This window comes from Staurois parvus, unplaced genomic scaffold (assembly GCF_062004578.1).
Source record: "Staurois parvus isolate SC_StPar_1 unplaced genomic scaffold, SC_StPar_1.0 ptg000235l, whole genome shotgun sequence".
Classification (NCBI taxonomy): domain Eukaryota; kingdom Metazoa; phylum Chordata; class Amphibia; order Anura; family Ranidae; genus Staurois; species Staurois parvus.
Genome location: NW_028318031.1, coordinates 7,603,479 through 7,675,567, shown reverse-complemented (window position 1 = coordinate 7,675,567; position 72,089 = coordinate 7,603,479).

Sequence of the window (72,089 nt, the reverse complement as noted above, 5' to 3'; positions counted from 1 at the left end):
ATGCAATTTTAAAAGTAACTTTCAATCTGTTTAAATCTGCAGTTTTCATTAAACACATACGCAGTTGTGCTCAAAAGTTTGCATACCCTGGCAGAAATTGTGAAATGTTGGCGTTGATTTTGAAAATATGACCAATCATGCCAAAAAATGCTCTTTTATTGAAGGATGATGATCATATGAAGCCATTTATTATCAAATAGTTGTTTAGCTCCTTTTTAAATCATAATGATAACAGAAATCACCCAAATGGCCATGATCAAAAGTTTACATCCCCTGGAATGTTTGTCCTTGGTACAGACACCAAGGTGACACACACGGGTTAAAATGCCAGTTAGAGGTTAAGGTCCCACATCTGTGTCTTTTTAAATTGCAATTAGTGTCAGTGTATAAATAGTCAATGAGTTTGTTAGCTCTTACGTGGAAGCACTGACTAAGCTAGATACTTAGCCATGGGGATCAGAAAAACTGTCAAAAGTCCTGCGTAACAAGGTAATGGAACTTTATAAAGATGGGAAAGGACATAAATAGCCATGAACATGCCAATCCGTACTGTTAAATCACCTACCATTTGGGTGATTTCTGTTATCATAAAATAAATGGCTTCATATGATCATCATCCTTCAATAAAGAGCATTTTTTGGCATGATCATTCATATTTTTAATATCAATGCCAACATTTCACAATTTCTGCCAGGGTATGCAAATTTTGAGCACAACTGTAATTCCTGATGATTCAGACGTGAGGGTCCTTGCTCAGACACTTCCTGTTTTGGGGTGACAACATTTGGTCACCATCTGGAAGCATGTCCTTGACATGTAGCTGCTGCTGGAGTGCATGAAAGTAAACAGAAAGTGGCTGCAAAGAGGCTTGCGAAGGTCAATGGGACTGATATATAAGGCTAAAAAAAAATAGAAAAACAAAATGTCATCCTGTTAGGATTTATATCTACTTTACAAGAGAATACATAAGCATACTTGCCAGCTATCCCGGTTTTGCCGGGAAACACCCTCTTTATATTCTGTGTCCCGCAATGTGTTCCGAGATTACAGCGTGAAGCCCTGAGTCTGTTACTACTGTTGCCCAGCCCTATATGCAGTGTGCTCAGACAATGCATGTGTAAAGCAGACACTGATTTGCAAATCATAACAACTTTAATATGTAAATTGATACCCCAGTCACATCAAACCTGACTTTGAAATCGTGCAACTTACAGTAAAGTTGCACGATTTCAAAGTTGGATGACCCACCGATTTCACGTGCGATTTGCAAGACATCTGACACAGATGTCTATGCAAATCGCACCAAAAGTAGTGCATGGACTACTTTAGAAATAGGTGCAGCTCTTACCAAGTCGGAAGTGCACCGATATGACTGCTGCAATTGTGGACAATAGGGTGCGACTTGGTATGCAGTTTTCAAGTCGCATGACATGCAAATCGCATGCCAATTCGCATCCAGTGGGACCGGGTGTGAATGCTGGTCATACGTAAATCAATCTGTCATTCACATGTAAATTGACACCCACACATGCTAATTAAGCCCCCCTAAGGTCCCATCCATAGTAAAAGCTGCTCACCTGAGGATGTAACTAATCAGGAGCTTTGGAAGTCTTGCTGCCATTGAGCCGGCGATCCTGTATGGAATATGAAGAGGGCTGCAGCAGAGGTGAGTAGAGGGAAGGGGATTATTGTTTGGGATGCAGAGGTGAACAGGGGATGTTGTGGTACAAAGTAAACAAAGAAGGGGTATTGAAGTAAGCAGGGGAGTACTCTGAGTGCAAAGGTGAACAAGGATAGGGTGAGGAGGTGCAAAGGGTAACAGAGTAGGGATTTCCAGGGGGATTTAGGATGCAAAGCTGATGCATAGATTAACAAAGATGGGAGGGTGTCACTGTAAATACCTTTGTTACATCACTGGCAGTGTAACTGTCTCAGTTACAATGGCGGTTAATGCCTGTTATGTAAGATTTGGTGTACATTTTCCGATTACAGTGTTGGTCAGTGTACATCTTCTCATTCGTGTTCAGTTGAGTGTAGAATCCCTTCATTACACTAGTAGCCAATGTAAATACCCCCTTTACATTAGTTTCCAGTTTGGAAATCCCCCTTACATTGCCAGTTGGGATAAAATCTCCCCATAGATTGGTGATCAGTGTCAAACCCACCCTTACATTGGTGGTCAGTATAAAATCCCCCTTACAGTAGTGGTCAGGGTAAATCCCCCCTTACATAGGCGGTCAGTTTAGGGCCTCCCCCTTACATAGGTGGTCAGTGTAAATTCCTCATCATGTTGGTGGTCAGTATAAAATTGGTGGTTGGTGTAAAATCCTCTGTTACATGGTAGTCAGTGTATACAGTATTCCCCATTACATTGGTTGTCAGTTTTGGGTCTCTTAAACTGGAGATAGGACATTCTCCACTTACAATGGCTTGCTGGACACACAGCAAAAATGGTGTTCTTGCAAATTTTTGGAAATGTTGGCAATTAACTATGCAATAGATTATCTCCTGGCTAGGAATATTTTGTAAGATTAATGGTCGAGGAATTATTGCTAAACTGACATCATTATTATGGAATTCATGGCCATGCATAATCAGAGGGACACCATATTGTACATCTTTTGTATCATTTAAACTAATAAAAAAGTTTTATTATAAATTATGTCCTCTGCAGCTTTTTGCAATTAATGTATTTTATTTTATTGACTTTTGTGTGCTGATATAACGTCTGATATCCTTTCTGTATGAGTCTGTCTAATTTGTCTATAATTCTTCCATTTAGAACATCACTGTATCTTAATTGTCAGTTAATCGGCCATCACTGGGGTTAATTTGCCTTTCCATTAACCCACTTTGAGATGCTATTAGCAATGGATATCTGTTAAGTAGGCCATGATATTTCTTACCTGAATAAAATGTGACCTGTCATTACCAGCATAAGAAAGGTGAGGAGAAGCTACTGAACTGTTATTTACATACCAGTGATTGACTAGCTAATAGGGTAAGAAACTGTTAAATGATGCAGAAACGAAATATTGTCCTTTCACTAATAGTTTCTTGGATTTTCAACACAAGAAAACAGCTGCCTTTCAATTGGCTGTTTTGTACTACAATTGAGGGGATGATCCCAAGCCAGTAAAAACATCAGTGACATTTATTTTGACATAGCTAAGAAAGATATTACCATACTCATGACAATATGGCCCACAATAAATCAAAAAAAAGAACAGTTGTGATTTCGGGATCAAGATTCTGTATCTCTCATTTTGTGAATTCAAATAAGCCAAAGAGAATGTAAACCTTCCAAAGCTAAAAAAAAAATTGAATGCATATTTATTTTGCAAATGGCATCTATTTTATTATACTTTTTTTTTATTGTCAGGAGTATCAAATCAATTGTTTACATTTATTTTGCTACATAAAATTCAACATTTCACATGAAGATTTTGTACTATCATTTCAATCCAGAAGGTAGAATTTTTTTTTTTCATTTTAATCCAGCTGTTTTCCACGCTAGACTTGCCTGAAATAGTCATGGTTAACTGTCATGAAAAAGTACTAATTTTGACTATTTGCTATTTATTTTTATATGGTCCTTTTTATTATTGATATTACTTTTGTGTTTTGCCAATTTTTACTGATTTTCCATGTATGTTTGTAGGTAGGTGCCTAATATTGTTTTTGTCTGTGCTGCACTGTAATACCTCATGTTTACTGCACTGTTAAATTGTACAATGTATGTGTATCTGGTGGTGCCTTAAGGGATAGAGAAGGGTTTACTGTGGTGCCCAGTTTTTCATGTGTTCATGGTGCTGCCCCCTATTGGTAGCCTATAAATAAAAGGGAAAAGCAACTTCCAGGGTTTGGTTTTGGGTCGAGAGTCACTCCAGGTCTGGGAATCAGACACTCACTATGTGATTAAACTTTGCCTAAGTGTTCTCCCCTTGGTGGGAACCCAGTTGGGGTTCCCAGGACATGGACTCTAAGGACTTTGTGTACTTTACATTATTGAGGTATGATGATTTATGCGCAAGGGCTACCAGGAAGCATCACTCATTAGAGGGAACTGCTGAGTGTGTGAAACGTGTGCAGAAAAGAAGTAATGTACTATGTGCTGTAAAGAAAGAAGTTTTACAAGTAAGGAGAAGTACCTGCCTGGTCTGAAGTTATTTATGGACATATGTAAGGGTTGCATGCATGGCATATCACATAGCATGGGGGCATCAGGGGCCAAGCCAGTGTAAGGTGAAGATGCACTTCCAGTGTTCAAACAAGAGGTTACATTAACCTGCAAGGGGTTCGGTGCCAGTGACTGCACTACAAATGTCTGTGTGCTTTCTAAAAGCTAGCCAGTCAGGATCCTGAAGTGACTTGGAATAGATGACAGTGGTCCCTGGTAGCGAAGGAGCCTGTGTGCTTAGTTCTTTCCCTAGGGATTGGTACCCCAGCTTAGGTCTGATTGTTGCAAAGGGCATCCTAAGGACCCAACCTGGAAGTCATGGAAGATAGAGTGAGGCCTTGGAACACTAAAGCACAAGTCATCAATGGTGTAGAGCTTCCTGGAATACAAATATAAGAGTGGAGGAAAAGGGTTAAAATTGCGTATCATTGTCACTGGGATTTAGGTGACAGGTTGTAGAGCTGGTGGAGTCGGATGCACGCTACATGACACCGGCTCAGAAATGATGCACAAAGGAAGAAGTGTATAATTATCTGTTATCCTCGAGGTTAACTGAGGAAAGGAGTGAGCTATACTACAGTATTCAAGTGTTAATAAATGTCTGTTCAGGAAAAATGCCACCTTAACACTATATCTGTGTTTAGGCATATAGAGTACATCTAGCAACCCCAAGGGCATGAGCACTCTGCCTCTGCAGGTCCCCACAGTGAAGCCCATCCACATTTTTGCCATCCTTGTATCCTTTTTTTTATTAAACAATTCATTATAATTAAATAATTCTGCAACATTATACATAGTAAGTGAGAAATAAACATAAATATTAAATGATAGTAAAAAATTGGCATTCTATCCCCTCTATAGATTTCTCATCCAGACCCAGATTATGTGGCCTTTCTAAAAACTCAGAGACTCTGCAGTCAGCAGCTTTGATTAACAACCAGAGTGGGAAGCATGAGTTTTTCATATGCTTACTGACAATACACAGTTCAAGCCATAACTAAAAAATATTTTGCAAGTCAGTGGATATGAATTCAGAGTTCTAAAAGGCATGGCATTTAATTGAATCCATTTGGGTAGAAACTTAGTTATTGCCAAATTGTTTTTAAAGTGATTTGGCAGATGTTATAGGCAAATGCAGGCAGCTTTATCGCTTATAATGGGCTACCTCTCTTGCCAATTAAACTGTATGGGAGGCAGGAGTTGAGACGTCAATAAAAACTGCCTCAGGTACAGTATCTCACAGAAATGAGTACACCCCTCACATTTTTGTAAATATTTTATTATATCTTTTCATGTGATAACACTGGAAAAATGGCACTTTGCTACAAGTAGTGAGTGTACAGCTTGTATAACAGTGTAAAGTTGCTGTCCCCTCAAAATAACTCAACACACAACCATTAATGTCTAAACCGCTGGCAACAAAAGTGAGTACACTGCTAAGGGAAAATGTCCAAATTGGGCCCAATTAGCCATTTCCCTCCCCGGTGTCATGTGACTTGTTAGTGTTACAAGGTCTCAGGTGTGAATGGGGAGCAGGTGTGTTAAATTTGGTGTTATCGCTCTCACTCTCTCATACTGGTCACTGGAAATTCAACATGGCACCTCAAGACAATGAACTCTCTGAGCATCTGAAAAAAAAGAATTGTCGCTCTACATAAAGATGGCCTAAGCTATAAGAAGATTGCCAAGACCCTGAAACTGAGCTTCAGTATGGTGGCCAAGAACATACAGCGGTTTAACAGGACAGGTTCCACTCAGAACAGGCCTCGCCATGGTCAACCAAAGATGTTGAGTGTACATGCTCAGCGTCATATCCAGAGGTTGTCTTTGGGAAATAGACGTATGAGAGCTTCCAGCATTGCTGCAGAAATTGAAGGGGTGGGGGGTCAGCCTGTCAGTGCACAACGCTGCACACTGCATCAAATTGGTCTGCATGGCTTTTGTCCCAGAAGGAAGACTCTTCTAAAGATGATGCACAAGAAAGCCCGCAAACAATTTGCTGAAGACAAGCAGACTAAGGACATGGTTTACTGGAACCAAGTCCAGTGGTCTGATGAGACCAATATCAACTTATTTGGTTCAGATGGTGTCAAGCGTGTGTGGTGGCAAACAGGTGAGGAGTACAAAGACAAGTGTGTCTTGCCTACAGTCAAGCATGCTGGTGGGAGTGTCATGGTCTGAAGCTGCATAAGTGCTGCCAGCACTGGGGAGTTACAGTTCATTGAGGGAACCATAAATACCAACATGTACTGTGATATACTGAAGACCCTGAATCCCCCCCTTCAGAGACTGGGCCGCAGGGCAATATTACAACATGATAACAACCCCAAACACACCTACAAGACGACCACTGCCTTGCTAAAGAAGCTGAAGGTAAAGGTGATGGACTGACCAAGCATGTCTCCAGACCTAAACGCTATTGAGCATCTGTGGGGCATCCTCAAATGGAAGGTGAAGAAGTGCAAGGTCTATAACATCCATCAGCTCTGTGATGTCGTCATGGAGGAGTGGAAGAGGACTCCAGTGACAACCTGTGAAGCTCTGGTGAACTCCATGCCCAATACGGTTAAGGCAGTGCTGGAAAATAATGGTGGCCACACAAAATATTGACACTTTGGTCCTAATTTGGACATTTTCACTTAGGGGTATACTCACTTTTGTTTAGACCTTAATGGCTGTGTGTTGAGTTATTCTGAGGAGACAGCAAATTTACACTGTTATACAAGCTGTACACTCACTACTTTACATTGTAGCAAAGTGTCATTTTTTCGGTGTTGTCACATGAAAAGATAAAATATTTACAAAAATGTGATGGGTGTACTCACTTCTGTGAGATACTGTATAGGCACTTTATACCTAAGTTTATTTTTATTTTGTAGGTGATAGTCCCTTTAAATGTGCTAGTTCTGGAGCTGTCACCCTCATGAATGCTTCCCCATTTGCAAGTATGTAGACTGAAATTTCCAGCTTCAGTGACAACACACTGGTTCCAGATTACTCATTTAATAGTTAGTGTAGAAACATAAAGTTTGGCCCTTGATCTTGCATCATTAAAAAACAGGTTGACAATAGCAGCATCCACATTTCTTTCTAGAGAATTTCCCTTTAAGAAAGTACATGTCCACTTGATGCCTGAGAAGATACTTTGACATGTGAGCAGACTGGTTCTAGCAATAGCTGTCACAATGAAAAACAGCCTTGCCCCCTTCTTCAGAATATCATTTGTTGTGTCTAAATAGCTATCTATATTAGGTTGTGTCAGTCACATGAGATGTTTGATGAAGTGAGGACAACACACATAAATACATAGCTCAGATGTTAATGACTATGCAATGTGTGTGGCAGGGAACATACTCAGAATCTATACAGATCACCAATATATGCACTGAATACTTATGCAATGATGACAGGCCTTTATCTAATGTCATCTAAGCTATATTTGTTTCTCCCAATTTGGATAGGCCTTGCCTTGGAAATAGAAATATATATATTTACTACAACAACAATAACACATCAACTTAAATCAATGCCCATCGGAAGGCTGCCCAATGTAGATTTAAAGCTGGCCTTTAAAATTCCATACTCTTTAACAAATTCATTTTTTCCTAAAGTTCTTTTTAATCTTTGCAGATCAGCAGCTTTCACTAAACGAATACCTGGTGAAACGGCCATTAGGTTCTTCAGGAGTTCAGGTTTCACATGCACTCCTGGTAGAAACCACATGCAGCTATGCCGACGCACATTGTGCAAGCTTTGTTCACTGTTGTCACTATAAGGAAGCCAGTCTAGAGTAGCAACCAACACTGGAGAGAGCGCATGTAGACACGAAGTGGCTAAAAGAGCTTGGAGAAGCAGTACTTAAAAACAAAAAAGGATTAATTGGTTATGATAAATGGTGCTTTAACAAGCTAACTATCATCCAGTTGTGGTTTAGATCTACTTTAAATACATTAGGATAGGCTTTCTTTCACCATGATTACAAGGTGTTAGGACTGTTGATGTCAGGAAGATCAAGCCAGCATGCATAGCCAGGTTACAGATAAAGCACATGTGAATATGTATAGATCTGCTCATAGAATCGTGGAAGCATGCACACACATTGCTATTTATAGTACTAAAAGGGCTATTTAAGCCCAAGACCTTCAACTGTACTCTCAAGAACAGCTATTCTGCATCCGATCCCGACTGCCGTTACCAAACAGGCTTGTTTTCTGTCTCATCTGTGGTTCCTCTCTGTCTACCCATCTGTTGTAATGCTCCCAGCACGTTCTTCAACTATGATTCTGCTGTTCTCTCTGGTATCACGCTCTCTGCAAGTTGCTGACCCAACCTGTCCCTGACTCTCTCAAGGTTGGATTAGTAACATCTTGCTTCACGGTTTCTGACTTCTCATAAGTGACCTTCATCTCCCGTCACCTTTAGCCACTTGTCGACATCACTCTCAAGTTCCAGTAACACTAGTAACATTACAATCCACCGGCACTTGCACCAACCTTTTGTCTCTTCACTCCCTGTCCTCCTACCCATGGGTGCTTGGACTTGAGCAGTAAGGGTCCACCTTTGTCTTCAAAGGCTTTTCATCAAGGTATGTGGACAACTGTGTCCAAGCACAGGAATCAGTGATGTCTGGGCTACTCTCTGCCTATTCCCATCCCAGGAAGGACACAGATGTTAACGTCAATAAACACATATGCTTTTGACATGGTGCTCTGTGATTGAAATTACAGCTAAACCAGATAAAATAATTGTACCAGCAACATACTTTGACACTCAACCTTGCTTGATATATAAAGTGATTAATTGTGTTACTCCTAAATATAATGCAGGTCATAGGCCACCTCCTGTGTCTTTTTTAATTTACAATATTTAAAAGAAATATGAAAAGTGATTTATGCAAAGCAGAGTTTGTGCCAAACCAGAATGCAATATTTTTGTGATTCATGCCACAGCAATCCTTTCCATATTACTGTCAAATCTGTTTGTTTTCACGTTGATGGGCCTCCACATCATCCCTAACATTCTCTCTGACACAGGAAATAGCCAGCTTCTATCTGCAGCATCCAATCAACAGGGGTAAAATGAAAGAACAATTCAAAGTATTGTTATACAGTAGTGGGATGCCATTTTATTTATTTTGGGGGGAGAGATAACATCCCTGCTTTCAGTGCTCTTACAGTCACCTTTAATAGCAACATGACATATTTTAAAGTGTATTCCTATGAAAAATTAGAGAAAATACATTTTGATTCCAAATATGCCACCATTTACCTGGAATGCAATCAGCTGCTGAAGTTGGTACTGCTTAGAAAACCCCATTTGTAACTAAATGTATCTCCACTAGCATGCAGTGCCCATAGTAAACATTGTGAAAATAGGATTGGGTCATTTGGCTTAGATGCAGGCTCTTTGATTGTTCTGTTCATGGATTTGGCTGAAGATCTGTAAAATAGTAGGGAGATAAAAAGCCAATCTTAAAGTATAACTAAAGGCAAAACTGTTTCTTTTTCAGTTTTGGACAGAGTGGAGAGGGATTAGAACCACTGTAAGTTTTTATTGCTTTCTGTGCCCCCAGTAGGCTAGGTTCACACCTATGCAGTTTGCGTTTGATCTGTTTCTGCAGTGCTTTTTGCAGTCCCTTTTTTTGCACATGAGTTTGACGTGTTTTTGGTGCTTTTTAATTTATTTGTTCTTGTTGCTAGGTAGATTAAAACACAAAATGCATCAAAAATGCTTCAAAAACGCCCTACATGCTTTTCTGCAGTGCCTCCATTGAAGTCCATAGAATCAAAAACGCAACGTTTTGCGTTTAAAAAAGTCACTGACCCTTTCCAAAAAATGCACTGGGTGATGTGAACATGTCCCATAGGAAATCATGTTAAATGGACTGCTGTGCGTTTCCGCAAAACGCATAGGTGTGAAACTAAACTTAAGGAGATTCATCCTCTCTCTTTGCCCTGTTTACCATTATCATTGAAAGTGTAAATGAAAATCTAAAATTTTGGGTTGTCCCTAGAAAAGTAATAGAGGGGAAATCTTCCCATAAGGACACTAGTTCTGATGGCTTGGAGGAATTTGCAGGGATTTCCTCCCACATCCTATTTGGCTATGGGACAGGAAGTCAAGGGAAATCTCCGCAATGGGACACGAATGGTGAAAAAACTGACAGGGGTTATAACCCTCCCTTGCTCTATCCAAAATGAAAAAAAAAAAGTTTTGCTTATAGTTCTACTTTATGTATATTGTAAAGTCACCGGCCCATCTCTTCTATGGATCCATGTGCACTCTTATAAACCATGCTTGTATAGTGGTCCTTACAATTATATTACATGTAAGAAATATAAAACATACCTGTAAAACAATCTACAGAAATACTGCCAATCTCAGGTACACTGTAGGTAGAATACATGCTGTAAACCTCTTTGATTAACAGTTTACAGTATAATGATCTGGTTAGACTTGATACATAACAAAAACTCTTCTAAACCAGAATTCATTGGAACCAACAAATTCCTCTGTAGGTTGCTATAAGGGCTCCTTGACCAATAAGCATTTTTGCATCTCCCAACAAACACTGACCATTTGTCTAAGAGGGCCCTTCCACACTGATCGCCATGTAATGGGACACTTTTCCACTGGCCATCAGTGCAAGTAGGCCTTTCTTCCCTGACCACACTACAGTGTTCACTGTCTTTTGTTTCTGACATATTACTTGTTTCATTCAAAAAATTAATATACTGAAATACAAAAGTATGGCAGTACCTAGCAAGATCTTGGACCATGTTCAGCCCTTCACCAAGCTCTATCAAGCTGTGCTCTCAGCTTGAACAATGGCTGGACATGATCCTAAGCATTGCTTTGTGAAATGGGAGCTTCACTGTTTTGTACTGCCATATACAAAAAAAGCAATTGAAAAAGCTTTTAATATAGACAATGACCTGGGAGTGGATGTGCTACATTTTTTCATGCTTGACTTTTCTCCGAGTTTTCAAAGGAAGTTTCATCCTGGCACCATTCTCTAAATAAGGTGTGCGCTCCTGAAGTTCAAGTACTCTTACATGTTTCATTTCATTTTTATTACTGAAATGTATTTATACTATAGAGCAGCTCTGGATTTAAAAAATGCTAAGTATGCTACATTTCATTTACATTTATTTATTCTGATATTGCAATTTACTGTTCATGCTAATGCAGATATCAGTAATTTCAAGGGTTCCTCTGTGCATACATGTATGCATTTTCTATATACAGCAGCCATATTGTGAATAGAACCCCATGTGCTGCATGCCTCTGGTACAAACTTTAAACATATGTAAAGTATTAAGAAAGGCAATTTTTTTACTTTTGAGAATTGAAAGAGATTAGAACACCTGTTTTTTTTTTTTTTACTGTCTATGCCTTCGTTACGGAGATTGACCCCCTATTTGTCTTGTTTATCATTATCATTGAAAGTGAAAGTTAGTCTCAAGTTTGGGTTTTTGCTAGAACAGGAATAGAGGGAAATCTTACACTTTTTAGTGACCCTGGTAATAACTAGGGATTCCCTCACTTTGGATGTTTTTTTTCTCACTTCCTGTTCTGACTATGGGACAGGAAGTGAAGGAAAATCTCCACAGTGGGGCAAAAATGGAAAAAAATGACCAGGGTTAAAACCCTCCCTTATTTTATGCAAAATGAAAAAAAATCCCCCTTAATTCAGCTTTAATGTGAACTCTGTGCATGCTACATATATGCAACTATACAACTCACTAAAGGCTCATTTACACTTGTGGTTAGGGAGTAGTAAAAACATATAGTTAAGTGGCATTTTCACCACACCCCCCCCCCCAAGCTACAAAGGCAGCAGACAGTGGTGTACACATGCCCCTTCAAAAATTATCTACCCTGTCAAGTTTGGCAAATGGGTCAAAACTGACCCAAAACCATGCACTTGCAGTGTGGTTGTGCGACATTTAAAGGGTTAAAACGGGTGGTGAGGAGACAACATATTGCCTCCTCACCACCTGTCAAATGCTTTTGAAAAGTTATCCAACTGCAAAATAGCTTTTCAGAGGCATGGCATTGACAGCCACATATAAAAAGCTAAATGTGCAGGAGGGCTTATTTTAGAACTATAGTATATAAAACACTTTACCTATATTTCATTTATGTTATTAATACACAGGTATATTTTGTCTGTCCAAGAATGTTTATAACCTGATTTGACTCTAACTAGTGTGCACGCTGTGCTGTGGTGAGCACGTTGGTGTAATCCAAATAATCCCTAAATATTTAACTTTTTGCAAACTAGAGAAATATTTGCTGAATGTTCACATATACATAAATACAGTGGGGTTGATTTACTAAAGGCAAACATACTGTGCACTGCAAGTAAATGAGGTAAAGCCTCACTTTGCAAGGAATACTCAATCACATGCAAGAAGAAAAAAACCCATCATTTTTGCTTACACGTGATTGAATGATAGGAATCAGCTGAACTTCCCTTCATTTCAGAGCTTCCCCTCATGTCTAGAGCAACTTGCATAGCACAGCCTATTTGATTTTAGGCTAGGTTCACACCCAGGGGCGGACTGACCATTTGGAAACTAGGGCACTGCCCGAGGGCCCGGGGTCAGTAGGGGGCCCCATGAGATGCCCCTGGTACCTTTTTCATTGGCTTTTTTGAGTTTAGGCAAGGACACAGGGGCCCCATGATCCCCTATTGCCCGGGGGCCCCATGAGTTGTCAGTCTGCCCCTGTTCACACCTCTGCAGTTTGCATTTGATCTGTTTCTACAGTGCATTTTGCGGTTTTGCACATGCATTTTTGCCACATTGTTGTGTTTTGTCTTGTTGCTAGGCTGATTTAAAATGCAGCAAAAATGCACTACATGCTTTTCTGCAGCATTTCCATTGAAGTCTATAGAACCAAAAACGCAACTTTTTGCATTTAAAAAAGTCCCTGACCCTTTCCAAAAACCACACTGGGTGAAAACGTGGAAATGTGAACCTGTCCCATAGGAAATTATGTTAAATGGACTGCAGTGCATTTCTGCAAAACGCTGCGGAAAACACATAGGTATGAACCTAGGGATAGGCTTGGTTCACATATACAGTATGCATTTTGCGTTTGATGCTTTTTCCAGTTCTTTTTGCAGTTTGTTTTGCGTTTTTGATGCATTTTTTTAATGTGTTTTTACCACATTTTGTTCAGTTCTTTTTTTTTTTTTTTTTCTGCTTTATGTTAAAGTGGAATTATTTTTGTTACTTGGCAGAATAAAAATGCAAAACATGGCAAAAATGCACTACCATGCATTACAGCAGCTTTTCCATTGAACTCTATTGAATCAAAAATGCTGCTTTTTACATTTAAAAAAAGTCCCTGACCCTTTCCAAAAACACAGCAGCTCAAAAAAGCATAGATCTGAACATGTTCCATAGGAAACCATGTTAAATGGACTGTAGTGCATTTCTGTAAAAAGCAAAAAGCATAAAAAATGCATTGCTGTGAACGGAGCCTTGGTGAATCAACCCCACTGTGTTAAACTATGCAGGAAAATGTGACACTAATGCTAAAGTAGGATACTCCATTGATTTTACTCTTTTCTAAATGTTATATATTCACTATCACTGTTTACTATTATGATCACTACCACTTGCCAACAGTGGCCAGGATAAGGAATATTTGTCTTGCATATTCACATGGCTGAGCAACCTGTGTTCCTAAAACATTACATATTAGTCCTCATACACACTTAACTTTTTTACAGCTGCTGTTTTTGGCTTTTGAGGTTTTTTTTCTACAGCTAGTAAACCCCCCAGCATGTTATCCTATGTGTCCATGCACACATAGATTGTAATCAACGTTTTTTGGCTGGATAAAAACCCAGGACTAGTGGGTTTCTAGAGGAGTTTTTTAGCTGTAAAAACGCTCTGATGCTGCAAAATGTGTTAAAACGTTGCAAACCAGAGTTTTTTTACTTTTTTTGACCCACGCAAATATTTTTTCTTTGGGTAAAAAAAAACGTTAGAAAACACAACTAAATGCTAATGCAAAAATGCTAAAAAAAAGCTGAAAAACTCACATTTTTAATGTGACTTTACACAACTAACGTTACCAGCGTTATCAAAATGCCCCGTGTGCATGGAGCCTTAAGCAGCTAGGAGGTCTTCTGCATAACGCTACACTTGAAAAGTCAACATATACAGGGCCCTCAAATCCCTCTTGTATTGAACTGTATTGTTGCTGTATTGTCTCCCGTTATATTGTAAAGCGCTGAGCAAACTGTTGGCGCTATATAAATCCTGTATAATAATAATAATATACAGGCTTATTGCTCAGTGTTGACTATAATCTACTATTAAGACAATAGCCAGGTCTCTTTCTATAGTTTACAAAGCAACTTTTGCTATTTATTAAGTGCAGGGCCACAAATCATTGAAGCTCTCATTAAACAGTGGCATTAGAAGCATAGGTACATTAACTGTATATCTTTTTCTTTTATTTAGTAACAGGTGGAGTGTTATTAAATGATAATACATTCTGGTATAGCAAGGGTGGAACATTAATCTTATTATGATTTATGTATAGTAAATTAACATGAGAACATAAAGGTAAAGGTCATGAATCATTCCGAACCTCTTCCATTATGTACCAGTGAAACAAGTTCTTCCTCTCAAAGGTCATTGGAAATATACCTTCTAGTAAATGGGGGTTGGAGTCATACCAGCACAGTGTCATTTGCTATTCCTTTGGTTCCTTCTACATGGCAAGAAACTGCTTTCCTCAAACTGTCTTAGGCAAGACAGTGAAAGATTAAATGAAATGTCCAAACACTTAGAAAAGAATAAAAATGGAATGTTCTTGACAATTTGTGAGGATGCTGAATAATTGGTGATTTTCTGTCAGTTTTCTCAAATCAATGTGTCCTTTAGTTCTCTGCAGAATACGTAAGAATAAAAACAGTAATTGTTTTGAGTTTTAGATATCTATAGTATTTGTTTTCTTAGTTTACAGAAAACAGAGCAAAGCATATTTTTCAGAATCAACAATTCACATCCCATAGTGTTGGGGATTTGCTTATAGGTTTTTAACAGAACGGGTAATCATCTGAATGATCAATCAGGGAGTGACTGTAACATGCAGTTTACTAAATAGGTGCAAAGTTAAACACAATAATGCAAAACATGTTCTGGATTGCAAAGAACATTTATGCGCCTCAGAGTCTAATTCTGAAAGTTGCAAAAACATGGACCCTCCACAGGGTCCCTCTGTTGAAGTCTGGATTGTATGTAATGCGTAAGGCAGAGTACAACCCTTTGTGACTTCATCACGTTAGTATGTGGAGGCAGGGCCGTGGATAAGGGGGTACCACCAGTCCTCCTGTATGGGGCCCAGGCCAACAGGGGGGCCCAGGCAGCTGGGTGAATCAGATGTGGGCGATCAGCATGGTGGGGGTGCAATTACTGGAACTGATGCCCTGTATGGCTCTTTCTGCAGCATCTGAAAGCTGGATTCTTCTCTCCCTCTCGAGGGCCATATAGGGGATCGGTTTCTGATCACCCTCCCTGTACACATCTGATTCACCCAGCTGCCTGGGCCCCCACAGTGCCGGCTTCCCTCCTCTCCTTTCCATCGGCAACTGCAAGCACACATTAGAATCATTCAGGATGGAGAGTGGGGGAAGAGCCTGATAAATATGTCACATTAACCAGACCCTTCCTTTCCTGAATGAACATATCAGTACTGATCACCAACTGTGTTCATTCATAACTGAAGCATAGTAAACTGCAGGTTTTTTTTTCCTTTTTTTTGAAGTGGGCCCTGTCAGGCTGGCTGTATGGGGCCCTGTAGTTTCTAACAGCAGCCCTTTGTGGAGGGACTGGTTCACAAGATAGTCCTGCTGCAGAGATTGATGAACAATAGGCATATTGAGATAAAGTGCTGACACACTTTTTTTTTTTTGGAGAACTTTAAGTGGTATTAGACCTCAGGTGTTGAGATGACCTTGATGCAGGGGAGCAAACTACATAAGGGTTTGGGATTTCCCATTGATGGGATAAGCTGTGTAGATTCAAAATGATAGCAGACCTCATAATTTGTCTAGAGGTCCACAATCTGGTGAGCAGATTACATACATGTGGAAGACACAGTGTGCAAATATGTTATATTAGTATTTAAAGTGGTATTAGGCCTCAGAATCATTTAGAGGTCTAATATATTGGGTGAGCATACTATATTCACCAGTAGACATGTGTGGGCACTGAGGGTTTGCTTTATTAAAACTGGAGAGAGCAAAACTGGTGCAGCTGTGCATGATAGCCATTCAGCTTCTAACTTCAGCTTGTTCAATTAAGCTTTGACAAAAAAAACCATACTGGAAGCAGATTGGTTTCTATGCAGAGCTGCACCAGATTTTGCACTCTCCAGTTTTAGTAAACCAACCCCTGTGTGTAATATTTTGAGCACAAATTACACAGGTGTTTTCTTCGATATATTTTTATGAGTATTTGGATTTTTTGTCTGATTTATATGCTGTATTGGAAACAGTAAACACTATGTGTTTTTTTTTCTCGCTTAACTTCTGAGGCTCTGTGGATGATTGGTGAACAGTGAAGATGAATACATGTCAAAGATGAATGCATGACAAATAAGAAGAGTATCAGTTTGGATATATTTATATGAATAAAGCGGTATCTGACCTCCTATAATCTAGAGATCAATTGTAAAGAGTGAGTACATTTCCAACAGTTCGAGTAAAGGCCTTCATGTAAGAAATATAATTTTGGAAGGTGGCACATTATTAGAGACTTTGAAAGTGTGTGGGTGCATAAAAAAAAGATTTATGGATTGGATATATATTCTTTCTTTTGAATAGAACTACTATTATTAAGTCTATGGTAGCTCTGCTAATACAGGCAAACAGCAAGAGGTATCCAAGGCCCAAGGACAAACACAGCAATGCGGAAGCTCTGAACTTTTGGCTCCATTTTCAAATCCTGAGTCGGAGAGTAGCGCAGGAAGGACGGGGTGAGGCCAGCCCTGTGCTGACAACCAGGCATGGAGCTGTCACCGGACTGAGCAGGGAGGAGGAGGAGAGCACCATCCAGAAGCTGGTACTGCTATCATTGGGGAGGTAAAAGTATACCGGCCGGATCTATGCAGAAAACAGACACAGACCGACCCACACCTCCTGCTGACACTCACACAATAATTCTCACAAAATCCCATAACACATTCTGAGGGGCCCCCAGGGGACTACAGGCTCCAGAGGCTGCAGATTTTACTGTGACAGTTTGAGCGGAGGGGGAGCTGGGGATGGGGAATCTGTGATTGTCAGCATGGGGGGGGAATAATGTGACATTACCAGGATGGTGGGGGCAATCAGTAATTCCCTGGTGGCCATGTATCCTTGCTAGGAGGGCACCTGAAGGTGGGGGTAATCTGTCATTACCTGGTGGGGAAGGGGGTCATCTGTCATTATAAACAACACAAAAGAAAAATTCCCAGCTCTAACTTGCCAGCCAGCCTGCAAACAAACCGAATTAACCTGTCTAACAGTATGCATTAAAAACAGGGGTATAGTTAGCACACATTTGCAAATACATGCGTAAGCTACAAAGCCTCGTCACGTCATCTCTCATCACTTGGTAGGGGAGGGGGTATCTGTCATTACTTGGTGGTGGGAGGGGCGGGGTCATCTGTCATTACCTGGTGGGGGGAAGGGATCATCTGTCATTACCTGGTGGGGGGAGGGGTCATCTGTCATTACCTAGTGGGGGGGATCACTTGTCATTACCAGGAGGGGAAGTCACCTGTTTTTACAGGAGGAGGCATGTGCCATTACCAGGAACGGGGGTTGTTACTTTTCCCTAATATTCTGCACCTCCATATCACTGCAGCACAGCTAAGAGAGAGGTAACTGGTTTAATAATGTATAAAAGAAAGATGTTTAAAAAAAAATATTGTGTGAGTGTCATCAGGAGTTGTGGGGAGGGGTGGGTCGGTCTGTGTCTGTTTTCTGCAGAGATCTTTTTACCTCCCCAATGTCAGCAGTAAAAGCTTTTGGATGGTGCTCTCCTCCTCCTCCCTGCTCAGTCCGGTGACAGCACTGGTTGTCAGCACTGACACTTTCCCATCCAGCAGGGCTGGCCTCACCCCGTCCTTCCTGTGCTACTCTCTGACTCAGAACTTGAAAATTGAGCCAAAAGCTCAGATCTTCCACATTGCTCTGGATTCCGCTTTGCCAGTCATGGTGACAGGGAGACAGCACGGACTCCCCTGGAGCATGAGCGGGGTCACAATTGTGACCCCCTAAGACCCTTGATGCTACACCCATGGCTGCAGGTACACTGTACGTACAGTGTGGGCACATCCGTGTGAAAGCAGCCCTATACTATTAAGCCCAGTGTATTGCTTCGCACCTACCTGAAGATTTCTTCTTTCCAGCTGTTGGAACCATTCTGAAGACCACTAGCCTGGATAAGAGATGGAGTGCAGTTGGTATCACTCCACAAAGGACAGGAGCCAGCACTACAGAAAAGGCATTGGCTTATGCAGCTCTTGCTCCCTTACAGCTCCAACTTTGCAAGTATTCCCTCTGTATTGCACTTTTTGATGCTCTGGGATGGTGAATCAGCAAGCCCATACCACAATCTACTAGTCACCTAGCCAAGATCTACTGGAAGATCATGATCTATGGGTTGCTGACCCCCGCTTTACAACATAATTGGGAGCCAGAGAAGCCTCTAAGGCAGGGGTATTGAATTAAAATTCAAGGAGGTCCAGTAACTTAAATCTTTTTCTGGCCGAGGTCTGAAAATAAATGTCCCAATTAGTGTCCCCACCTACATCAGGTTCCCCCTCCAGAGTAATTTATTACATTGGGTGTCACCATCAGACTTCCCCCATAAATCAGTTGCCACCGTCGGAGTACCCCCTATATCAGCCGTTCCCATCAGAGTTCCCCCTTAAGTAATGTGTTCCCATCACAGTGCCCCATACATCAGGCGTTCCCATCAGAGTGCCCCCATACATCAGGCATTCCCATCAGAGTGCCCCCTTACATCAGGCATTCCCGTCAGAGTGTCCCCATACATCAGGCATTCCCATCAGAGTGCCCCCATACATCAGGCATTCCCATCAGAGTGCCCCCTTACATCAGGCATTCCCATCAGTGTGCTCCCTAACATCAGGTTTCTGCATCAGAAGGCCCCCTTGCATCAGTTTTCCCCATTAGAGTGCCCCATTATATAAGGTTCCCCCATCACGGTAACACCTTACATAGGGTGTGCCCATCAGCGTGCCCTCTTACATTAGGTGTTGCCATCAGAGTGCAACTTTACATCATGTATCCTCAACACATCAGGTGTGCCCATCAGAGAGCTGCTTTACATCAATTGTCCCCATCAGAGTGCCCCTTTACAACAGGTTTCCCCATCACATTGCCACCTTACATCAGGTATTTCTGTCACAGTGCCCTCTTACAGTCAAAGTACCCCTTTCCATCATATTTCCCCATCAGAGTGCCCCCTTGCATCATATTCCCCATCAGTGTGCACCTTTCCAACACATGTGCCCATAAGAGTGCCCCCTTGACATAAAAGATGCCCATCAGAGTCCTCCTTAACATAAAATGTGCCCATCAGAATGGCACTTAACATAAACTAAGCATGGGCACATTTTATTCTAAGGGGCACTCTGATGAGCACATTTAATTAAGGGGCACTCTGATGGGCACATTTTATGCTAAGGGACACTCAGACGGGCACATTCTGTGTTGTGCACATCAAAGAGCCCCTTAACATTAAATGTACACATCAGCATTACCCTTTAACATTAAATGTGCCCATCAGAGTGCCCCTTAATGTGCCCATCAAGGTCCCCCAGAAAGAACACACCCTACCTTGAGGGCAGACAGGAGCAGGAGGCAGGAGCTTGCTGGGATCTTTTCTGAAGGGGACGGGGTGTATGCTTGTGGACAGGCAGAGAGCGGGAGCCGGGAGATACAGCAAGCTGCAAGTGGCGGGACACATGCATGACATCATCGGTTACCGAGATGACCACCCTGCTGAGCAGCGGACCTGTCATTCCAGTCTGGAGGACTGGTGGTCCGAGCGGGAGCCGTTCTTAGACTGCAGTCCACCATTTAGTGACCAATGCTCTCAGGCCTGGTTCACACCTATGCGATTTTTAGTGCTTTTTGTGTTTTGCAGAAACTCACTACAATCAATTTAACATGTTTTCCTAAGGGACACATTCATATGTATGTGTTTTGAGCTGCTGCATTTTTAGATAGGGTGAGGGACTTTTTTCCCACTTGCAGATTGCGCATTTTTTACCATATTCCCTGCACAATTCTGAACGGATTACTATCACATGAAATTAATTTGAAATCACTTGGGCAACGGGATCTTCACGTAGCACCATTTTCTGACTGATGTCAGATTTTCACCAATATATGAACTTTAATTTTCTGTGTATTGACTTGTGTAGTTGCACTTAACATATAGTGCCTAGTGTCTTTACGGAGGACTTTATATATTTACTATTTTTTGTATTTAATTTATTTTAATTTTTGCAATTTTTTGAACTTTATAGCGCTGTACCTATTGATTTTAGGTCTTTTGGGTTCCTTTATAGTGCATATGCTGCTGACTCCATTTGAATCCTAAGTGTTTGCTATTTTCCTCCTCATATAGATTGCAACACGCATAGGTGTGAACCAGGCCCTACTGCTGCTCCCTACAATGTCAGTTGACAGCATTAGGTGACTTTCATAAGATTACACTTTTAAGTAGAATATAACACCAGTGCATATGTCTTTTTTTCCCACAACAACAAAATGTAAACTCCCACACTTCAAAGACATGCTGGTAGGTTAATTGGCTCCTGTCTAAATTGGCCCTAGTATGTGTACTATGTGTAAGAATGTGAGTTTGTTAGGGACTTTAGATTGTAAGCTCCTTGAGGGCAGAGACTGGTGCAAATATACAATATGCTGTATATGTAAAGCACTGCATAAATTCCCAGCATTATATAAATACCACAAATAAATCAATGAAAACAACCTCATAGCAGGATAAATGATTGGGCACCTTTTGCATTTCTGTTGTACTGTGAGGCTCAGATGATGTCTTGGAATATTTGCCAGCACGTTGTTGGACTTATGTACAAGTAATAACATTGAAGTTGCTAGGAAACAATACTCTAATTTTGACAATATCTATCCTTGAGATGGCAAAATACTGCACAATACTATATTGTTGTACAATCCTATTACCCTTTTTTACAAGTGACAATAGGATGCAATCATCAGATAATGAAGAAAGTTGATGCCAGAGATGTATTCTGCGCTGATGCAGTCCTAATCTCTGAATGACCTATAGAAACAATTGATTACCCATAATCTTCTTTTTGTCTTATTTAAAATCTAAATAAGCCACAGACTTCTTGGGTTAATATGATCCACTGGACCTGCCAAGTGCACTCATCAATAATTACGACTATGCCCACCTTTTCCACCCTCCTTCCCCTCTTACAGCGTCATTGAATGAAAAACAATCTATAAATGGAGGAGGTGGACCTTTCATTCATCCTCCCGTCCTCCATTCAGAGTGCTTTTTAATCCTGGAAGCTTTAGAACAGTTTTAAATGTGGCGTGCGTAGACCACTGTGGTGAAACGTGGGTGTGACCAGTCAACAGTGGACATGACTATATGGTTATGGTTTAAAGATACACCATCAGCAACTTTGATAAGAATCCTACCTGGTAATGAAAGATTTATTATAATAAGCTCATCCAGTAATGTTCATTAATAAAATGATTTATGTATTTGTTTCGACAGCTACAACTTTTACTACAGTGATTAACACTAATTACAGTGCAAACACATTTGGCATAAATACTTTGATGCTTTCTGAGTACTGCGACACCTGGTGAGCCTACTTACTGTATACCCAGCATATATACTGTATACCACAGTTCATTTACCCACAAAATGTGCTTCAATTGCAGTGCCACATAAGAAAGTCTAACAGACATATATGAACCTCCGCACACAGTCAACCTTAAACAAGAACTTTAAGAGTACATAATGTACTTAGAGAAGTGGTCAGGAGTATGTCATATAAAGTGTATATAGTGCATATAGTGTGATAGAGTGAAGTGAGCAGGAATGTACAACATATTGTCTACAGTGCAGGGTTCAGGAGTTCATAATGCACAGGGTCCAGGGGTTAGAAGTGCATAACAAAGTAAAGGGCTCAGCAATGCAGATAATGCACAGAGTACATTGGCCAGGAGTGCGTCATAATAGGGGTCAGGAGTGGGCATCAAAAAGACTGCAAGTGTCAGGAATGCATAATGCACAGGGTGCAAGGGTCAGGATTGCATAACACACAGAGTGCCAGGATCAGGATAATTCATCTGTGTGTCACATCGCCTTTAATATATAAAAGGTGTTGTGGCACTCAGATCATTTATGGTCTGAAGAAGGGGATATATCCCTTGAAATTTGCCAGCATGCATATCTGAGCCCTTGGTCTTGTGATACTACATCTTGACCTTTTGTTTCTTGGGTTTTGTATATATCATATTTTGCCTGTGGCATTCTGTGAGTAGTTTTATGTCCCTGTCATCTATTTAATTAACTTGATGTGGGTAATGCGCTAGGCTTTTGTGCTATCTTGTTTTTATTTGTCGTTTCATATCAAGATTCCCCCACCTGAAGAGGATAGTATTGGTGAAGCTTACCAGTCTATGCCAAGATTGGTCCCTAGAATGTTCCTGTACTGATAAAACTCTTGATATCAGCATATGCCTTAGTGCTCTGGGTGTCATTACTTTAGTGTAAACTCCCTTCAGCACAGGCCCCCCCAGCTGCCCCCTCTCAGTACAGACCCCCAGTACAGACCACCCCACAGGACAAACCACCCTTGCAGCCCCTTTGCAGTACAGTCCCTCTACTCCACAGTGCAGACTCCTTGCTTCCCTACTATTAGAGACCCGCCTCCAGTTCAGACCTGCTCTCTCTCTTCACCAGTACTGCCCCCCGTACTGCTCTCGTACCTTGAATAGCTGTGTGATGGTTCCGGACCTGCATCCCCCAAATCCTGCCAAGAGCCTCTTCGCCAAAGTCGCCAAGAGCCTTTTCAGCAAAGGCATAGCAAAAGCAAAGAAAGCTCTCACTGAAGACAAGGATGATATCTCTGGTGACGGATCTAGTTCTTCCTCCCCACCAAAAAAGACCTCTGCTCCAATACAGACTTCCTCCCTTCCCACCAGTGCAACACCCCCCCCCCCTCCCTTCCTCCAATGAAAACCTCATTCCTCTGTACCAGTACAGACTCCCCTCCAGTATAGATCCTCTTCCTCCTCATCAGTACAGACCCCTCTCCCTTCCTCTAGTACAAACTCCCTCCTTTCCCACAGTACAGACCCCCCTCCAGTCTAGACCCCCTCCTTCTCTACCAGACCCCATCCTTCTACACCAGTACAGACTCTTTCCCCCTTAAGTGCACTCATCAGATGTAATAGTGAGATGTGGCAGCTGCAAGTCCTCTTCTGGGCTGTGCAATGTGACTGGGAGGGGTAATTTGTGAGGGAACATAGATTTGTGCTGGGAGGGGGGATTTCAGCAGTGAGAAGTTTTGTACTGTGAAGACAGGGGAATTTTTGTTTGTGGAGCATTTTGGCCATATACACTTCACATGCAAGTGTTCATTGTCTCAACAATTGCTGGCTGCCGAACGGTCCCTGACTATTGTAATGAAGTTATTCTTTAAGATAAGCTCAGACAAAGTGTCTGTCTATTTTCAGTGTACACGAAAGCATATGTAATGAAGGTGTATAGTTTTTTTTTTTAAATTAGACCACTGCTACATGCTACACACAGACTCTCAAACTTCTAATACAAAGTTGCCTTATGCCTCTTTACTACATGCAATGGCTCATGCTTACACACGGTATCAAGCTCCTCTACTGAACACAATGATTCCTGTTTCTCTATTACACAGCATGCTTTACACTTCTCTACTATGTTTAATATCTAAGACTACTACATGTAAGTAGTGCCTCAGAACCTTTACATTCAATGTCTTATCTCTCTAATTCTAACAAGGTTTCGTACATCTACTATTCAAAGTGCCTCATACCTCTCTACTATATGAATTGCCTCATGCTTCTGTCTTGAATTCTCTGCTTTACATCTCTCTCCTAAATGGAGTACTTCACATCTCTCTGTTACATGTAGTTTCTCCTGCCCAATGATATGCAGCACCTTATGCCTCTTTTTTGCATGCAACCCTTATGTCTCTCTAGTACATGCAGTACATAAACCACTCTGTTACTCACGTTTTACTCACATGTTTTATATATAAATTGCTCACCTATATATTCACTACAGCCAAGCAGGATGCCACAGGACATAGATGGGTGGCTGCCCTATCTGCTTTCTGGTTCAGCCTGAAGTATCACCAAGGAGTTTCTGATGCCCTATCGAAAAGACCCTATGATCCTGAGACTCCTTCAGAAGAGCAGAATCAGTTGACATCAAAAGGGGTCAGGCCTCATGTTAAGAGTTTGAGCATTGTGTCAAGGGATCTATCAGAGCTGGAAACATTGGAGTCACTGCTGTAGGTGTTTCCAAGCTCTACTGTGACCCTACTCAAGTGAGAGGTGGAGACCTGCCTACTCTATTGAAAAAAGACCCAAGAAAGGATCAAGTGGAAAAGACCCTTTATGCAGTTTGATCCTGAGAGGCCAGGAGAATGGACTTTTTGAGCTTTTATGAGGGAACTCTCCAAAAAAGAATGCCTGGTCAACAAAGAGTGGGATAAACTACAGCTGTGGAATGGGATGGTCTACCTAAGGGCCCCTCAAATGATCCCAGAGTCAGATGGAAATTGTTTCTGCAAGAGAAGCATTGAGAAACTGTGCTGGCTGCCTTGTATGATGACCATGGTCACTTAAGGCTAAAGAGGACTTTCAAGTTAGTGAGAAACAGATTTTACTGGTCTTGTATGCAGGCCAAAGTTGAGAGTTACTGTCACTCTTGCATACACTGCATTCAGAGGAAGACTTAGCCCTCCATTGCCACCCCAATGGGGGCCACCTCCAAAGTCAGGGACCCAATGAGTTAGTGTGTATTGATTTATTGTACCTAGAGTCCAATCTTGGTGGCAACAGGACATTTTACCCATTGTACCCAGATGTCCCTGATAAAACACAGCAAGCATCCACATAAAAAAAACCTAAGCTTTAGTGTCACATTAAATATGACTTATGAGAAGACCCAAGCTGCATCAGACATCCAAGGTCAATGGAATAAGAAGAATTTTTACTTGATGGTGAGAGTCCAAGATTTACAGCTAGGAGATCAGGTACTTCTTGGGAATTTGGGTGTCCCCAGAAAGAACAAGCTAGCTGACTGGTAAAAATCCCAACACTACATTGTCGGCAAGCAACTGTTGGGTTTGCCAGTGTACCATATCTGCCCAGAGGGGAAAACAGGCTCATTAAAAGTTTAGCATCATAACTATCTTCTATCTCTTGAAGAGGTTATTTTGAAAGCCTCAACAAACTGATCCATCCTCTACTCAAACATCTTTTTCAAGAGGAAGACCAGTATTTTCCACCAGCTGTATGGAAGGAGGAAGACAGTGAAGAAGAAGACATCTGCATGGGCTGGTTGTGGCCATCTGAATTCATATACTGTATACCACTCCATCTAGCTCCTCCATTAAGAGGAAGATAGACAGGAGGAGCCATCTGTTCTTCTGGATGAAGAGAAAATAGATCCCCCTCAGCTACCAAATGAACCTGCTGAAGAGCTCACAGGTGAAGGACCATCTGAGCAGAAGGAGCAAACAACCAAAAGTTCAATATGCCCCTAAAAACACTGACATATGGCTCCCTAAGCCAAAGTTCAAAAGATACTTTGTCCACAGCCCAAAGGTCTCCAGAGATGCCAGTACTTTCTGCTACAGTTTTGGTGGAAAGAGACTTCAGCCTACTTCCACAAGCCCACAAAATTAGCTTGACCTCTAGGGTCAAAACTCCCCTATTGCAAATGTGTTAATTTACTGTTTAGTTTGTTATTCTTCTGTTGTATTATTCTATGACATATTAAAATTGTATTCCTTTTACCTGGTTCAGTTCCCTCTTTGGAGACCAAGGACTTTTGGTGGAGGATTTGTGTAGCATTGGTCCACAACAATAACATAAGAGGAGCAGCTACAAGGACCTGGCTGTCAGATTGCAATGTGTCTGCTGCCATTCCTGCTCAAGTAACAAAGGGACAGGTACAGCTGTGAAAAGAAGACTGTTATTACAGAGCTGTGAGTAGTCTGTTTAAGCCTGCCTACCACACAGATGAAGAGGATGTGGACTGTTGTGAATGCTGGGAAGATCTGAGAATTGTGGGAGAGGTAGTTCCATAAGACTAAGTGTCACGTACCTGGATAGTGAGCCTGACGTGAAGAGGCAGACCTCTCGTACAACTCCGGCTCAAGGACTGCTGATGGTGAGACAGCGGTCGCAGGGGCATGGTGGGGTATGAGTGCCTGTGATCAGTCCAGTAGTAGCGGTAAGCTGATGCGTTGTAGGCAGGAAGCAGGGTTCTGATGTAGCCGTGCTGGATGGATGGATACCTGAGAGCAGTGTGCTGAGGATGCAGGGTCAGATGAGCCGGGTTCAGTATTGGTCAGGCAGATCAGGTTTAACGTGGCAGGAGGAAGAGTAGTCAGGTCACAGGCCAGGTCAGTAATGGAGGATCAATCAGACAGGAGCAGAGACAGAAGAATAATCCAAGGCAAGCCAGAGGTCAGGGCAGGTAGCAATCAAGCGGAGATCAGGAACATGCTGGATCAGTATCAGGAGACAATCACAGGATTCAGGGAACATGAGCAGGGAAAAGACCATACGGCAATGGGACAACTACTGCAACCAATTTATATAGCCCTTTTGCTGTCAGCATTAGTGACAGGCGCGCACCTGTATGCACGTGCGCGCGCTTATGTCCAAGTGTCTGCACATCTGTTTGGTTCGTACGGACTCTGCGCATGTGCATATTCATGCGCCGTGCAGCTTCACCTGCATTATGGGCAGGCCTTTCCTGACACTAGGTCTGTTTTGTAGAGTGGGGGAGGAACTACATTTCCCAGGTTAAGTGGAGCTCTGTGGGGAGGCAGAAGTAATGTTTTGTTCCTGGGTTCAGGGAGATGTGAGGAGTACATTGAAAGAGGCAGTGTGTGCATCTGGTTGCTGGCAAAACACTTACCATGGCATCTGGGATGGAGAGAGTCACAGCAGAGAACAATCCATGGTACCTGAGACTATCACTGTCATACTGTTGTTAGAAAGCATGCTGTAATAACTTACTTTGAGCCACTCACAGGGAACAGAGAGAGATCAGCAATCAGCCGATGAGTGAGTGATAGGCCACTGGCCAACTATACTACTCTCTCTTAAAGAGGAATGGCATTGCATTGCCTATGTGGGTCATAGTGCACGTGCTTCACCTGGCTTCAGTGAATTTGGCACTTGGACACTGGATTTGGGCTCCTACATGTTGGCCAGCAGGGAAAAGGGTTATATATGGACTGCTGGACTATTACTGTGATATTTCCCCACCTCCCCTTCTAGGCAGGACTACCCCTAGTATAGAGTATAGGGCTTACAACTTACTCTCTGTTCCACTTGTTTTTTACCAATTGTATATTTTATTTCCCATTTTTTAAAATATTTGTTGTGCAATGACCGCTGTTTCTATTTCTTTAAACTATTGGGATACAGTATATATTTGCAATTAATATTCCCCCTTTAGATCAAGTGTGGTATTGCTTGCAGAGTCATGGGCACTGAGGATATGGGACCTGAGAAAACAGCAGCTCCTTCATAGGTGAGTTCTTCTTGTAAATGGTTCACAGAAAAGCGGCCCTCTTTTCACAGTGCCAGAAGTATAGCCAGAAGCATAATAAAGAAATTACAGTAATCCTGGTGGTGGCATACACATCATTACAGTTAGCTATTTGTAACCCAGGACTATAAAAACAAATCCTGGAGATTTATTTAAGCAGACTTCTAGGTACAGTTTTTTTTTTATTTTTGCATAGTTACATTGGTTCAGCTTGGACCAATGTAAATATACTGTACATATTCTATGCCTGGCCGATCCCTAGAAGCAGAAAATCATTATAGTAGAGGCCACTGCTGCAGTGATTTTTGCTGTCCTCTGCATCACATGCTGAGTGGCTGTTAGTGGCATAGTGAACACAGTTTGATTGCTCACTTTGCACGGATTCCATTCACAGAATGCCTTTCATTTTTTCAGTGAATGCCAAGTGTTCTGTAACTGGAGAGGTGAAGAAGTGGGACAGTGACGTCACAATCTCCACCTCATCCAATCAAAGAATGCATTGCATTTATGGAGAAAAATGCAATGCATTCACTGAATGGTGCCCATTCTAGGAGGGACACCCCTGTGGTTACTATGCAGCTGGACAGCCATTGGCATGGAACACAGAAGACCACAAGGATTACTGTGGCAGTTACGTCTACTACAATAAATCTCTGCTTATTCGGGGATCCCACAGATATGGCATATACTGTACATAATTACACTGATCCAAGCTGGACCAAAGTAACTATGCAGAAAAATTCTTACCAGGAGTTCAGCTTTAAGCAGCCCACTTTGACTCCATCCCAGCTAGCCAGTTTTTCCTTGTCTTGCCCATGTCTGGCCCTGTAGCAGTGTCTCGTAAAATGATTCTGTTGTTAGTGAGTGCATGGAGGGTAAGCAGCCACCTACACACACACCCACTGGCACCTTCCTTTCAATTGTGCAAGGTGCCCCTACACCTGACAGCAGACTCTCATCCAGGAGTGTTGGCCAGCCAAGATTCACTGTCCCTAAATTTGTTAGCCTATTTTTTTTATCCAGCTATTTTCTCCTGGCAGCCATTGTTAGTAAGCTCAGACAAATCTCCCTCCCTTTACTCTCTGAAAAAGTATTTAGCTCCCTCCACCTCAGGAGGCACCCTGAAGGAAGATGTAGTATGTATTAAAGAGATCTGAGGGGGCAAAAAACTTTTCCCCAAGATCTCTTGAGATTTCTCAAAAATTACACAAGATCTTGATATAGACCAGATCTCCTAGGAAGGCAAAGGTGCCCAGTGGGCAGGTATGAGGTTGGGGCTACTTCACCAATTCCTAACTCAACCAGGAATGAAATGCATGTAAAAGTAGATAACACAATATCACTTTATCACTTGTGTAGTGCTACCCCGCAGGGGCCACTTGATAATGCTTGTCTCTTGTGGTTGCTCTGACTTTGCAAGCTTTGCCACACCTCTGATACTCTAGGTTCAGACATACTTCAACAGTAAAAAAGACACACAATTCTTGTTCAAAAGAATAGCCTACAGGAATAATGGGTTTAGGATATATTGTACAACCTCAGTTAACGCATAAAAGCAGAACACTGGTAAAATAGGAATAATCAATTAGCAATGTTTAACAGGTTATACCGTCATGAGTAGTAAGCTTCAGCTATTTAATTGCAACAGCAGCAACAATGGGGGGGGAAAAAGGCTCGCTGACATACCAGCTCCCTCCGTGCCACCTGTGCTTTAGGGAATGCAGAGAATTATGAAAATGTATACTCTGGCATAAATAGATATACTGTATGTATCCTAACTTGAATAACAATGGCCTTAGAAGAGAAAAGGTCCCTTTAACTAGAGATTAAAACTTGAGTCCTGTGATGTTTAAAGTTCCTAATATGGTGGTATCCACTGTCTTCTGCTAGCAATGGTTGGGCCCATTAGATTTAGCGAACACTGGCAATTCAACAAAGTTAAACAGATAAGCTGTGGTAATGCCCAAAGCAAAGGTCTTCTGGTAACTGAGGTGTAAAGGTGTTTGCATGCAGTGTCTCTAGAGCGATGATAGAAAGAAGTTTGGCATCCTCCCACTCACCTATTCCATGGATAGCATGGCCTACTAGGAACAAGAGTTCTTGCACAGGCTCTTGGCTGTTTGCAAGGAAGTGCAGAGTTACCACCTGACGGCCTGTCAGTGCAGTGAGCAGGGATGTTTGCGTGAAGACTGGATAATGACAGCCCCAATGCAGAGACGTTGGTGCAATCCCGGCGTGGCAATCGGCATCACTGCTGTGCTGAACTGATGTGCAGAGTCCTCCAGCAGGAGGCCACAAATCTGTCACTGGAGGAGAACGGCAGGCCCTCTGTATTCAGCTCTGAATCCTGCACCAAGAGAGACAGAGACAGTCCCTTGCTGTAGAATATATCTGCTTTCCCAGCATCCTTCTCATTCACCAGCTTTCTGGTAGTTGTTGTTCAATCAGCACTCTGGAATACAAGATGTATTGCCTATAGGACTACAAGTCCTGAGATCCTCTGCTGGCAGAAGAAACGGATCCACTCTGCTAGCAGGTAGTGATGTAGCAGTCCCAGTACTGGGCACTGGAGAGGAAAGGATTAATCAGAATCTCATCTGTAAATGTCCCAGAATGGCAGAATGATATAGACAGCACCCAGCTACACTTGATTTGCAGATAAGTGGATAATAGCATTCCCAGGTGCATACCCCAGTGATTTTATTGTTGGGAGGAATGTCCACTTTAACCAAATCCAAAATATTGTATCATAAGTAGCAATAGCACTTTGTAATTATGAATAGCAGCACTGTCAAATTAGTGATACTGTCTCTCACACTTACAATATACTGCCTCCCTGTGCCTGGTAATATAAAACTGATTATCGTTTTGGTGAAGTAACTGATTTTGAGCTGTATAACATAGGCTATAATTCTAGCTCTGATTTGGCTAGATTTTTGTCTGGATCTAGGCTTAATTGTAAAAAGGCATAAACTTTAGTCTAGGTTCACTCTGCTGTGATCTGATTTTGATCTGATTATCAGTGTGATTATGCAGTGCAACTTAGAAGTGGTTTGCATATGGCCAAAATCATGCTGGAATCGTACCAAAGTAGTAGAGTAATCTTTTCCATAATCATACTCTGCTGTGTTGCATCGTTCTGTATGGACACCATTGAAAACAGGATTTCTATTGTCATCCATTTCTGTGCGACTCAAGTCGCATCTGCAATTGCACCAGTGTGAATGGAGCCTTACTTTTGTAATACTGTGATAATGTATTGTGCCAACATTATAATATAAAATTCTCCTATCATAACCTATAATTACTCTTCAATGACTCCAAATGATCTCCAACTGAAAAAGTCTGTGTAGGGCCTCCTTCAGATGGGCTTAGAGATGCAGCAAAATGACAACCCTGAGTTAACTTGGGAATGGAGTTAAGTCTCATTGAAGGTGCATTTAACATATATTATCTTTTGCTAAAAAACACTGCATGACCATATTTTTAGGTACCTGGTTTTGGAATTGGATGCCCAGCAAGCTTTTATAAGGTGCAATGGTCAAGTGTTCACAAACCTTTGTCCTTGTAATGAATACTCAGTGGGGCACTACTAGCTCTCACTTATTTTAATATTTTTCAATTCTATTTTCTACCGAGAAACTTTCTTTCACAATTTATCTTTAAAACTTAGAGTTGAAAGTTATTCTTTGTGTAGAATATGTGAAAATCCTTTAATGTTGTGATTCTTTTTCCTAAATTGGGAAGTTTCCTTTGATGCTGCAGATCTACACAGAGGCTTTCATGTCGACTATAAAATATAATATATTGTAGGCTACATTGATATTTATTTCTATCACCTGCCAGCATCTTTCAGAATACTCTATAGCCATGATCCCATATAAAGATAATCTTTAGTATTTTCATGAATTGCAGGTATTAGGGACACATAAACTGTTTTCTGGGAAAATATATATTTTTCTTTCAGTGTCATTATTTGTTTCATTCAGTTGAATGGAAAAAAATACTACTTGGCTATATTACATGTTAAAATATTAGTTTCTGTTTAATTAGAATTAAATATAATAAAAATTGCTGCTCAGCAAAATTACATGTTAAAATACATATTTCTGAATGAAGGTTTAATGAAGATGCGCTTTATTGTATCAATTTGTTACATATGTACAGGCATAATAGAAAGCATCAGATAAAGGAAGTCTGGAAGAATGGTATGATTAGTAAACAATAAATAATAGCAGAGGATGGGCTTAGAGGAAGACAACAGTGTAATTAGAGGAGCCAAAGTTTTGGATAAACCTTAACCACTTCCCGACCGCCCTATAGCAGAACTACTGCTACAGGGCGGCAGGGCTGCGCAAAATCACATATATATGTGTGTGATTTTGTATGTCTGGATAGAGGGCGCGCACGCGCGCTGCACTACCTACGCCGCCATTGGCGGCTACAACTGACGATCACCAGGACCCGGACGGAGATTCCCCGCTGGCACCCTGCGATCGCCGAGGAACACTGAAAGAAGAGAGGTCTGTATGTAAACAATACAGATCTCTCCCCTGTCAGCACTAGCACAGAGCAATACAAAGCAGTGTGCTTACATAGTAAACCATTTGATTGCCCCAGATGTTAACCCCTTCCTGCACAGTGTCATTAGTGCAGTATCATTGCTTTTTATTAGCACTGATCACTGTATTATTGTAAGTGGGGATGTCAGTGGCAGTTAGTCAGTTCTCCCCTGTGACGGGCGCGGCGTCAGAGCCCAGCCCTTCTCACCAAACTCGTGACTGAAGGACTAGCCAATCTAACACTGCGCTGTCACGTGCGTAACAATGCCACACCAAGCTGCACCCTGCACAACGATCTTCCAGCTAATGGACCACAGATCAATGTACCGGCAGCCTGAGCAATTGTTACTGGGTCAGGTTAATTACGCAATTAACCCTTCACACTGCCACCACCTCCTTTTGGTACAGAGAAAGAGGAAACTCGGCGCTATCAGCTAAAACACTATAATGGTTGAGATAATCATCTGCATAATACGGTCATCGCAGGCCGATTATGCAGAGGGTTAAACAAACACAGTAGCGTCTCTTTAGAGGCAGGAATTTGTAAATTGCAATACAGAGCTATAGAAACAGTTCAACACTTTCTGAAAGAAATATTTATTACTACTGTAAAAGGTCAAATGGGTGCAATAAAAATATTTACAGAAAAGATGTAACTAAGATATATATATAAATATACAGAGCACAACAGCACAACAAACAGATAACAGAAAGAAGATAAATAAGTACTTGCCAAATAAATGCCTGGAGTTAAGCAGTTTCAAGTCTGATGAGCTAAAAAAGGGATTTCTGGTCTCGCATTGGGTTTCGTTGTTGCCGAGAGATTCTCCTTTGCTTTCTGTCCGATAGATGTTATATTGAATGGTCCTCACTTGTCTGACTCCTCACTTGTCTGACTAAACACAAAAAAAACCCTCTTGTTTTCTAAGACAAACTCAACTGGAATCTTCCTATCACGGCCAAGCCAATACCTTATTTGGCAAAAGAATTGTTAGGCAGGATCAGCATCGTACGCTGCTTGCATTCCTGAGGGAGGGGAATGAGGAGATACATGAAACCTCTTACAACAGGGAGATCCTGTGCCTGGCTCATTGGCAAAATGGAGAACCACACCTCTCCCTGTGGGCATGATTGTGACACCCCCCAGTGTCAGAATGCCCGCAGCAGTCCCGCAGTCGCTGATTGCCGCCATTACTAGTACCAGTATACAGTATATAACGCCATTTGTAGATGCTATAACTTTCACATAAACCAATTCATTTACATGTATTGGGATTTTTTTCTAGCAAAGACATGTAGCAGAATACGTTTTGGTCTAAATTTATGAAGAAATTTGATTTTTTAAAATTTTTTTACTGGATATGTTTTCTAGCTAAAGTCAAAAATATTGTTTTCCTTTTTTTTCAAAATTGTCAGTCTTTTTTTGTTTATAGCGCAAAAAATAAAAACCGCACAGGGGATCAAATACCACCGAAATAATCTATTTGTGGGAAAAAAGGGACACAAATTTCATTTGGGTGCAGCGTTGCATGTCAGTGCCATATTGCAAAAAATGGTCTGGTCAGGAAGGGGGATAATCCATCTGGAGGGCAAGTGGTTAATAGCTGAAAGGAGAAAAGAATAAAGTGGCAAGATTTTGCTTATGAATAGAAGGAGAAAAAGAAACAGCGTTTGTGAGTACAAGAAGTAAATACTGGAAGGTTTGACCGAAAAGAAGTAATATAAATGCATTTACCAACAGTTGGAAAATGCAGTGTGTTGAAAGCAGGACCGGGTTAATGAAGGAGCTATTGGTGCTGCAGCTCCAGGACCCTTCCTTAATATAGGCACCAGGGCTGCTGATATGGTGAACTTATCTGTTCCCCTGCATGGGGCCTAGACACACAGGGGGGCCCAGGCAGCAGGGGGAATTGGATGAGGGAAAGACAGGGAGGATGATCAGTACTGCAGCAATTCCAGGAACGATGCCTTGTGCGGCTCTCTGCAGCTGCTGAAAGACTGTTCTTTCCCTTCTGCCTATTTTCAGCTGCTGGAGAGAGACACACACAGGGCATCATTCCCCCCCCCCCCCGTGGTGCTGGTCTCCCTCCCTGTCCTGCCCACATATGATTTCCCCTGCAGGCTGCTATGTGGCCCACTTCCCGAAGTGCTGCTGCCACTGTGGGCACATAGGGGGATGTTCAGGATGGAGATCTGGGGAAGGGGCTCGTAAATAAGTAATTTACTGGCCCCTTCCTTTAGCGAATGATCAATCACTCACTGCGTTCATTCATAACTGAAGCATAGTAAACTGTGCTTACAATGCTTCAGTTCAGGAATGAACAGGAGCCTCCATCTCCTGAGGCTGCAGAGAAAGGAATTGAAGAATCAGTGCCTTCAATTCCTTTCTCTCATAGGTGAGATGTTTAGATCCCTGATATTTCACTCAAGGCTCCCCCCCAACAGCAATGTAAAAAAATGGTAAACAATATTTTTTGAAACTGTAAAAAGTAACAACAAATAAAGAAAAAAAAATAATTAAAAAAATTGTGAAAAATCACTTAAAATGTAAAACATATTCTCTGGCCTATACAGCATGAATGAGTAGTTTGTGCAGCTGGAGCTGTCTGTCAGTCTGAGGATCCTATCCACAGCCGTAGGTCCTAATTCAAAAAGTGTGTAGGTGTGGGTGCGAGGCCCTGAATACACACTGTTTGTGTTTAGGGCTGTACACCTGCACCTACATGCCAAATTAGGACCTGCAGCTGTGTTTGTAAAGCTGCTGCATCCCCATAGCATAACTAATGCAGGCCATAGACGGGGAGAAAAACGTCAGATTTTTCTTTTAAAAAATGAAAAATCGGTCGTTCAAGCGGTCGACGTTACCATCAATGGTAAAAAAAATCATCCGATTTTCATCCTGTCTACAGCCGGCAAAAAGTGTCCCTGCAGAGAGCTCCGCTATTTCTTTGACAGTTCTTTGACAGTTCCTTGACATTTACAGAGGTTGCAACAATGTATCTATTTGTATCCATTTAGGATACAGATGTTTTTATTCGGAAACAAATAGATACAATGTTGCAACCGCTGTAAATGTCAAGGAACTGTCAAAGAAATAGCGGAGCTCTCTGCAGGGACACTTTTTGCCGTACTGGAATTCCTCTAATTTTTCATCCTTCTTCTTCTTCTCCTGCTTCATCATCATCCTCTTCTTCTTCTTCTTCATCATCATCATCATCATCCTCTTCTTCTTCTTTTTCTTCATCATCATAGTCATCCTCTTCTTCTTCGTCATCATCATCATCCTCTTCTTCTTCTTCTACTTCATCATCATCATCCTCTTCTTCTTCTACTTCTTCTACTTCTTCTACTTCTTCTTCCTCTTCATCATCATCATCCTCTTCTTCTACTTCTTCTTCCTCTTCTTCATCATCATCCTCTTCTTCTTTTACTACTTCTTCTTCCTCTTCATCATCATCCCCTTCTTCTTCTACTACTTCTTCTTCCTCTTCATCATCATCGTCATCCTCTTCTTCTACTTCTTCCTCTACTTCCTCTTCATCATCATCATCCTCCACTTCTTCTTCTACTTCTTCCTCTTCATCATCATCATCCTCTTCTTCTACTTCTTCTTCCTCTTCTTCATCATCATCCTCTTCTTCTTCTACTACTACTTCTTCTTCCTCTTCATCATCATCATCCTCTTCTTCTTCTACTTCTTCTTCATCATCCTCTTCTTCTTCTACTACTATTTCTTCTTCCTCTTCTTCTTCTTCATCATCATCATCCTCTTTTTCTTCTATTTCTTCTTCCTCTTCATCATCATCATCCTCTTCTTCTTCTTCTTCTACTTCTTCTTCCTCATCATCATCATCGTCCTCTTCTTCTACTTCTTCCTCTTCATCATCATCATCCTCTTCTTCTACCTCTTCTTCCTCTTCTTCATCATCATCCTCTTCTTCTACTACTTATTCTTCCTCTTCATCATCATCATCCTCTTCTTCTTCTACTACTCCTTCTTCCTCTTCATCATTATCATCCTCTTCTTCTACTTCTTCCTCTTCTACTTCCTCTTCATCATCATCATCATCATCCTCTTCTTCTTCTTCTTCTACTTCTTCTTCCTCTTCATCATCATCATCCTCTTCTTCTACTTCTTCTTCCTCTTCTTCATCATCATCCTCTTCTTCTTCTTCTTCTTCTACTTCTTCTTCCTCTTCTTCATCATCATCCTCTTCTTCTTCTACTACTTCTTCCTCTTCATCATCATCATCCTCTTCTACTTCTTCTTCCTCTTCATCATCCTCTTCTTCTTCTTCTACTTCTTCCTCTTCATCATCATCATCCTCTTCTTCTACTTCTTCTTCCTCTTCATCATCATCATCCTCTTCCTCTTCTTCTTCTTCTACTTCTTCTTCCTCTTCATCATCTTCATGCTCTTCTTCTTCTTCTTCTTTTTCTTCTTTTTGTCTTCCTCTTGCAGGTCACTGCTCATGCGCAGATTTTTTATCGGTAAAAAATCGGCCAATTTGCCCATTATTGCCGCGAAAATCGGCCGATCGGCAAAATCGGCCGATTTTTTCCAATTTTACCGGAAAAAAACCGGCCAAAATACCGAAAAACGGCCGAACAAATAGCCCACTAACAATCCGAAAATCGGCCGATTTTATTTTCGGCCGAAAAATCGGCCGATTTTCGACCCATCTATGGCCTGCATAAGGCTCCCTGCGTACAGAAATAGCCACATTAAGAAAAAAAATTGATTCACACTGTACAGGCCACAGCACCTATGTGAATGAGCCCTAACACCTCATTTACACACAGAACTTTATTTATAAACTCAATACAGTTTTATATTTTAGATTTAGCAGGCATTTTGTAAGTTATGTTATGTTTGTTTTGTAAGTTATGTTATGTTTGTGTCCACTATTAATGATTTCAGTGTATTTTTAGCAAAAATATTGTCTTGATATTTTTTTGGGGGGATGAGGGTTTCAGGTAGGCTGTACAGGGCCCCTTGATTTCTAACAGCAGCCCTGCCTGACTGACCCTGAATTCAGCACACACCACCTAGGCCAGGTGGCAGGATTAAAAATGGGAGTCGGGGAGGAAGCCTTAACGGAAGCCTGGTATTCGGCTTCGGTAGTGTTGTATTGGACCTGCGTGACTGCGCCTATCCACCTCACCTCAGGGCGTGTAATGCACGCCACTTCAGGGCTCTTACGGAAGCCTGGGGCTTTCGAAGTGTTGGGCCTGCGTGGCTGCACCTGTCCACCTCACCTCAGGGCGTGCCATGCACGCCAATGCAGGGCTCTTACGGAAGCCTGGGGCTTTCGTAATGTTGGGCCTGGCTGGCTGCGTAAATTCACCTCACCTCAGGGAATGCCATGCACGCCAATGCAGGGCTCTTATGGAAACCTGGGGCTTTCGTAGCGTTGGGCCTGCGCGGCTGCATCCTTTCACCTCAGGGTGCATGCTGATGCTTGGCCCTTACAGAAGCATGTCAAATCACATGCCAGGCTTCTGTAGCATTAGAGCTGTGCCCGTTCGCCTCAGAGTGCATGCTGATGCACGGCCCTTAAGGCCTACCAAAAACCTCGGCACCAGGGCCATGATGCTCTTAATCCATCCCTGGTTGAAAGGGTTGATTACTACAGAAAACAGTAAATATAAAATGGGATGAACATTGTGGGTAGTAACTAGAAATAATGGATCTGTGCAGAGGTAAAAGATTTTTAGATGGGTCTTCAGACAAGCAAAATCTTGTGCCAGGTTAACTTCTTGTATTGAATAAAGTGCCTTATCAATGTACCACACTTATAAGCAAGATATACAAAGGTGAGTGGGCATACATACAGTCAGTCATGGCAGGAGATATCTTATACACATGGATGACTTCCTCTGCTGTAACCTAAAATACACAACAGTCAAACTTCTGCAAAATTGCATGAACCCAACTGTTTGGGTCCCCCGGCCTTTCTCTCCATAAATCCCCATAGTGGGGTTTTTTTCCACTATTATTTTTGTTTGTTTTTTTTAGACTTATATTGAGGCTTTTATTGAGACAAAATAGTAAAATGTTTGTTTTTTAAACGTTGCATTTTTCTGTAACTTTTTTCAACATGTCATAATTTGCACATATGCCACAAAATATATTTGAACAAAGTTAGCTGGTCACATTTGTACATTCACATTAGTGTGACTTTTATGTAATTTAGCAGAATGGTAAATTTCACAGTGAATGTATGCTTTTTTTTCCCCTTTCAAAGCTACATTACAATGCAAGCAGGAGAAAAAAGGTTTGCATGACCTGAAACCATGTTAGGAACAAATTTTACTTGATCGAAAGTTCATCAACATTCAGAAAGTGATTTAGTGTAACATTAAGATAAGGCTAAGTCAGGTTGACGAGGGCAAAGTTTAGCACAATGACAACTTTTTCATACATTTTACATTGCATTCACTTACATGAGCATTTGATGCTTGCACAGTAAACCAAATGTCATCTAGAATCCAGATCATCCAACATCATTGTTATGTTTTAGGAATTATTTCGGGAGGGAATATTTTTATTGATTCTTAGAAGAATATACACTCACCGACCACTTTATTAGGTACACCTGATCAGTTGCTTGGTAACACAAATTGCTAATCAGCCAATCATATGGCAGCAACTCAATGCATCTAGACATCTAGACGTGGTGAAGACAACTTTCTGAAGTTCAAACCGAGCATCAAAATGGGGAAGAAAGGGGATTTAAGTGAATTTGAACGTGGCATGGTTGTTGGTACCAGATGGGCTGGTCTGAGTATATCAAAAACTGCTGCTCTACTGGTATTTTCAGGCACAACCATCTCTAGGGTTTACAGAGAATGGTCTGAAAAAGAGAAAATATACAGTGAGTGGCAGTTGTGTGGACGAAAATGCCTTGTTGATGTCAGATGTCGGAGGAGAATGGGCAGACTGGTTTGAGATGATAGAATGGCATGCTATCATGTCAATGTGGACCAAAATCTCTGAGGAATGTTTCCAATAACTTGTTGAATCTATGCTACGGCAGTGCTGAAGGCAAAAGGGGATCCAACCCGATACTAGCAAGGTGTACCTAATAAAGTGGTCGATGAGTGTGTGTGTATATGTATATATATATCAGGGGTGGACTGACAACTCATGGGGCCCCGGGGCAATAAGAGATAATGGGGCCCCAAGTGTCTCCGCCTACACTAAAGTCAAAGCCACACCCACACAACACTCCACCTACATATTGCAGCTCAGATGCATAGAAAGAGCATTACAGATAATTTGAAAAATATTAAAACAACATTGTGGGGTCCCCCCTCCATCCATACCGAGCCCATCGGGTCTAGTATGGGTTTTGAGGGGAACCCTCACACCAAAATTAAGAGCAAATTGGCGTGGGGTCTCTCCCAAGATCCATACCAGACCCTTATCTGAGCGTGCAGCCCAGCAGGTCAGGAAAAGGGGGGACAAGCAAGCGCCCCCCCCTCCTGAACCATACCAGGCCACATGCCCTCAACATAGGGGCAAGGACCTCTTCCCCACAACCCTGGCCGGTGGTTGTGGGGGTCTGCAGGTGAGGGACTTATTGGAATCCCCAGATCCCACCCCCCCATGTGAATGAGTATGGGGTACATGGTACCGCAACCCATTCACAAAAAAAAGTGTAGTGTGAAAAAAGACAGGAGACAGTCTTTGATAAGTCCTTTATTAAAAGAAGAAAACTAAAAGAATGTCCCCCGCAAGTAGATCCAACTTGCAATGTCCTCCGCCCTAAAGCACCCCCCCATGTTGAGGGCATGTGGCCTGTTATGGTTCAGAAGGGGGGGTGCTCGCTCGCCCCCCCCCTTTCCTGACCTGCCAGGCTGCATGCTCGGATAAGGGTCTGGTATGGATTTTGGGGTGACCCCACACCATTATTTTTTTAATTCCCGGCAATTCTTTCTTTTACATTCAGCTGTCAGTGGGGAACCCCGCTAACAGCTGAAACATTACCGAATGGTTTTCACTACTAAAATACCGCATGAGTTGATAAAATAACTTATGCTGTATTTTTGTAGCATTTTTTGGTGAATTCAAACTTTTTTTTTAAATGCTATGCGGTATCTTACCGCATACTCGGATGTGGTATGATACCGCTTAGTGAATTGTGCCCAGATAGCTTCTCACCGGGCCCCCTACTGATACCGGCCCCTCGGGCAATACCCAAATGGTCAGTCCATCCCTGATTTTATATATATATATATATATATATATATATATATATATACATACACAGTGCTCAGCATAAATGAGTACACCCCAACAGATTTGTTAGAAAACCTTTACTTTTCTTTCATAATCACATTTCTTTGGGACATTATACTACAAAATACTCCCACAAATGCGGGCCATTGATTGCAAACAAGATTTGTTAATTTGCACACAAAAAAGTATATTTCCTAACAAATTCATTCAAGACCATGTTGCAAAAATTAATACAACCCAATGAAAGTCTTAGGAGCAAAGCTAAATTTTAGACAAAATCCTAAATAACACGAATTCAACCACAGGTGAGTCTAATTATTCATTAAACAGGTGTCCAGCAGACAGATGATTGTAAAAGGGCATTACTTAAAGAAAATCCCTTCTCATTTCATGCTGTCAGTAATGGCACCACATGGAAAAGAAATGTCATAAGGCCTGAGAAAGAAAATAATTTATTTACACAAGAAAGGTGAAGGCTACAAGAAGATCAGAAAAGCTTTACTTATCAGTCAGAATAGCAAAAGTGATACAAAAATTTTACAAAGATGGAACTGCAACCATCACACAGAGATATCCAGGCCATCCATGGAAGTTAACACCTCAATAGGAGCATCTTCTGATGAGAAGGGTTGAAGAAAATCACCATGCTAAAGAAGTAGAAAGCCAACCTGGGATGATTGTTTCCTTCTTTTTCAGCATGGGCCCTGGCAAATTCTAGGCAGGCTTTTTTGTGCATGGGCTTTAGGAGAGGCATCCTTGGTGGATGACACCCATGCATGCCATTCCTTGTGTCACGGGAAATAATCATCCCAGTTTGGCTTTCTACTTCTTTAGCTAACTGCGGTGAACTTGCACAGTGATTTTCTTCAACCCTTCTCATTAGAAGACGCTTCTGTCGAGGTGTTAACTTCCGTGGATGGCCTGGCTGTCTCTGGGAGATGGTTGAAGTTCCATCTTTATTTAAATTTTTGTATCACTTTTGCTACAGTATTCTGACTGATAAGTAAAGCTTTGCTGATCTTCTTGTAGCCTTCACCATTCTTGTGAAAAATTATTTTCTTTCTCAGGCCTTGTGACATTCCTCTTTCATGTGGTGCCATTGCTGATAGCATGATATGGGAAGGGGATTTCTTTGTTAAGTAACACCCTTTTATAATCAAATGTCTGCTGGACACCTGTTTAATGAAATTAGACACACCTGTAGTTGAATTCCTGTTAATTAGGATTAAAATTTAGCTTTGCTCCTAAGACTTTCATTAGGGTGTATTAATTTTTGCAACATGGTCTTGAATTAATTTGTTAGGAAAAATACTTTTTTCGTGTGTGCAAATCAATAAATCTTTTTTGCAATCAATGGTCTGCATTTCTGGGAGTATTTTGTAGTATAGTGTCCCACAGAAAATGTTGATTCTACAAGGAAAGTAAAGGTTTTCTGACAAATCTGTTGAGGTGCACTCAGTGATGCTGAGCACTGTGTATATATTGGTACCCCTGCATTTCTGTCAGATAATGCTGCACATCTCCCAAAAAATTGATGCAACTACAAATGTACAAATGTTTAGGCGTTTGAGGCCTTTAAGGAAAAGAATACAGTCACTATAGTCAAACATGGTGGAGGTTTGCTGATGTTTTGGGGTTGTCTTGCTGCTTCAGGCACTGGATGTCTTTACCATGTGTTTGGCATTATGAAATATGAAGACTACCAAAATATTCTGGAGTACAATGTAGGGCCCAGTGTCGGAAAGTTGGGTCTCCGTCAGAGGTTGTGGATCTTACAGCAGGAGAATGACCCAAGGCATATGTCAAAATGCACCCAGAAATAGTTTAAGACAAAGCACTGGAGAGTACTGAACTGGCCAGCAATGAGTCCAGATCTCAATCCCATAGAACACCTGTGGAGAAATCTTAGAACAGCAGTTGGGAAAAGGAACGCTTCCAATCTGAGAGACCTGGAGTAGTTGGCGAAAGGAGAGTTGTCCAAAATTCCAGTAGAGAGGTGTAAGAAACTCATTGATAGTTCCAGGAAGCAATTCATTTCACTTATTCTTTCCAAGGGGTGTACAACCAAATATTAAACTGAGAGTGCAAATAATTTTGTTCAGTCCGGTTTTGTGTGGAATGTGTCAGATTTGGCTTTTTGTTTCTCCACTTTTTTGTGTCATACCAATACAAACAATAGAAATAAACATGTGAATGCCTAAACATTTGTAATTGCATCACTTTTCTGGGCAAAGTGGTCCATTATCTGATGGAAATGCAGGGGTGCTAATATTTTTGGCCATGACTGTATGCTTATGTTTTATTTTTTCAACCATTGGAATTTTTTTTCTCTTGTTGTTAAATGTGTTTTGTTTTCTCTGCACCTTCCAAGCCTTGTTTTTTTCCGTTTCTACAGTATGAAACCATGGGCCACAAGTCATGTGCTGCATCCTTAAAGCACCCATGGTCCTGTGTAAGTATATATTTCTTTGTCCTACCTTCACATGCATATGTCCAGAATTTGGGAGTAACATGTTTTTATTGTGTCCAATGGAGCTACATCCTAAATTGAGCCAGGAGCAAGACAGGGGAACCAGAAAGCATGTTATGGAGGTAAGAAATGATAGCTTCCTTTCAATCCTTAGACGCATGTCTTCAAAAACACATGTACTACGTGCCTATGTTATGTGTTTGCTGCAAATATGCACCTAGTGTTGTTTGAATGAACTTTAGGTTGAAAAAGAGGACTCCCAAACTCCCTCTACTCTAGAAAGAAGAATACACCATTTAACTCTGAACCAAGTCAACTACATAGATAGCAGTACAGAAGTGGATGATGAGGGTGCAGACCAAACTTAAATGCTCTGTGTGGAGGAACTCTCAACTGACAGTAGTGACGCTTGCACGAAGACCACTCTCTCAAGATCCCAGAAAAGAAGGTCTGGGAAAAACATCAAGAAGGTTCCAGTGACAGCAGTGCCAAGCAAAAAGCCATTATCCATAACAAGAGGAAATGGTCAGATGGTCGACAACAAAATCTGAAGTTCACGTATGCAGAGAATGTGGCCTTGGTCGAGAATTTGTCTCCTGTGTTTGACAAGTTGTTGGGTCCCCACATGTTTAAGAGTCATCAAGCGTGGAAGAAAATACAATGGAAAATCATTACCAGAGCTGTAAATGCAGTGGGAGTAGCACCCCGTAGAGAAGATAATGTGATAAAGAGATACCAAGACATCAAGGGTTACATCAAGAGTTAAATGGCATTGATCAGGAAGGAAAGGATAGTCTGATTGCGTGTACTAACATTAGAAAACATGACTACAAATGTCTGGAATTTGGATCAAGTTAATGGCACTTCAACTTTTCTGCTGTACATCTCAGATGTCTAACTTGTTTGCTTCATTACTTATGTGTTTTCTTCTAGGCAAAAAAATGGTGGCACATTACAAGCTTCTGTCGAGATGTTGTAATATGAAAGAATGCTGGTGCCTTACATTCATGAGGACACAGTTGCAGGGCTGGCCAAAGGTTTTGATGCCTTTTGCAACAAGATAGGTAAGTACATGATGTTTCCGAATATTCTAGATGCAGGGTTCTCCCTTGCAGCCCTATTGTATGCTGGCAGGATGACCTCCCTCCTCCTTCAGAATACAGTGCTCTTTTTGCAAACTTTCCCTAGAGCTGACCATGGAGCATATTTGGCCAGCGCTGGATTTATCATGTACTTTGGTGAGTATTCAAGAAGGGGAGTGACCCCACAGAGGAAGGAAACATCCTACTGTTTTCTGTGGAAGCAGATGTTCAAGATCTAGGCTTCTCTGCATCTGACAAGAATGATGGCATCAGCCAGTCTCAAGAAAAGCAGTCTAATGTCAGCATTGAGGTAGTCAACCTTCTGCCACCGTCTGCAAGTTCCCAAAGCAAAGAAACCAATTTAAGCCAAAGTTTAGCACATTTAACACCAATTTTGGTTTGTCCAATCCAAACGACATGCGATGTGGCATTGATCCACTGCCTGATTTTGCCTCTCCCTCTGCTGTTGCCTTTATATAAAGTTAATCTCTAGCCACCAGTTTTTTGCCTAATGTGTCATTTTTAGACTAGACTTGACTTTTGTATTGCACTGAAAGAAAGTGTAACTCAACGTGACATTTTTTTTTGTTTTGGATACAGCAGAGAGGGGTTAGAACATCTGGCCTTTTTTTCTTGATGTCTGGGGACTGTTAGGGAGATTCCCTCTCTCTTTTTCTACTGTTTGTCCTTATCCGTGAGAGTGAAAGGACTAGAATACCCTACATTTTGTCTTGTCATCCAAACAACAGAAGGTGAATCTCATCAATGGGACCCAGATGGCAAAAACAGACTGACGGGGGTTCTAACACTCCATGACTGTATCCAAAATGACAAAAAAGATCAGGTTTGCCTTAAGTTGCACTTTCAAGTCCTTTGGGAATTTCCTTTTTTGGCAAAGTAATTGCTATATCTTGGCACATGTGTGCTTTCTGAATATGGAGAATAGCCATTGGGTGTTATTTACTAAAACTGGAGCACAGAGAATCAGGAGCAGCTGGTCATACTCACCAATCAGCTTCTACATTTAGCTTGTTCTATGAAGCTTGGACAATAACACCTAATAGCTGATCAGTTACTAGGTCCAGCTGCGCAAAATTGTATGTGCTGCAGTTTTAGTACATCTCTACCATTGCCATTCTAGACAATGTAAAGCTAGTTCTTTGAACCTAAAAATCTCTTCATCATTAAGATGATGAGATGTTTAGCAACGTGTATCAAAGAGGGATGGGACGCCTACGTTCCTTTGGGGTATACCTCATGTCTTGTAAATACAGTGGATTTGCACAGTTTTGGTCTAACACAGGTTGTTTGGCCTATAAACTAATATTGCTGGCTAACATATTGCTTTTATGTTTTATTTCTTTGTTTTAATGAAGGTTTTGTAAACAAGCATACAAGAATGGTTTTGTTTGGTGTAACTATTTGCCTATGATATCTGCAAAGATCGTGGTGTAGAATGAATGTATTGCCAGTAGCTCAGAGCTTCCATAGAAGCTTCTGAAACAAGCAGCTTGTGTTGAAGTTAGAGGGTTGTAGACAGCCTGATATGGGGCACTTCCTGTGTTCCTTTGTAACAACCACAACCTTTTCACTTAAAAAAAAGTAAACTACCTGGTAAGATTTACAGAGTAAGAGTTGATGCATACCTTGAAAAATAGCTTTGTATGAAGTGCTGATGGACTTGATGGTCATGCTCATTGTGATTAAGGGATAAGAGGAATAGGGTCCTCATTAGTGTCTTCAACCTCAATATCCAGGAGCAATCCTCCATAATTCAAGTTGTGAAGGACACAGCAGGCCAAAAACATCTCACCATCTTTTTCAGGGCTATAGCGCAAAAAAACACCAGATAGCAAAACCTGCCTTTCAGAGCCCTAAAGGTCCGCTCAATGATATGTCTTGTCTTAGTAATCGCTGCATTGTAGTGAGATTCTGCAGATGTTGAGCACCTCAAGAGTGGTGTTAGCAGCCAGGGCAGACAAGCATAACCAGAATCACCTAAAATGCAGTTGGAATATTCAATTTTAGAACAAAAATAGTATATCATGATGAGTGTGTAGTAACTTTTCTTACCTACAGCTTGTTTTTCATTGCTGAACATGATTGTAATGTTAATGCCTTAGGCCATATGTAAAGTGACTTCAGCTGGAAATGGTTACATCAGGTTGAGGATCTGATTTAGCCATTTCTTTAACTGTCAAGGCTATAAATGTGCTGTGTATATTTTGTTTGCAAGGTGTGAGAAGTAAACACAGAAGTTTAACATATGGACATATAAATCCATGTATGATGTATGTGGCATGCATTGAGCCGTATTTGCTAATAAAAAGTATTTTACCAAGAAGCCAGCCTGCGGTTATTCTGCTAGTGTCAAAATGGTGGTAGAGCTGTGATTGCTTTAATATGTGGGCATTGTTGACAGATCCTGGGAAGCCGGAGACCACATTTCTGATTAACATATTTGCATTGCAGACAAACTGTATGTTTAGGGAGTGGTATCCTTTCCTGTTACGGCAGATGTATTCTTTATCAGAAGAGGCAAAAAAAGGCACATGGGTACAGTCTACGACACCCATGAAATCCCAGCTACCACATAGAGATCACTCTTAATCTGGTCCTACTTCAGACGTCTGTTAAGCAGGTAGATATATTTGGGGGCAATTTGCCTGAAACCCTTCAGGGCCTTAGCAAGCAAGCTGGAGAAAGATGGCTGTGATACCCCCACAACATCTCCAGCTACCATCTGATAGGAGGCCTTGCCCAGAAAGTTTAGGACAGCCAGCAACTTGGTCATGGGTGGTATGGCATGACTACTGTATGGGACTGCAGAAAGGGTCTCAATCCCACATAGAAAAGCATAATGAGGTCCTTAGACAGATGAAATTTAGAGAGCACTTCTGCTTCAGGAAAATCATCCAGCAAGTCGCGCTGCCTTAAGGAATGTGGATGCATGGGAACCACCCTTCTTCTCCTCGCCCTCCTTAGAATGGCCTGAAACTCCAACAAATTGGCCACAAAGCTCCATTAGGGATATAGGGGAAAGCAATGCAATGTCCAGCTTAAAAATGAGGTTAGAATAGCCAAATGCTCATTAGATTGTGATTAGGCACCCTGTTTTTAAACATTTCCATGACCTGCCCATTTAAGTGTGATGATCAAAGTCGTAACTTCTATCATTACCACATGCCTGGATCACTATTTAATTACCGCATGCATTTATTTAATTATTTCCATCTGTGAATTGAGTTTAACACCTTTTCATGCTATATTTACCAAGTGTTTTGGGTAAATACTGCAAAATGATCTAGTGAATAGACAGTTACAGGATTGCATTCACTATTTAAGGAAAATGTGTCCGTGCACCTACTTACCGCATGCGAACTGGTTCTGCGAATGGAGCCCAGTAACTGTTATGACAGTTATTGCTCGGGATGATTTACTAAGGCAAATAGGCTGTTCACTATGCAAGGGAAGTTGTACTTTGCATGAGAATATTCCCCAAAACTTACTGATCGTGGTAAATACCCAATCACGTACAAAGCAGATTTAAAAAAAAACAGCATTTTGCTTGCATATGATTGGTTGATGAAAGCCAGCAGACGTTCACCTCATTCACTAAGCTGTGGGGAAAATTCACTCCCAAGGTAATTCTCCGGCAAAGTGAACAGCCTATTTTTCTTTAGTAAATCATCCCCATTGTCTTAAATTTATATGGCAGGCCACTTGTTTCTGTCTAGTGGGTAGTAGTTAAAGTAGTACTTGTACATAGTAAAGCAGACCTTTTTTGAGCCTCTAGAGTAGAAACTAGTTTTCCAAACTAGTGAATAGTATGTAAATACAGACCACTAGTCTAGTGGCTTGCCAATAAAAGATTTTCAGTCTGGAAGCTAATGTCCAAACAAGAACACAATGATGGCTACTGAACCTGATGATGTGTTCAGGTTTTGTTTTATTTCTGCATGTGTTGCAAATAGCCAGTAAGTGTCTTGACTTAAATAGTAGCCACTCCAGTCTCTTATTTATGGGATGACAGCAATCCTATTAATTATGGTGCAGTGGAAATTTGGATTGGATAACAAGGAGTCACTGTCACATAACCATCTTTGAAATAAGACATCTGTCTGCTTGAGGTTAATGGCATCTCAGCCAATCAAGCTGTGCATTTTCCACATGTCAACCAACGGAATTGCACAGATTGCTTTGTTTCACTGATCCTTGTAACAGCTGGTCAGCAGTCAGAGAGATTTTTGACTATCATTCCACCTTTTTACTATGCTGTGAACCAGTATAGACAGTACCTCACCACAGAAGTAAGAGGCCACTTTCTGCTCTTTTCTTGAAGATTTAAATGTATCTAAAGACAAAAAGGTATATTGCAGCCAGGAGCGGACTGACCATTAGAGCACTTGGGCACTGCCCGAGGGCCCAGGGTCAGTAGGGGGCCCCATGAGATGCCCCTGGTTCCTTTCAGAGGCTTTTTTGGGTGTGGTTTAAGTGTGGGTGAGGACACAGGGGCCCCATGATCCCCTATTGTCCGGGAGCCCATGAGTTGTCAGTCCGCCCCCGATTTCATCTTAACAATCTGCAGATGTGGTAGCTGCATTTGCTATTTTTTTTTTCTTTATTTTTTGCCTGATGATCCTGCCAGCAATGTACTCCTTGTCTTGGAAATACAATGCTGACTCACTGCGCTATACCTATGGATTAGATGCGTTGTCACCTTAAGGCAGAAAGTGTTTTTCGACTTAAACACTGCCTCTCCTCAGCTCCATAACATGGGGGATGTTTCTTAGTCCGCATAACTGAACAGGGCAGGGATAACACCAATGCCTGAGACAAGACTGGACACAGGATAGCACCAGATAATGATCAACAAGCATTTTTCTACTTATCTATCAAATAAAACAAAACCCTTTTAATATTAACTTTAAAAGTCAAACAAGGAGCAATAGGGGAAGTTCATTGTTAGGCTTTACATGCATTATAAAGATACAAAGAAACAATTTAGGATTCATGTTTAAAAAAATAAAGTGTGCAAGTATGCATAACATTACCTGAGTTTAATTACGTTAATAAACATATTTCCCTATTTCGATACAACTTAGAAAAGTGACAACAGAAAAAGACCAAGAGACCTATATCCCTGTCCCTTTTCTTTTTTTTTTTACTTTTTCGGCCAAGTATAGATCTACTGTATGTTTGTCCCAAGCATGTTTAAACTCACTTGCTGTTGACTGATTCAGTACTTCTGCTGGAAGTCTATTCACATATGGAACCCCATACAGCAGCTGTTCTTGTGTGATTCATCAAATAAAATACATTTTACAATACCATTTTTTAGCTTGGTCCTATGTCAGACCGTTATGGATTATGTGACACAGGGACTGTGTCAAAGTAGCATTCATTTTATCTGCTAAAGATAATCATAAGACCATAGAGGACTAGCAAGTGAAGATGCATCCATGTGCAAACATTTTTCTGAAACTATACCTGGACAAAATCAATGGTACTCTGGCCTGGGATGCATTTGACCAACAAAAAAAAAGCAAAACAAGATGTTCATTCTTTCATCAAAGCAATTCGGTCTTTAGTTAAGAGATAAAAGCATAACATTCTGTTCCTGCCTGAAAATGAGACCCTTAGAAAAAGATGAAACTGCAGAGCAATCATAATTACCGGCCTTGTGCTCCTTCTCAATACACTCTCACATTCTTCAAAAAGGAATTTCATTTAGCCTTCCTTGTGCCTTTTAAAGTTGTATGGATTTGTTTTCAGTGATTCTGTTTTCATCTTGGTATAAAATCTAGTGCTTTTAAGACTCTGCCTTGATTCCTCCTCCCCATTTAAAGATTTTTTGTTATCCTCCAAAGTGTTTTATAGATCATGCATTCAGCTTTCTCAGTGTCTATGATATGAACATGTTGTTTTTCATTGTGAAGAAGGGCCCTATTCATCTCCAAGTACAAACTAGACATATTCTGAAAGATGACTTATCTTCACTGACATGTTATTTCTTCACTAGGCAAGGCTCATACTAATGGCAATTAGCAGACCTAATCAATATTTAATTTTAAGGGCAAGTTAAAGTTGTATTAAACCCTCAAAATAGTATTTCTCTTTGTGTTAAGCACCATGCAACTAACAGTTAACACAAAGCTGTTTTCTTTTGCACCAAAGTTTTACTTTGCAGTTCTCGTGTTTTCTTCACTGTTTCCCTCTCTGTGCTGCCTCCCTGAATTTCTGGCCAGGATCTGCTCATAATGCAGGTCAATTAGTACCAATGTAGCCTCAATCTCATTGAACGGAGGTGCTGTTAATCAATACCCTTGCAAGAAGCGCAGGGAAATGACTTAATACACAAGTGTTCTTGCAGCCTGCGAGGGTCAGCTAGCCTCCTGGCCCGCAGTATGCAAGTCAGGGTGTCTCCAGAGAAACCCTGCAAACCAGTGGAGCCACCCAAAAAGCAGAACTGAAGTATATCAAAGGACTGAACAAAAAAGGGACAGCAAACAAACAACCTTATGAGGTAAGTTGACGTATGAATTATTTTTCATGAGGGTTTAATAACACTTTAATGCTGTTAAACTGATTCTTTTTAATAATAACAAACATGGTATTCTTACTTGCTCTGTGCAATGGTTTTGCACAGAGCAGCTCTGAACCTTTTCTTCATGGGTCCCCTGCTGGAACCTCTGGCTTCTCCTCCTGCCCAGTGCCCCCATAGCAAGCCGCTTGCTCTGATGGGCACACCTGATGTGATGGGAATACATGATGTAAAGTTGCACTCTAAAGACGACACATAATGTAAGGGAGCACGCTGATGGGCACACCCTAGTCAGACCTCGGCCAGAAGAAAATATTAGTGACCAGACCGCCTTGAATTGTAATTCATTACCCCTGCACTATATGAATAAAATATATGCCTTTTTGCTACAAATTTTTGTAAATAAAGTAGCACCCTCTTAGGCTGCTCATAAGACTAGGTAAATGTAGGTTGTTTTGCTTCTCTGTAGCCAGTGGAGCAAGTTTAATTGCTTTTGGCTATTGAGGGTTCTGCTGGTTGCAGGCTCAACTGCTTCCCCTATGTTTTGGTAAGTTGGAACATAGTGGGCTGGAAGAGGCAGACCCTGGGCAGAATGTTCATGTGGCTTCAGCCATCCCTGGTCAAGAGAGTGATCAGTGGCTCAGTGGCTTGAGGCGCACATAAATAGTCGGGGGCCCAAAACTGCAGATGCCTTGTCCTGGTGGAGAGAGACCCAGCCAGGAAGGGCATTATGCCCTCTTGGGCTGCTTGGCTGAAAACTACAAGAGGTTCACTGAAGTACCAGCTCATGGAGAACTGGGGGGCCTGCTTTTGGAAAGGAGCTGGAATTAATTTAAGGGGAGTCAACTGAGGATCTAGCCTGGAGGCTCACAGTACAGTGTCTGGCTGGTATTGGAAGGAGACAACCAAGTACACAAGGACACAGTGAATAAAGGTCTGAGATAAAGAGATCCTGGTGACTGTTGCTACTTTAACATCTTTTCTATTCTTAAAGTATGACTAAAGGCAAATTTTTTTTTTTAGTTTTGAACAGAGTGGAGAGGGATAAGAACACCTGTCAGTTTTTATAGCTGTCTGTGTCTCCATTTTGGAAATTCACCTTCTTTATTTGTCCTGTTTACAATTGTTATTGAGAGTGAAAGTGAAAGAAAGTTCTAATTTTTGAGTTGACAACAGAACAGTAATACAGGGGGAATCTTTCATTGGTGGCACTCACTTTAGAGGGATTTCCTCTCACTTCCTGTTTTAGCTATTGGACAGGAAGTAAAGAGAAAACTCCCCAATGGAACACAGATGGCAAGCAACTGGCAGGGTTTATAACTCTCCCTTACTCCATCTAAAATGAAAAAAGTTTTGCCTTTTATTCTACTTTGAGAGGAGAGCTACCATAAAGAGTTCAGTAAAAGGCAGATCCTGACTTTTACTACTTTGTCCACTAAAAATGGTAGAGACTGTTCCAAACTGTTGCTTGTTTAGGGCTGCTTCCAGAGAGGGAGTCCCCTGAGCAGTATGTCCACTATCTCTAGCACAAGAGATCTACCCTGAAGGGTTTAACTAGGATCAGAAAGTGTCCTCTGTTTCAGAATCCCAAAGTTTACCCTATACCCTATCTACGTTCAAGCAATAGATCTAAAAAAAGACACTGCCTGGTTTTTGTGAGGAGAGACTGAGAAGCTAACGTGTGCCTGGCTGCTTGTACCCACCAGGGAATAGAACTTGGGACAGATAGCAGGGCCGCCAGGGGTCTTTGTGCTACATACATTTCTTGTAAGAGTAAAACGGCTAAAGAGGGGTTTTTATGATGTTATTAGGGTTTTAAAAGTTGGGTATCAAAATCCTGCCTATAATAATGCATTGTATACTGTATATTGTAACGTACAACACACAGGCTACAGCCCCAATAATTTGTAATTAGCATGCATACATTAAGAGATAGAAATACATTCTTTAGGGTGTAGATAAACCTCATCATTCTTAAATACACTAAAACTTTGATAATAATAATAATAATAAAAAAAAAATTATTATATATATATATTTAAAATTATTCTGCTAAGCACTATATCATTGCTTCAAAACCATATTTTCAAATTAAGTTAGGAAAAAGATGCTTAACTGCATATCCAGCAGAGTATGAATAATAAGTTGCAGCCTTACTGAGCTCAATTTCATAGGATCAAGAATGACAAGATTAGAGCAGCACAAAACTGACATTCTTCTGAACTAAGCAAAAAGAGGATGTTCTTAGTTGAATTCAGTTTCAATGCTATATGACACTTGTTTTGCAACAATGTGGAAATGAATGTGAAAAGGTTTAAATAAGCTTGGGATGTAGGTAGGTCCTCCTTCAAATACCTCTCAAGATGTGGTTAGGAACATTCTAGGTCTCCACTTTGGCTTTAAAAAAAATTTGAAAAAAAATATCTATCTATCTATCTATCTATCTATCTATCTATCTATCTATCTATCTATCTATTATATCTCAGTAGCTTTACTGACACATGCAAATTCAGGTAGTTCTTAATAATGCCACTTTTACAAAGTGGTGTTATTACTGCACCAAATACAAAAATAATTATCTCCTGTCAATAATGAAGCTGGAAGTAATTAGGACCAAATGTAAGTTGGCGTACAGAGACAGACAGAGTACCTGTCTCTGTATGCTGTGTAGCAGAGCATCATGTTTGCCACCACTACTCCCTCACAGCGGATTGACTGCTATTGGCTATGGATTTGCACACTGCCTGCTGTCAATCACATGGGGAGCAGATCTAATGAGAATTAATTTCTGAATTTTCCTCAGGCTCCACCCATCCAGCTTTGAAAATCCACAGTTGGTATGCTATTTGTGGTATAGCTGCAATGGTGGGAGGAAGCTCAGCAGCACTGAGGTTGGAGTGTTCATATGGATACTCTGTCATTAGTGCATCATATGTGGTGCGTGCCCCAAATTCAGGTACTTCTTTACATCAGGTATGTGGTCCTGTCATTCACACCAACATTTGTCATGAGAAGGCATGTCAAAATTCTTAAAGGTCAGTCACGCTTTATGAATTCACCTGAATATTATTTAAAATAATAGTTGGCAGCATTTCCCTTTTTTTAAAGCTGAACTCCAGGCAAACCACCAAATGCACAAAAAAATACATACAGTTGTGTTCAAAATAATAGCAGTCAGATATCACTAACCTGATCAATCACTGTTTTTGGTAGAAATAATATTTCTACATGGCAAATAATTTACTAGCAGGTGTAGTAGAGTAATAGAAATCCTACAGACCCAACAGTCATGACATGCATGCTGCTGATTCTGTGTAATTGAATTACTAATTGAAAGGGGCATGTTCAAAATAATAGCAGTGTGGAGTTCTATTAGTGAGGTCATTCATTCTTTGAAAAACAAGTGGCAATTATTGCCCTTATTTAAAGAAGGAAGGCAGCAAATGTTTTACATGCTGGTTACAGTGCATTTCTCTCTGATATTCTGAGGAAAATGGGTAGAGATGAGCGAATCGAAGTATCCGAAGTGGAATTCGAGTCGAATATCTGAAAAATTTCGATTCGTGCCGAATCCGAAAAATAGCCTAATTCGGACGCGCGAATCGAAATTTTTCAGAAAATGGCGGCTGACATGTGCGGCGACGGAGCGGGGATGTCTGGGAAGGCGCGCAGACAAGGCGCGCTGACCCATAATGCATGCCTCAACTACATGTGATCGCATCAGCCTATCAGCAGCCAGCCAGCCAGCACTGTGTAATGGTCGAGCTATAAATAGCGGCCATTTTGGAATTCTTCATTTGCCTGCAGTTATTGAACAGAGGCAGACCGCTCTGTACTAGGGACAGGGACAGAGTTAGGGCCACAGAAACGATAATTGGGGACAGAGAAAAGTTACTTAGGGACAGAGAACCATTACTCAGGGACACAGACTTGTTAATGAGGGCCACAGAATCGTTATTTAGGGACAAAGAAACGCTAGTTAGGGCCACAGAATTCATAATCAGGGACAGACAGAATTGTTACTCAGTGCCAGAGAATTGTTACTTAGGGCCACAGAAACGTTATTAGGGCCACAGAATTGTTACTCAGGGACAGACAGAATTGTTACTGAGTGCCAGAGAATTGTTACTCAGGGACAGACAGAATTGTTACTGAGTGCCAGAGAATTGTTACTTAGGGCCACAGAAACTTTAATTAGGGCCACAGAATTTTTACTCAGGGACAGACAGAATTGTTACTCAGTGCCAGAGAATTGTTACTCAGGGACAGACAGAATTGTTACTGAGTGCCAGAGAATTGTTACTCAGGGCCACAGAAACTTTACTTAGGGCCACAGAATTTTTACTCAGGGACAGACAGAATTGTTACTGAGTGCCAGAGAATTGTTACTCAGGGACAGACAGAATTGTTACTGAGTGCCAGAGAATTGTTACTTAGGGCCACAGAAACTTTACTTAGGGCCACAGAATTGTTACTCGCACAGACACAGAATTGTTACTCGCACAGACACAGAATTGTTACTGAAGGCCACAGAACTGTTACTTAGGGCCACAGAATTGTTACTCGCACAGACACAGAATTGTTACTCGCACAGACACAGAACTGTTACTGAGGGCCACAGAACTGTTACTTAGGGACAAAGAAACGCTAGTTAGGGCCACAGAATTCATACTCAGGGACAGACAGAATTGTTACGGAGTGCCAGAGAATTGTTACTCAGGGACAGACAGAATTGTTACGGAGTGCCAGAGAATTGTTACTCAGGGACAGACAGAATTGTTACTGAGTGCCAGAGAATTGTTACTTAGGGCCACAGAAACTTTAATTAGGGCCACAGAATTTTTACTCAGGGACAGACAGAATTGTTACTGAGTGCCAGAGAATTGTTACTCAGGGACAGAGAGAATTGTTACTGAGTGCCAGAGAATTGTTACTTAGGGCCACAGAAACTTTAATTAGGGCCACAGAATTTTTACTCAGGGACAGACAGAATTGTTACTGAGTGCCAGAGAATTGTTACTCAGGGACAGACAGAATTGTTACCGAGTGCCAGAGAATTGTTACTCAGGGACAGACAGAATTGTTACTGAGTGCCAGAGAATTGTTACTTAGGGCCACAGAAACTTTAATTAGGGCCACAGAATTTTTACTCAGGGACAGACAGAATTGTTACTGAGTGCCAGAGAATTGTTACTCAGGGACAGACAGAATTGTTACGGAGTGCCAGAGAATTGTTACTCAGGGCCACAGAAACTTTACTTAGGGCCACAGAATTTTTACTCAGGGACAGACAGAATTGTTACTGAGTGCCAGAGAATTGTTACTCAGGGACAGACAGAATTGTTACTGAGTGCCAGAGAATTGTTACTCAGGGACAGACAGAATTGTTACTGAGTGCCAGAGAATTGTTACTCAGGGCCCCAGAAACTTTACTTAGGGCCACAGAATTTTTACTCAGGGACAGACAGAATTGTTACTGAGTGCCAGAGAATTGTTACTCAGGGACAGACAGAATTGTTACTGAGTGCCAGAGAATTGTTACTTAGGGCCACAGAAACTTTAATTAGGGCCACAGAATTTTTACTCAGGGACAGACAGAATTGTTACTGAGTGCCAGAGAATTGTTACTCAGGGACAGACAGAATTGTTACGGAGTGCCAGAGAATTGTTACTCAGGGACAGACAGAATTGTTACTGAGTGCCAGAGAATTGTTACTTAGGGCCACAGAAACTTTAATTAGGGCCACAGAATTTTTACTCAGGGACAGACAGAATTGTTACTGAGTGCCAGAGAATTGTTACTCAGGGACAGACAGAATTGTTACTGAGTGCCAGAGAATTGTTACTCAGGGACAGACAGAATTGTTACTGAGTGCCAGAGAATTGTTACTCAGGGCCCCAGAAACTTTAATTAGGGCCACAGAATTTTTACTCAGGGACAGACAGAATTGTTACTGAGTGCCAGAGAATTGTTACTCAGGGACAGACAGAATTGTTACTGAGTGCCAGAGAATTGTTACTCAGGGACAGACAGAATTGTTACTGAGTGCCAGAGAATTGTTACTCAGGGCCCCAGAAGCTTTACTTAGGGCCACAGAATTTTTACTCAGGGACAGACAGAATTGTTACTGAGTGCCAGAGAATTGTTACTCAGGGACAGACAGAATTGTTACTGAGTGCCAGAGAATTGTTACTTAGGGCCACAGAAACTTTAATTAGGGCCACAGAATTTTTACTCAGGGACAGACAGAATTGTTACTGAGTGCCAGAGAATTGTTACTCAGGGACAGACAGAATTGTTACGGAGTGCCAGAGAATTGTTACTCAGGGACAGACAGAATTGTTACTGAGTGCCAGAGAATTGTTACTTAGGGCCACAGAAACTTTAATTAGGGCCACAGAATTTTTACTCAGGGACAGACAGAATTGTTACTGAGTGCCAGAGAATTGTTACTCAGGGACAGACAGAATTGTTACCGAGTGCCAGAGAATTGTTACTCAGGGACAGACAGAATTGTTACTGAGTGCCAGAGAATTGTTACTTAGGGCCACAGAAACTTTAATTAGGGCCACAGAATTTTTACTCAGGGACAGACAGAACTGTTACGGAGTGCCAGAGAATTGTTACTCAGGGACAGACAGAATTGTTACGGAGTGCCAGAGAATTGTTACTCAGGGCCACAGAAACTTTACTTAGGGCCACAGAATTTTTACTCAGGGACAGACAGAATTGTTACTGAGTGCCAGAGAATTGTTACTCAGGGACAGACAGAATTGTTACGGAGTGCCAGAGAATTGTTACTCAGGGACAGACAGAATTGTTACTGAGTGCCAGAGAATTGTTACTTAGGGCCACAGAAACTTTAATTAGGGCCACAGAATTTTTACTCAGGGACAGACAGAATTGTTACTGAGTGCCAGAGAATTGTTACTCAGGGACAGACAGAATTGTTACCGAGTGCCAGAGAATTGTTACTCAGGGACAGACAGAATTGTTACTGAGTGCCAGAGAATTGTTACTTAGGGCCACAGAAACTTTAATTAGGGCCACAGAATTTTTACTCAGGGACAGACAGAATTGTTACTGAGTGCCAGAGAATTGTTACTCAGGGACAGACAGAATTGTTACGGAGTGCCAGAGAATTGTTACTCAGGGCCACAGAAACTTTACTTAGGGCCAGAGAATTTTTACTCAGGGACAGACAGAATTGTTACTGAGTGCCAGAGAATTGTTACTCAGGGACAGACAGAATTGTTACGGAGTGCCAGATAATTGTTACTCAGGGCCCCAGAAACTTTACTTAGGGCCACAGAATTTTTACTCAGGGACAGACAGAATTGTTACTGAGTGCCAGAGAATTGTTACTCAGGGACAGACAGAATTGTTACTGAGTGCCAGAGAATTGTTACTTAGGGCCACAGAAACTTTACTTAGGGCCACAGAATTGTTTCTCGCACAGACACAGAATTGTTACTCGCACAGACACAGAATTGTTACTGAGGGCCACAGAACTGTTACTTGGGGCCACAGAAACGTTAATCAGGGACACAGAATTGTTACTGAGGGCCACAGAACTGTTACTTAGGGCCACAGAATTGTTACTCGCACAGACACAGAATTGTTACTCAGGGACACAGAATTGTTACTCAGGGACACATAATCGTTTAATTAAAGAGTATGTCAGACAACATGCAGAGGAGTGGCAGAGGAGGCAATGTTTTAGGAGCGAGCAGACGTGGCAGCAGAGGAAGGGGTCGAGGCAGCACTATTCGCAGCCAGAGGCCAGTGCTCCCGGTGTCATCCAGCGGTCGTGTCTCCACCGACAACCCTGCCGTCGTCGATTGGTTGGCTCGGTCGTCTTCCTCTTCCCAGGTCACCTCTGACACCTACAGCCAACGGTCGGTGGGTACGTCAGACACAACCGTTAGTTGGCATGGCCCGGGACCAAGCCCACTGAAATCACGTGTCCTCTACCTGCCCCTGTCCTTTGGTGTTCCCTCACCAAGTGAAGTATCGCATGCTGTGGGCTCAGCCCCACTGTACAGTGAGGAAGAGCTAACAGAGGGCGGTCAGGAACGGGGGGAGACATCCGCCTTTTCAGCAGCCAGGCGAAGAAGTAGTGGCGAGGAGAGTGGCTCGGTAGCCGGTCTAGAGACAGGTCTGTCTCCTGACCCAGACGCAGCCGAGGGGGCTAGTAGTGAGGCGGAGACCCTACTTGATGATGAGGAGGTTGATCGCACTTGGCAGCCTCGTCGTCATCAGGCAATTTCTTCCGCATCATCAGGAGAAGAGGGTGGCAGCTTGGCAGCGAGCAAAACAGTCGGTGGGTTGCCCAGGAGACAGCAGCAGGGTCGCAGCAGTGTCAGTGGAGCCAAACGGCCACGGAGTAGAGCACCAGCTCCACTGCAGCCTACCACCACGGCCAGTAGTGGTGCCGGTGTGCACGGAGGAAGCAGCAGTCAGCCAGTGAGGAGTATCGGGGGCAAAGTTTCCTACTCGGCGGTGTGGCAATTTTTCGTCAAGCCGCCCGAGGAAGTAAACGTAGCCGTATGTCGACTATGTGGCCAGAAAGTCAAGCGTGGCCAGGGGGCCCATGTTGGGACTACAGCGTTGCGGCAGCATATGCAGCGTCGCCATTTGGTGGCCTGGGAAAACCGTGATAAAGATACGGCGGTTCTGCCCGCCCCAGCCCCCGCTCCATCACCCGCTCCGTTACTTGCTCCGTCACCCGACGTCAATCGCCCTCCATCAGCCAGTCAAGGCTCCAACACCTCTGCTGAGGGGAGTTGTCGCTCGTTGGCATCTTCCGCTCGTTCAGATGCTCCTTCTCCTGCTACTCCTCTTCACGGATTCCGTCAGCAGTCTTTCTTGGAATCCGTTTCCAAGAGACAACAGTTTGCGAGCACGCACCCGACGGTGCAAAAGCTGAACGTCCTCCTGTCCAAGTTGCTGGTGCTGCAGTCCCTCCCTTTCCAAGTGGTGGACTCAGCACCTTTCAGAGAAATGATGGCTTGTGCCGCGCCGCGGTGGAGAGTGCCAAGCCGTCATTTCTTCACCAAAAAGGCAGTGCCAGCCCTGCATTCACATGTAGAAGACATGGTGGGCCAGTCTTTGAGCATGTCGGTCTCTGCCAAAGTGCACGGCAGCGCCGACGTGTGGAGCTGTAACTACGGTCAGGGACAGTACATGTCATTTACGGCCCACTGGGTGAACGTGGTGCCGTCACAGCCGCACCAGCAACTTGGACAGGTCACGCCGCTTTTGCCTCCACGTTTGCACGTCCTTGGTCCGGCAAAGATGTCCGCCTCTACCACCTCTTCTTCCGCCGTGTCCTCAGCCGCCACCCCCGTGCCAAGTCCCATTACCCGACCGGCATATCACATGTGCAGGGCGCAACGGTGTCACGCTGTTCTGCACCTGGTATGCCTTGGCGAACGTAGTCACACAGGGGAGGAACTTCTGAGTGTAATGAACAGAGAAATCGACAGATGGCTGTCTCCGCGCAAACTGAAAATCGGAACCATGTTGACCGACAACGGAAAGAACATGGTGTCTGCTCTGCGTCAAGGAAGGTTGTGCCATGCGCCATGCATGGCTCACGTGTTCAATCTGGTTGTCAAGCGGTTCTTAAAATCCACCATCCCACTGCAAGACATCCTTAAAATGTCACGTAAACTTTGCATGCATTTCAGCCATTCCTACACCGCAAAGCACACCCTCCTTGAGCTGCAGCGGCAGAACGGAATTCCACAGCATCGCCTGATCTGCGACGTTGCAACAAGGTGGAATTCAACCCTACACATGTTAGACCGCCTTTACGAACAGCGAAAGGCCATCACCGATTTCCTGATGTTACAAGCGGATAAAGGTACTCCCCTGTGTAACTTAGATGTCAGCCATTGGCAGCTCATGCGTGACACCTGCCGCTTGCTCAGGCCCTTTGAGGAGGCCACGCTATTCGTGAGTCGGCAGGACTATGGGATGAACGACGTCATTCCTCTGTTGCACGTCCTTGAACAAATGCTGTTAACAATGGCTGGTCAGGGTGCGGTAGACGTGGCGCACAGATCTCAACGCCACATGACCCCTGTGGGGGCAGGACAGGAAGAAGAGGAGGAGGTAGAGGAGGACATTTGTGCTCAGGAATTATTGAGTGAAATGGGTGGTTTTTCCACTCAGCGGACAGGAGTGGAGGAGCAGGAGCATCTGGTAGAGGAGGAGGAGGAGGAGACAGAGGACCCAGACGCACCGTGGCAGTATGCTGTGGAGATGGAGGCAGGGAGTCCCTCGCATTCCTTGGCACAAATGGCCCATAGCATGCTCGGTTGCTTGCGTAGCGACAGCCGAATAATAACCATCAGACAGAGGGATGACTTTTGGCTGTCCACCTTGTTGGACCCTCGCTACCGTTCCAAAATGGTGGCCTTTTTCACACCTGCTGAGAGGGAGGCCAAAATAACGTACTATAAAAACCACCTATGTAGTCAGTTGGTCTCTGCCTTTGTGCGCCAACGTCCATCCTCAGACACTGTGGGCCCTGTGCGCTCGCGTTCCGCTGCCATGGCAGCAGGGGAGGGGTGGGGTGGTAGGAGCAGTGGCAGCTCCACCAGCAGCAGCTGCCTCAGTCTGCAGTCGATGATGAGTAGCTTTCTTCACCAGCGCAGTGAGGAAACTACTAACCAGCCGCAGCAGCAGCAGCAGCATCAGGTGGACCTGGAGCAGGACCTCAAACAACAGGCTTGGGCCTACTTGGACAGCACCCTGCCAACCGAGGTAGACAATCCCCTTGACTACTGGGCAACGAAACTTGACCTTTGGCCCCAACTAGCTGAATTTGCCCTTGAAAGGCTGTCATGCCCAGCCAGTAGCGTGGCATCGGAGCGCGTGTTTAGTGCGGCAGGAGGTATTGTAACTCCGCGGAGGACACGACTGTCCACCCAAAGTGTGGAGAGACTCACGTTTGTGAAAATGAATCAGGCGTGGATTAGTCTGGATTTCAAACCACCAGTTCCTGACACAACTGACTAAATCCGCCATGAATCATGCCTCAAACATGTGCCACTTTGAGGTCTCCTCACACACTGCTGGTGTGTAGAATTTTTTGACATAGGGTGCTGGCAGATTATGGGCCTCCTATAGCTGCTGCCAGGCCCCTAATCTGCCATAGGCCCCTATATACCGCTTCCTCATGCTGCTGCCAGGTCCAGAGTCTCTCATGCCATGTGCCACTTTCAGGTCTCCTCACACTGCTGGTGTGTTGAATTTTTTGACATAGGGTGCTGGCAGATTATGGGCCTCCCATAGCTGCTGCCAGGCCCCTAATCTGCCATGGGCCCCTATATACCGCCTCCTCATGCTGCTGCCAGGTCCACAGTGTCTCATGCCATGTGCCACTTTCAGGTCTCCTCACACTGCTGGTGTGTTGAATTTTTTTACATAGGGTGCTGGCAGATTATAGGCCTCCTATAGCTGCTGCCAGGCCCCTAATCTGCCATAGGCCCCTATATACCGCTTCCTCATGCTGCTGCCAGGTCCAGAGGCTGTCATGGGTCCCTGTACGGCCTCCCATTGCTGCTGTCTCCATCGCCACACTCTGCCATGTGCCACTTTCAGGTCTCCTCACACACTGCTGGTGTGTAGAATTTTTTGACATAGGGTGCTGGCAGATTATGGGCCTCCTATAGCTGCTGCCAGGCCCCTAATCTGCCATAGGCCCCTATATACCGCTTCCTCATGCTGCTGCCAGGTCCAGAGTCTCTCATGCCATGTGCCACTTTCAGGTCTCCTCACACTGCTGGTGTGTTGAATTTTTTGACATAGGGTGCTGGCAGATTATGGGCCTCCCATAGCTGCTGCCAGGCCCCTAATCTGCCATGGGCCCCTATATACCGCCTCCTCATGCTGCTGCCAGGTCCACAGTGTCTCATGCCATGTGCCACTTTCAGGTCTCCTCACACTGCTGGTGTGTTGAATTTTTTTACATAGGGTGCTGGCAGATTATGGGCCTCCTATAGCTGCTGCCAGGCCCCTAATCTGCCATAGGCCCCTATATACCGCTTCCTCATGCTGCTGCCAGGTCCAGAGTCTGTCATGGGTCCCTGTACGGCCTCCCATTGCTGCTGTCTCCATCGCCACACTCTGCCATGTGCCACTTTCAGGTCTCCTCACACACTGCTGGTGTGTAGAATTTTTTGACATAGGGTGCTGGCAGATTATGGGCCTCCTATAGCTGCTGCCAGGCCCCTAATCTGCCATAGGCCCCTATATACCGCTTCCTCATGCTGCTGCCAGGTCCAGAGTCTGTCATGGGTCCCTGTACGGCCTCCCATTGCTGCTGTCTCCATCGCCACACTCTGCCATGTGCCACTTTCAGGTCTCCTCACACACTGCTGGTGTGTAGAATTTTTTGACATAGGGTGCTGGCAGATTAAGGGCCTCCCATAGCTGCTGCCAGGCCCCTAATCTGCCATGGGCCCCTATATACCGCCTCCTCATGCTGCTGCCAGGTCCAGAGTCTGTCATGGGTCCCTGTACGGCCTCCCATTGCTGCTGTCTCCATCGCCACACTCTGCCATGTGCCACTTTCAGGTCTCCTCACACACTGCTGGTGTGTAGAATTTTTTGACATAGGGTGCTGGCAGATTATGGGCCTCCCATTGCTGCTGCCAGGCCCCTAATCTGCCATAGGCCCCTATATACCGCTTCCTCATGCTGCTGCCAGGTCCAGAGTCTGTCATGGGTCCCTGTACGGCCTCCCATTGCTGCTGTCTCCATCGCCACACTCTGCCATGTGCCACTTTCAGGTCTCCTCACACTGCTGGTGTGTTGAATTTTTTGACATAGGGTGCTGGCAGATTATGGGCCTCCTATAGCTGCTGCCAGGCCCCTAATCTGCCATAGGCCCCTATATACCGCTTCCTCATGCTGCTGCCAGGTCCAGAGTCTCTCATGCCATGTGCCACTTTCAGGTCTCCTCACACTGCTGGTGTGTAGAATTTTTTTGACATAGGGTGCTGGCAGATTAAGGGCCTCCCATAGCTGCTGCCAGGCCCCTAATCTGCCATAGGCCCCTATATACCGCCTCCTCATGCTGCTGCCAGGTCCAGAGTCTGTCATGGGTCCCTGTACGGCCTCCCATTGCTGCTGTCTCCATCGCCACACTCTGCCATGTGCCACTTTCAGGTCTCCTCACACACTGCTGGTGTGTAGAATTTTTTGACATAGGGTGCTGGCAGATTAAGGGCCTCCCATAGCTGCTGCCAGGCCCCTAATCTGCCATGGGCCCCTATATACCGCCTCCTCATGCTGCTGCCAGGTCCAGAGTCTGTCATGGGTCCCTGTACGGCCTCCCATTGCTGCTGTCTCCATCGCCACACTCTGCCATGTGCCACTTTCAGGTCTCCTCACACACTGCTGGTGTGTAGAATTTTTTGACATAGGGTGCTGGCAGATTATGGGCCTCCCATTGCTGCTGCCAGGCCCCTAATCTTCCATAGGCCCCTATATACCGCTTCCTCATGCTGCTGCCAGGTCCAGAGTCTGTCATGGGTCCCTGTACGGCCTCCCATTGCTGCTGTCTCCATCGCCACACTCTGCCATGTGCCACTTTCAGGTCTCCTCACACTGCTGGTGTGTTGAATTTTTTGACATAGGGTGCTGGCAGATTATGGGCCTCCTATAGCTGCTGCCAGGCCCCTAATCTTCCATAGGCCCCTATATACCGCTTCCTCATGCTGCTGCCAGGTCCAGAGTCTCTCATGCCATGTGCCACTTTCAGGTCTCCTCACACTGCTGGTGTGTAGAATTTTTTTGACATAGGGTGCTGGCAGATTAAGGGCCTCCCATAGCTGCTGCCAGGCCCCTAATCTGCCATAGGCCCCTATATACCGCCTCCTCATGCTGCTGCCAGGTCCAGAGTCTGTCATGGGTCCCTGTACGGCCTCCCATTGCTGCTGTCTCCATCGCCACACTCTGCCATGTGCCACTTTCAGGTCTCCTCACACACTGCTGGTGTGTAGAATTTTTTGACATAGGGTGCTGGCAGATTAAGGGCCTCCCATAGCTGCTGCCAGGCCCCTAATCTGCCATGGGCCCCTATATACCGCCTCCTCATGCTGCTGCCAGGTCCAGAGTCTGTCATGGGTCCCTGTACGGCCTCCCATTGCTGCTGTCTCCATCGCCACACTCTGCCATGTGCCACTTTCAGGTCTCCTCACACACTGCTGGTGTGTAGAATTTTTTGACATAGGGTGCTGGCAGATTATGGGCCTCCCATTGCTGCTGCCAGGCCCCTAATCTGCCATAGGCCCCTATATACCGCTTCCTCATGCTGCTGCCAGGTCCAGAGTCTGTCATGGGTCCCTGTACGGCCTCCCATTGCTGCTGTCTCCATCGCCACACTCTGCCATGTGCCACTTTCAGGTCTCCTCACACTGCTGGTGTGTTGAATTTTTTGACATAGGGTGCTGGCAGATTATGGGCCTCCTATAGCTGCTGCCAGGCCCCTAATCTGCCATAGGCCCCTATATACCGCTTCCTCATGCTGCTGCCAGGTCCAGAGTCTCTCATGCCATGTGCCACTTTCAGGTCTCCTCACACTGCTGGTGTGTAGAATTTTTTTGACATAGGGTGCTGGCAGATTAAGGGCCTCCCATAGCTGCTGCCAGGCCCCTAATCTGCCATAGGCCCCTATATACCGCCTCCTCATGCTGCTGCCAGGTCCAGAGTCTGTCATGGGTCCCTGTACGGCCTCCCATTGCTGCTGTCTCCATCGCCACACTCTGCCATGTGCCACTTTCAGGTCTCCTCACACACTGCTGGTGTGTAGAATTTTTTTGACATAGGGTGCTGGCAGATTAAGGGCCTCCCATAGCTGCTGCCAGGCCCCTAATCTGCCATGGGCCCCTATATACCGCCTCCTCATGCTGCTGCCAGGTCCAGAGTCTGTCATGGGTCCCTGTACGGCCTCCCATTGCTGCTGTCTCCATCGCCACACTCTGCCATGTGCCACTTTCAGGTCTCCTCACACACTGCTGGTGTGTTGAATTTTTTGACATAGGGTGCTGGCAGATTATGGGCCTCCTATAGCTGCTGCCAGGCCCCTAATCTGCCATAGGCCCCTATATACCGCTTCCTCATGCTGCTGCCAGGTCCAGAGTCTCTCATGCCATGTGCCACTTTCAGGTCTCCTCACACTGCTGGTGTGTAGAATTTTTTTGACATAGGGTGCTGGCAGATTATGGGCCTCCTATAGCTGCTGCCAGGCCCCTAATCTGCCATAGGCCCCTATATACCGCCTCCTCATGCTGCTGCCAGGTCCAGAGTCTGTCATGGGTCCCTGTACGGCCTCCCATTGCTGCTGTCTCCATCGCCACACTCTGCCATGTGCCACTTTCAGGTCTCCTCACACACTGCTGGTGTGTAGAATTTTTTGACATAGGGTGCTGGCAGATTATGGGCCTCCCATTGCTGCTGCCAGGCCCCTAATCTGCCATAGGCCCCTATATACCGCTTCCTCATGCTGCTGCCAGGTCCAGAGTCTCTCATGCCATGTGCCACTTTCAGGTCTCCTCACACTGCTGGTGTGTAGAATTTTTTGACATAGGGTGCTGGCAGATTAAGGGCCTCCCATAGCTGCTGCCAGGCCCCTAATCTGCCATAGGCCCCTATATACCGCCTCCTCATGCTGCTGCCAGGTCCAGAGTCTGTCATGGGTCCCTGTATGGCCTCCCATTGCTGCTGTCTCCATCGCCACACTCTGCCATGTGCCACTTTCAGGTCTCCTCACACTGCTGGTGTGTTGAATTTTTTGACATAGGGTGCTGGCAGATTATGGGCCTCCTATAGCTGCTGCCAGGCCCCTAATCTGCCATGGGCCCCTATATACCGCCTCCTCATGCTGCTGCCAGGTCCAGAGTCTGTCATGGGTCCCTGTACGGCCTCCCATTGCTGCTGTCTCCATCGCCACACTCTGCCATGTGCCACTTTCAGGTCTCCTCACACACTGCTGGTGTGTAGAATTTTTTGACATAGGGTGCTGGCAGATTAAGGGCCTCCCATAGCTGCTGCCAGGCCCCTAATCTGCCATAGGCCCCTATATACCGCCTCCTCATGCTGCTGCCAGGTCCAGAGTCTGTCATGGGTCCCTGTACGGCCTCCCATTGCTGCTGTCTCCATCGCCACACTCTGCCATGTGCCACTTTCAGGTCTCCTCACACACTGCTGGTGTGTTGAATTTTTTGACATAGGGTGCTGGCAGATTATGGGCCTCCTATAGCTGCTGCCAGGCCCCTAATCTGCCATAGGCCCCTATATACCGCTTCCTCATGCTGCTGCCAGGTCCAGAGTCTCTCATGCCATGTGCCACTTTCAGGTCTCCTCACACTGCTGGTGTGTAGAATTTTTTTGACATAGGGTGCTGGCAGATTATGGGCCTCCTATAGCTGCTGCCAGGCCCCTAATCTGCCATAGGCCCCTATATACCGCCTCCTCATGCTGCTGCCAGGTCCAGAGTCTGTCATGGGTCCCTGTACGGCCTCCCATTGCTGCTGTCTCCATCGCCACACTCTGCCATGTGCCACTTTCAGGTCTCCTCACACACTGCTGGTGTGTATAATTTTTTGACATAGGGTGCTGGCAGATTACGGGCCTCCCATAGCTGCTGCCAGGCCCCTAATCTGCCATGGGCCCCTATACCGACTCCTCATGCTGTGACGTTGCAACAAGTTGGAATTCAACCCTACATATGTTAGACCGCCTTTACGAACAGCAAAAGGCCATCACAGATTTCCTGATGTTAAAAGCGGATAAAGGTATTCCCTGTGTAACTTAGATGTCAGCCATTGGCAGCTCATGCGTGACACCTGCGCTTGCTCAGGCCCTTTGAGGAGGTAACGCTATTCGTGAGTCGGCAGGACTATGGGATGAACGACGTCATTCCTCTGTTGCACGTCCTGGAACAAATGCTGTTAACAATGGCTGGTCAGGGTGCGGTAGACGTGGCGCACAGATCTCAACGCCACATGGCCCCTGTGGGGGCAGGACAGGAAGAAGAGGAGGAGGTAGAGGAGGACATTGGTGCTCAGGAATTATTGAGTGAAATGGGTGGTTTTTCCACTCAGCGGACAGGAGTGGAGGAGCAGGAGCATCTGGTAGAGGAGGAGGAGGAGGAGGAGACAGAGGACCCAGACGCACCGTGGCAGTATGCTGTGGAGATGGAGGCAGGGAGTCCCTCGCATTCCTTGGCACAAATGGCCCATAGCATGCTCGGTTGCTTGCGTAGCGACAGCCGAATAATAACCATCAGACAGAGGGATGACTTTTGGCTGTCCACCTTGTTGGACCCTCGCTACCGTTCCAAAATGGTGGCCTTTTTCACACCTGCTGAGAGGGAGGCCAAAATAACGTACTATAAAAACCACCTATGTAGTCAGCTGGTCTCTGCCTGTCTGCGCCAACGTCCATCCTCAGACACTGTGGGCCCTGTGCGCTCGCGTTCCGCTGCGATGGCAGCAGGGGAGGGGTGGGGTGGTAGGAGCAGTGGCAGCTCCACCAGCAGCGGCTGCCTCAGTCTGCAGTCGATGATGAGTAGCTTTCTTCACCAGCGCAGTGAGGAAACTACTAACCAGCCGCAGCAGCAGCAGCAGCAGCAGCAGCAGCATCAGGTGGACCTGGAGCAGGACCTCAAACAACAGGCTTAGGCCTACTTGGACAGCACCCTGCCAACCGAGGTAGACAATCCCCTTGACTACTGGGCAACGAAACTTGACCTTTGGCCCCAACTAGCTGAATTTGCCCTTGAAAGGCTGTCATGCCCGGCCAGTAGCGTGGCATCGGAGCGCGTGTTTAGTGCGGCAGGAGGTATTGCAACTCCGCGGAGGACACGACTGTCCACCCAAAGTGTGGAGAGACTGACGTTTGTGAAAATGAATCAGGCGTGGATTAGTCTGGATTTCAAACCACCAGTTCCTGACACAACTGACTAAATCCGCCATGAATCATGCCCCAAACATGTGCCACTTTCAGGTCTCCTCACACTGCTGGTGTGTTCCATTTTTTGTCATAGGGTGCTGGCAGATTACGGGCCTCCCATAGCTGCTGCCAGGCCCCTAATCTGCCATGGGCCCCTATACCGCCTCCTCATGCTGCTGCCAAGTCCAGAGTCTCTCATGGGTCCCTGTACGGCCTCCCATTGCTGCTGTCTCCATCGCCACACTCTGCCATGTGCCACTTTCAGGTCTCCTCACACTGCTGATGTATTCCATTTTTTGTCATAGGGTGCTGGCAGATTACGGGCCTCCCATAGCTGCTGCCAGGCCCCTAATCTGCCATGGGCCCCTATACCGCCTCCTCATGCTGCTGCCAGGTCCAGAGTGTGTCATGGGTCCCTGTACGGCCTCCCATTGCTGCTGTCTCCATCGCCACACTCTGCCATGTGCCACTTTCAGGTCTCCTCACACTGCTGGTGGGTTCCATTTTTTGTCATAGGGTGCTGGCAGATTACGGGCCTCCCATAGCTGCTGCCAGGCCCCTAATCTGCCATGGGCCCCCGTACCGACTCCTCATGCTGCTGCCAGGCCCGTAATCTGTCATGGGCCCCTGTTGTCGCTTGTTGGCATATTCCGCTCGTTCAGATGCTCCTTCTCCTGCTACTCCTCTTCACGGATTCCGTCAGCAGTCTTTCTTGGAATCCGTTTCCAAGAGACAACAGTTTGCGAGCACGCACCAGACGGTGCAGAAACTGAACGTCCTCCTGTCCAAGTTGCTGCTGCCAGGCTTGTAATCTGTCATGCGCCCCTGTACCGCCTCCTCATGCTGCTGCCAGGTCCAGAGTGTGTCATGGGCCCCCGTACCGACTCCAAATGCTGCTGCCAGGCCCGTAATCTGTCATGGGCCCCTGTACCGCCTCCCCATGCTGCTGCCAGGTCCAGATTGTGTCATGGGTCCCTGTACGGCCTCCCATTGCTGCTGCCAGGCCTGTAATCTGCCATGGGCCCCCCTACCGACTCCTCATGCTGCTGCCAGGCCCGTAATCTGCCATGGGCCCCTGTACCGCCTCCTCATGCTGCTGCCAGGTCCAGAGTGTGTCATGGGTCCCTGTACGGCCTCCCATTGCTGCTGTCTCTATCGCCACACTCTGCCATGTGCCACTTTCAGGTCTCCTCACACTGCTGGTGGTTTCCATTTTTGTCATAGGGTGCTGCATGGCCTCCCATTGCTGCTGCCTCCACCGCCACACTGTGGCTCCACACTCTGGTTTTGGCCCCGTGACTGGCCAAATGAGTGAAGTGTGCGGTGATTCTAAGATCGACGGCACTCATCTGCATGTCATACTGCCTGACAGTATTATTTCTCTTCCCCAGCAGACTCCAAGGGCATTTAAATTAAAGGTACAGTGTTCAGCACTAATATTAAGTCTCTCTGAAGCCTAGAAACACCCTTTTTTAAGTTAAATTCACAGCGAATATATTCGACTCGAATCGAATTTTTTCTACGAATTCGCCGAATCAGTCGAATCGAATTTTTGAATACTTCGCTCATCTCTAAAAATGGGTCGTTCCAGACATTGTTCAGAAAAACAGCATACCTTGATTAAAAAGTTGATTGGAGAGGGGAAAACCTATAAAGAAGTGCAGAAAATGATAGGCTGCTCAACTAAAATGATCGCAAATGCTTTCAAATGGCAACCAAAACCTAAAAGACGTGGAAGAAAGCGAAAAACTACCATTCGAATGGATAGAAGAATAGCCAAAATGGCAAGGACTCAGCCAACAATCAGCCCCGCAAAGTCCCACTGTTGAAAAAAAGACATGTGCTGAAGAGGTTACAATTTGCCAAAGAGCACATTGACTGGCCTAAAGAGAAATGGCGCAACATTTTGTGGACTGATAAAAGTAAGATTGTTCTTTTTGGGTCTAGTGGCCGGAGACAGTTTGTCAGATGACCCCCAAACACTGAATTCAAGCCACAGTACACTGTGAAGATAGTGAAGCATGGTTACGCAAACATCATGATATGGGGATGTTTCTCATACTACGGTGTTGGGCCTATTTATTGCATACCAGGGATCATGGATCAGTATGAATACATCAGAATACTTGAAGAGGTCATGCTGCCTTATGCTGAAAATGCCCTTGAAATGGGTGTTCCAACAAGACAATGACCCCAAACATACCAGTAAACATGCAACATCTTGGTTCCAGAGGAACAAGATTGACGTTATGGAGTGGCCTGCCCAATCCCCGGATCTTAATCCAATAGAAAACTTGTGGGGTGACATCAAAAATGCAGTTTCTGAGACAAAACCAAGAAATAGAGAAGAACTGTGGAATGTAGGCCAATCATCCTGGGCTGGAATACCTGTTCACAGGTGCCAGAAGTTGGTTGACTCCATGCAACACAGATGTACAGCAGTTCTCAGAAACAGTGCTTATACAACTAAATATTAATTAAGTGATTCAAAGGAAAGCAAAATCTTCAAACATTTTTCAGTTTATATAGTGAATGTTTGAGTTTGTAAAGAAGAATACAAACACTGCTATTTTTTTTGAACAGTCTAATATTCACTTTTCTTAAATTTTTTTAGAGGAACAACACAAATTTGATATATTTTTCTTCACGTTTTGATTTGGAATAGAATGTGTAGTGTTCCCAATGCATTTGTGTGTATGGAAATAAAAGCTATTAGAAGGATTTTGAGCTTTATTCACTTTTTTCAACACACTGCTATTATTTTGAACACAACTGTATATGGAATCAGATTTTTGCTATCCAGTCCTAAGATTTACATAGTCATTTTACACAGCACAGCCTCGATATGCAAGGCAGAAGACCTGATTTTCCTCTCCTCATGCCTGAGACTGGAGCTCCTCTGTTAGTATTATACAGTTGTTTTTTTGTATCATATGATGTTCACGTTTGCTCTTTTGGATAATGGGATACAAAATATAGTAGACTGTATGCACCTGTTTATCATGCCAAGAGTGTGTAAGATACACAATGTTCCAGGAGCAGCAGTGGAATGTGCTATGCCCCTAGTATGTAAAATTTGTTTGTGTGACTGACTGTTCTGTTTTCTCCACAACTTTTCTATTCTCAACATCACTCCACGTG